At 35.3% G+C, this 72,089-nt stretch overlaps 1 protein-coding gene and 1 long non-coding RNA gene across 2 annotated transcripts; both read left to right on the top strand.

The window, feature by feature from the left end:
- Positions 1 to 28,747: 28,747 nt before the first annotated feature.
- On the top strand, positions 28,748 to 66,529 carry LOC138323766 (RYamide receptor-like). Its single transcript, XM_069268595.1, has 3 exons — positions 28,748 to 29,017; positions 46,311 to 47,195; positions 65,230 to 66,529. Exons 2-3 carry the CDS (start codon positions 46,380 to 46,382, stop codon positions 65,641 to 65,643), a joined length of 1,230 nt encoding a protein of 409 aa, XP_069124696.1. The 5' UTR covers positions 28,748 to 29,017; positions 46,311 to 46,379; the 3' UTR covers positions 65,644 to 66,529.
- A 1,549-nt stretch (positions 66,530 to 68,078) lies between these two features.
- On the top strand, positions 68,079 to 69,179 carry LOC138324563 (uncharacterized). The gene is made up of 2 exons (XR_011208643.1): positions 68,079 to 68,220; positions 68,880 to 69,179. It is a non-coding gene; the product is annotated as an uncharacterized lncRNA (long non-coding RNA).
- The last annotated feature ends 2,910 nt before the right edge of the window (positions 69,180 to 72,089 follow it).

Genomic DNA, 72,089 nt, shown 5'->3' with positions numbered 1-72,089 from the left:
AAATATTTTAGTATGTTTTAATAAATCCGTTTTCAAACCTCAAAACGGCTCTTTATGAGTAGAGAATTTGGTCATAACCACATGACCACATAAGTGTGTTTTCAGTGGCCATCGTAAAGTGTCATTACACTGAAATGCAACAATTTGAACAACGTCCGCTCAGACAATTACATCGACAGATTTTATAATAAAACAAATACCGTTGCTATTTACATTTAGAGTAATTGCGGAGTAAAGAATAGTAAGCACCAATTATACAGGCTTTAGGTTGTCAGTGACAACAGACAAATCCTTTACTCTTCTTACTAGGCCGAATACTAATCACTATTTACATACCGCCCTTACTTTAAAACTGTAAACGACAATGCAGGAGGCGTTAGGAATAAGAAAGTAAATTAGGGAGAAAGAAAAATTAACGTATCCCTTGACACACCTCACTTTTGGCCTTTGGTTGAGCGGTCGCCTCTATGAAAAAGGCTCTGGGTTCTGTCCCCTGGCCAAGACACACCATTGTCTTTAAAGTGGTAGTTTCTGCTTTTGCTTAGCGCTCAGCATATCTGGAGTGGGATGACTGGTTCGCCCGTTGTTTGTTACCGGTGGGATGTGTTGTTTGGTGTTTTCGGCAGCATGCTTCAGTGATAAAGCAATGTAAAAAGGGCAAGAGTTCCACTTTGCGTTTCACTATAGAAGAAAATGCAACACGAATATACTGCAGTCTCCCAAAACATGCACATCGCACTACATACACGTTACAAGGCATACATGGAAATCCCTACTTATATGACCCTGACTGTTTATAGGACGTGCATTAATCAAACAAACAAACAAACACTACAGGAGTAAACGGTCTATTACTGGCTTACTGCTGTAACAGTGACATAAAACTCAGGCAAAAATAATAGGAAATCACACCCTTTTGGTAATGAGACAAGAATGATGTTAGAATCCCAATCAAAATAATTTCTTTGAATTCAAAACACCTATTCGCTCATTTCAACATCGCCACCTTAATAATTCTGTCATGGTTGTCGTCGGAAGAGTGGATGTTCGGTGCTGCCGTCGTTACACGGGTGTTATGGTGTCGATATTCATGATATTTCCTTTTCCGATTCTGATACTTCTTATACCTATGGCTATTGATATTTACAAGAGCGTTCTTAGCGGAGGGGAATGTCCCGAAGACTCAACAGTATAAGCCTTTTAGAGCGTAAACGCGGTTGTGATCTTATATCATTGTTCATATGTTGGTATTTTATGTTAGTATGTTAAACTTTTCTATTTGTCAGATTTTTGCTTTTAGCTGTTTCGGTAAGATAGGACTATAAATAGAGCAAGAATAAAACTATTACAAGAAACATACATACAGTAACATACCGCAGTCTCCAACACATATTTTTTTCATTATCCGTAGTACATTGTAGACAGAATAAACCGTCCTTAAATATAAAGCAAACAACCTACCTGTCGCCAACCTCTTTCCCCGCTTACCTTTCTTATATTCCATGTAAACCAGTAAATTATCTTGATCGGAATGCTTGTAATAATGGTATCACTTATCATCGACCTCTAAATGACATTTAGAACCGCTAATCGAGTATGTCTTCGTCCTCTAATCTCGTAGAATTGGTTCTTTACGCCTATTCCGCAAAGGTTTAACAAATTGCTGAAGGATTAATATGTTCAACAACAAAATAAATCCCCCATGAATCCCCTCAAATTGAGGCAAATTTAAAGTCTAAGGCCATCAAAGAAACAAAGCTGCCGATTTATTTTCTTAAAGTACAATGCGTAATGCTTTTTTTGACAGACGATAACTTGTCTTCACGATCTAGAAACGATCAAGCAGAAGAGGTTAACAAAGATACTGCCAATCTTACAAAGCATTCAGAAAGTAGTTTGAATGAACTCATGTTATACTAGTAGTGTTACAAGGATTCGTTAGGTTGCTTATCATTGTAGTTGATAATAAAGTTTCTGTTTATATGAATATTGATAAATGATTTACACAATACACAAACAGGAAGGCTTTATTACAGGCCGGTAATATCATATATTTACCTCAACCAATGTTACAACGCAAGCAGATTGTTAAACTTATCATTAAGCTGCATGAGGAGAGATTAAAACATAAGAGTATTTCCAGAGTTGTGTTTGAAGTTAATTCTGCCTTATTACCATGAAAAGTAAAAATTTTCCTAAAGGTATTGTTCTTCATCCGTTATGAAAAAAATATATGTTGACGAATTCCGCTTGTACAGTGAACGAATTTTAATTCATATCGTATCCATTCCTAACCGTAGCACTCTAGCTACAATCAAACAGCGCAGTGTATAATAAATACCCATGGCTGAGAGCCTAATTTCCATAAGGTATACAAAATACCAAACTGGGATCACAGGTGTCTGTAGGGTAGGTTTTACTATATAATCAACAACAACATAGCAGAAGATCGTACCCCCAACACCTGTCGCAAGCCCTTGTGTCTGGGAGCCTATATAACACTGGTTCCAATGCACCCTAAGACTTAATTGTTCCTGTATATATAACGCATTAGGAATTTTGATAATAAAATTTATGTTTAAGTTTGCGCTTTATACATTATTAGTGTTAGTTATATTGTTAGACCGTATTATGCCAACTAAGTACTTTAAACTTTTACAAATGGTTATTATACTGTACAATTGTACATTTTGTATTTCCATCTACCTAAATTATCCAAATATTCAAGTTGATTTCCGGATGCGGCAGTTAATATGTCCTGACATTGTACCAATAGTTTCACTATTGTGAAATTCTTCTGAATCACATGTTTCATCTAGATATATTATTCATAGATATATTAGGTCATATTGTCTTTGCTTTTTAAATCTTATTATGTGATGATATACTAAAGTATTTGATATATATCTCTAGTATATAGCCTACTATTTGAAATACATCTTGTACAATTCTCTATCTACGATCAATTCAAAAGTCAAAAACTGGTGAATTCTCTATCAGTAGGCTTGCGTTTGCTTTTCTATACACTTCAAAAAGAGAAACATTACGAAAGGATATTAAAAGTGGATCTTTACCAAGTGTTTTGTTTGTTATGACAGGGTTGTCCCTCGTGATCACGTGATATATGTAGGAGGAGAATTCGGATTTTCGTATGTTTTCCGCGTTTTGAAGACCCACAATTTCTCACAAAGTACGGAAGAGCAACTTACATGGCTTCTTACCTATCAATTACAGTCAAATACGGTGTTAATAAATGCACGACCAGGCCAGACAGACCATTCTATTAATGGCTAAAACATGTAAATTATGTTCCAATATCATTGACCAATATATCGTTCAATGGAAATTGACGTTACACATAGAAATTGTATTTAATAACCAAACTATAATGAACTCTATTCAATCAAAGTGTTTTAGTAATATCCCGTAATATATATGTTAGGTATCAAACGAAATCACAGTTTTGCTCGTTTGACTTAGCACTAAAGTGTGTGAATTCACAAAAGAAATAATGATTTCCTATCCATGCCAAATCCAAACTATAGCCTACTTGTTGACAAATACTGCCTAATGTATTGGACAATACAAACAATACGGTTGATCTGTTTCCGTACAGAGCTTGACATTGACCAACCATCATATAAATGTGATTTTCTAACAGCCACTTACTTTCAGCTGTTTTCGAGAGCCGTCTGTTGCCCACCAGGGCATTATGATCAATGCCAGTTTTGCCCACGCATACTATGTCGTAATTGTTGTCCTCGTTATTGCCCAATGACTGAAAAATTTCTGCAAAGCAACTTTATTGTGCGAACACTAAATATCGTAATTTCCATTTTAAAACGAAGATTTCAGCGCGAGGAATAACATTCTCGGATTGAAAATAATGAATATGAAAATTCCCATCAATGTTTTATAATGTAAATAATGTATATAATAGTTTGCGAAGATAAACTTCATGAATTAACTTGTAAAATTTATGAAGTTAATCACACGTGAAAGAAGGTTGGGTAACATCATTCAACGCAAAGACACCAAACAACCCATCCCGACCGGTCATACATTACATAATTGCTTAATAAAATTGTCTTTGTCTTTCCTTCCGAAGAAAAAACCAAAACCAAAATAGGAACTTTTACATATATTGATAATTTGTGAAGTATTTTCCTTTGTGAAAATGCACAAGTGTTGAAATCAGTAATACCTGACATACATATACTCGTGAATGGCTGACAGAAACATGTTGTCTGGAGTCGGGATATTAATCCTGACCAATCGTTTTGATCTTTTAATGAGATAAGTTTCCATTTGAACTATTGTCAGGGACTTCATTCTTGGTTATATCCCCGAGGTACATCAGACGAGATCCGACATACGTTTATCTGCTAATTACCCCTGTGTAAGGACAGTTGACACACATACAGATTTTTAAATAACACATAACTTCATTTTGTTTCTACCTTTACATAATTAAACGTTCATTGTTACGTCATCCCAGTAATTTCCCAACATTCTTAAGATAGGCGAGGTTAGATATGTCAGATGTGAATGATTGTTTTCAGCATTGACATCATTATGGATACATACCAAAAAGATTTACTTGTATAAAATGAAAATTTTGAGGTTTTTTTTACTCTGCAGAAAGGGAGTAGATTTTGAATTGTCAGTATAATGTAAGATGTGGTAGTTGGTAATGTTTTTCCTTAATAGAAATATAATACTTTATAGAATCATAACATGGTAACGGATGTACCACAGTCTTCATATACGCAACACTCCGCATAAACAAAAAAGAATCCTTAATAACATAGGTATTGATATGACACTAAGCATGTCCAACAAACTATCGAATGTTTCATAAGCTTTCCAATGTTGTCGAGATCCTCTTATTGTAGGCTTTTTTGCACTGGTAAAGCACTAAATGTTTGACAATGTGTTTGTTATAATAATATTTAACTTTCAGATTTGTCTTCTCCATTTACCTATAAAGCTGCTTCTAAATTAACTTAATATTTCTAAGAAGTCGAGACCGCTGTATAGCATCGATAATATCCTCGAAAGACAGAATGCTTGACACCATTATTCTTGGTCGTCTGCTATTCAATACAGGTTGATCTGTGCACTGAAAAAAAACCATCCGGTTTATCTTTTTGCCCGGTCAAATACATGTGTCACAATATCTAAGGCAGCCATATTCGGAAGGAGTCTGTCATTGGAAGGATTAGTCTGTATGTTCTATCAGAAAATTTCCTATATCTGTTCATTTGGCAACCTCATTAGCTCTGTTAACACTTGTCTGACTGTTAAACGAGCACATTGACATTAGTGTACGAGTATATATCGCCTTGGTGAACGAGGTGTTCATTAAGAAAACACTCCTTACTATGTTGGCGATGTTAAAATTCATTTGTCGTTTTATACATTTTAATGATATCAATCACCATTTAATTCTTGAGTTCGATTTTGTTTAAATTCAGAATATTAAGAAGTTTGAATTAGTTGGTTTCATACATATATTAGCATCCTATTAACAGTCATTTCAGAATTTCCAGAGGTTTGAATTAGTTTGTTTCAAAGTATTTTACTTAACTTCTTATCAACAACCTGCGTTTTTTAGGGATTTGACAGGTTTAAGAGGTGATCTGAGACATATAGCCAAACTGTGGTCAGTTCCTGACAACTGCCCAACGTGCGATTCGATCACATTACCATGTACAGGGCTAGCAGAAATGTGTCCAGACATCTCAGCCACTCGGACCTCATTTTATTTATCACCTGTATCATATTCAAATGTTTTAAGTCATATTAACAGAATTTGGCTACATTCTGACGTTTTAAAACAATCATACGAAAGAAAGAAAGCAACCCTAACTAAAATCATAATTTGTATACTTCGTTTTGAAAACACCATATTTACATTATCGCAGCTGTATCAAAGTTAGTTAAATTTGCATGATTTATAATTTTACCATCATTATAGTTAAAAATCACAAAATGCTCTCACAATTAGTCATTATTCATTTTGTTATTTTCTTGTTAGATAGCACAGCCGAAACCTTTTATAGAGTGTGGTATTCGATATGGTGTTGTGGGGATATTTAATACATAAGAGGTAGCGAGGCCCATTAAGGATCGGCACATCGATTTGCATACATGTAAATCTGGCTTTTTTTATTTGTTTGTCCTTTTCGTGCACAGAACGGATGTTTGATATCACTGAAACATATTTTCGGTGATACAATGTAGGGTACTATCACTGACCACGGCCAAGCTTTTTAATGCTGAGCGTCAAGCAGAAACAGAGAGAAGCATTTTTTAAAACTTTTGTTTGTTCTTTTGGATTTGTTTATGTGGTACAATCAGAACCCTTTTCAATGGTGAACGTCTCATTAACTATCGAATGAGACGGTACAAACTCTTATACCATCCAAAAAAAATCTTTCGTTTGCTCTTTCGAAGTCAAATTCAATAACCGACGTTTTTCCTTATTTAAACACAAGACACCAAAACATAAACGTGCAGTGCACGAGAGCCCTACGCACTTCCCTAATTCGATTTTCTGATCATCCAGATGCTTTAATCATAAGAAAGTTCTGTTTGTTCGAATGAGCAATGCTACATTATTATGTTACGTAAACACAAATCTTGAGCGGACACACTTTTCTGTGCAGTGTGACAGAAGCTGTTTGGCCGATCCCTTTCTGTAATCATTCTGTCTTCATATCCTCGTGCCCGGGGGACTTAATCAGGTCCATTTGATCACAAGTCTTTATATGGTATAATATTGAAGGTCCATCTCCCATCCTGTCCCATAGATCACACTGACCAAGTCGTCTGCTCTGTGTGTAGACTGGCGGGACAAGGCGTGTGTACAAGAAGGATATGAATGTCCGCCCGTGTCCTGTAGTGCTGGCGCGCGCCTTTCCCTCGAGATGGCATTAGAAAAGAGTTATTTCAGGCCGACAGATGAAGAAGACGCCGTTAATGTTCATTATTCACTTGTAAGTGACCGGATACTACTCAACCGAGCGATAAGTAAAGGAAATGATCCTTATCATGATCATAATGGTCTCGCTTAACGCAAAAGTAACAAGTGTAGTTTCACATGACAGCAGATCACGTTCAATGTAAAATTTACAGCATATTCAAATAAAAGTTTCCCCACTGAAAAGTATCATAATCTAAATCCATTGTCATAAAAGGAAATATTGTGGAAATTGACAAAGCAGTCTCACAATTAATTTTGATGCAATCTGTGAAAAAGGCTTGGGGATACGGATGTAGATCTGGTATCAATTAGTCATGTATCAAATACGTTCATGAGTAGTAAAGCCAATGGAAGATGGTGGTACCAGGCTGAAATTTGTTTTTAAATATTATCAAAGAAACTCTTATAATGGAAGCCAATACGATGATAACGAAACCATTTATTTATTTCTAGCTAATCAGGAAATCACTGACGTCATACAAACGCACCGATTAACTCCTAGATACGGCCGTCGGTATATCATTTAAAGAATTTGAATTTGTTTTAGATCTTGGAACTTTAAAAGAAATTGAAATCTTACTACATATTTGCACGTCAATTGCAACCCAGTATTGAATTAAAAAGAAGCGATAAGGAAGTTCTTGTTTATAAGGATGTGTAGGTCGTGGATGTGTTGGTATGTGCTTGAATTGTAATATATCGCTGAGTTGTTAAACGGATGATCGTCAGGCATTAAGAAAAAACCTAAAAGACAACTTGAAAAGCTTCATGTGTTTTTTTTATACATTTCTTATGTTAGAAATGCGTTTATACCCTAAATAAACCTAAAAGCGATTAACATGTTCTCCTTGTAGCTCTTATACAAAACAATCTACAAATGTATCTAGGTTAGTTATTATAATATTGATACATTAATTATTCAATAAAGATTACATATTAGTCAGTGATACAACATAATCTTATGGGACTCTTTTTATGCGAATTTATTACGCAAGTGTATCAATAAATCACACATTTTAACGGAAACTTCATTGTTACATAATGGGAAAACAGCCTAATACGTAAAGCCAATCAAAACGCTTTCCACTATGTCAAACGAAATAACATAGTGGGATAATCACAATATACGTGTAAGGTAAATACACGTATAATATAAGATGGTAAATGGGGAAATGATTCAGTGCGGATGACGAGGAGTGTTGTGGTGATATAGTTGTTTTCAAACAAAATATTCTCATAAATAACCATTGGTGCACGAAAACAATTATTAGCCCATTGACCCCTTTCTTGGTCATTGTTTTGTTTTCATTTGTAGATGATAAATAAAGATAAACGTCCCCAAGGTGTTTTGGATGTCTAAAGGAAATGTGGGTTCAAAAAGTGCACTGTCATTGTTTTTGAAACAATCTGCGAAGCTTAAACACAACGCAAATCTACCAATGGTTGTTTATATCGATGGTTTTTTTCGTTCTGGGCCTGAGTGGACAATTTGTTCTGACATATTACCGCTAGCCTTCCAGTTAGGAAGACAAAATAAAATATTCGAATTTAGTTGTCTTTCATAATCATGTAGTTGTTACAGCAGGGCAGGTACATTTGATACCCAACCTGCAAGACTGATATCTATTACGTTTATCGTAGAGCGACAAAAGACAACAATCATTTCAGGTATTCTAGTTTGTGACGAGGGTTAAATCGAAAGGCAAGAACTACATTTTCAGTGCTAGTTATTATTTATTTAGCAGTAACGAAAAAATAAATGTTTGAATGGTATGCCTGCTATAGTATTGTAAGTTTTACAGCTTCAAAATTATACATACGAGACTATTGCAAAATACGATATATATATATGTATTCGTCTTTACTATCAAAAGTGACCCAGTTACAGTAGCCTATTGCATTGACCGTCATCAGGAGACACGAGGTCAGTTAAAAGTATTCTACGCAATTTGTCTCCTGGTCTGGCCATATCCCTGGGGCTTCCCAATGTTTTACGGTTTCCGTAAATTGTTTCATCCATTTTTGTCCCGAACTGGACCAGTAGCTACTGAATAGTTTATGTGAACGACTTTCACCTATCCTACAGATCAATCGCAGATCAGAATGAACCAGCACTCCCTCGTTAGGACAGTAGACACAGCTGTGTTGGTTACCGACCACACCGCCAGATAACACCCCAATAAGTCCACTCAATCATTACGTCAACACCGAGTCAGCTAATTAACTTTGGTGATAACTCGGTATCTTTGATATATTTCTCGTATTTGGTACAAATAAGGAGAAAACGGTGTTTCAATCAAGGGAGTCGGAGTTATGTGTTAATATTATTAATTACAGATGTAATAATCGACTGTTTGTGACGGAATAGTTCATCACGTTCCATAAATGAATCATTTATTATATTTTGTCCTGCTAAACCATTAGAAATTATCTTGGTTCGTACTTTTGGGATTGTGTGTTCCATTTCATATGTCTCAGGCAGATTCTATATTTTCTTATATACATGTATGTAGTTTATAAACCAAATTACTTTGAAAAACACCCTAGCCAACAAAAATGACTGTTTTCGCGAAAAGTTTTAAAAATTTGTGTCGTCCAATTATTACATGAATTTAACTTTTTTTTTAAATAAAAAGTGATACTAACTTTGATAATAATAAGTAATACTTTACTTTTCAATCGATCTTTTTTTAACTTCATCCGGGTTAAACAGGTTCAATTCATTCATAAACCATCTAAATCATGTTCTAATTCATGGACTTCTATATAGAAAGCTACTATGTTGCTTAATTCTGAACGTGATGCCGCTCAATAACTCTAGAAATGTTACGAATGTAACAAAATTCTTAAGTGTATAGTCATAAAATTCCAAAGGAGGTTAAGTTTTAAGAACTAGTAAGACGAAACCTAGTTTGGTATAATAGGAAAGCGTCCAACTGGATGGACCACTCCTTATCATGTAAGTCATTCGACAACATTAGTAGTCTGTCACAATTCTGTCGATAATTGATATGAATTAAAATAATCATAGCATGGCTTGGTTTCTTAACGCATTTTGCAATTAATACACTGCCAGAGAGGGAAAAAAAGATGTCTTGATTTCCTTGCTTCAATTGTTGAATTTTGTAGTTGTATTACACGTGGTCGTGTTTCAATCACAGTTAATGAAAACACGGAAATGGATGCTACACCCACCACAGACTTTTTTCTTGAAAAATCTTGAAATTAAATTCCTTTGAATAATTTTTTTATATCTGCGAACCGGAAACTTTGTAGAGTTAAGGCCCATTCCTCATCTTTAAGCAGGATTGATTGAACTATCCTTCTCAAAGCGAAAACGCCATAGACATGCAATGAAAATCCTCAGAGGAAGCATTGCTCGATATAGCGGGACATTCAGGAAGCATGGCGACATTCTGTATGTGAATCTGGGGTAGTTTGTTACAGTGATATATGGGACCTCGACTGACAACTGAACTTTTAGGTCTAATGTGCGGGAGTCAGTAGGTTTTAGGATGATTTATACATTTCTGGGAGGGGGAGTATGAAGAGAGATGCATGTTAGAAATGTTTTACGGTATTTTACAGGTTGATAAAAGGTCTAACAAAGATTTTGTATCTAACGATAGTCTACCGCGATATCATTATCAATATCCTGTCCTCGCCTTCAAAACGCAACCTGGCTACCCTCTAGTAAAAGTACACTGCACCTTTTGACTGAGCAATTAATTAGACTAATAATCTTTAATCATTGTATTGATAGTCGGCCCCCCTGGTTTACCATTGCCGACCCCACAGCAATAAATCCTTCCCAAATTGCACTCTGGTAACCTATATAAAACAAAAAGGAAATACATCGTAGATTAGTATGCTTTATAGCTTCTTCTTATTTATTCCCTTCCTGGGGATATGTATATTCTATAAATTTTTCAATGTGAATAATATAATATAATATAATACGCTGGAAAAAAACTGACAATATTCTCGTAATGAAATATATCCATGACAAATACTTCAAACATATTCACTTCAAACCGTAAGCGTTGTTGAAAATTGTAACGCATATAACATATTTTTTTAGAGAATTTAGAGCAGAACTCTAGGCTATGTATAACAATAGAGGCACTTTTTAACATGTATTCAACTCATGTATAAGACAGATTGGTATTTTCTGAGAGCCATTGGCATACCTGGACTGTGATGTGCGGAGTGAGTAAGCACTACCTTTTTTCAACTGCTTTTTTAGGTAATTACCATGAAATGAACAGCGGAATGAGAAATTCCAAAATGCTCATCATTCGTGGCAGTAGCAAGACATCATACGACTATCGGTGTCAAAAAGGCGATAAGGCCTCAGATCAAAACTGACGTTGATGTCTGATGTCAGCAGTCGCTAGACGCGATCCCAATGGACTTCAACCTAAAACCTACCTTTTTACAACAGAGACGTGGAGCTTTGGCATAACTTGTCCTCCTAGTTTATTAATGTAACGTGTGATTTGGATTTAACTAAGACCTAGCTGGACAAAACCTGAGTAAAAATGTTCTAAAACGGTTATCTCCAGTGTGAAACGACAAACGGGTCGACTGAAAGGAGTACACATATTGAGTAAAGTATGAGTAAAATTCTACTCATATGGGTCCGGAGCTCAATACTGAAACCGGAAATAAAAGTTCTTCTAAACGTAATTGGTTTCATGATATGAATTACTATTGTAATATATCGCTTACCTGTAATTTAAATAATTATGAACATGTAAAAAGAAGGATATAGTTTCCATGTTTTGTGTAATCGAAATATCTGAATACAAACTAAAGAGTTACATTGCAATATGTTCCTCACGCATTCATGTAGCTTCTTTTATGTTATAATTATCATCAATGAACTTCAATCAATGCACGGTATATCTAAATAAACCCAATACAATAAAGGGTGACAGTGTAATAATTGACACCTACTCCACATCAGATGCATATTAACGTCTACTGCATTCTTTTGAATTAAATGGTACTATAATTATAGTTTTGAATTGTGAATTAATTTATTGATTATGTCCGCAAATCAATCTTAATAATATGTGATTTGATCGATAGAACTAAATTTTTGAAAAGAATAAATCTATCCTCTATGAATTAATTTAAATAAAATTGATTTGGTCAGCTTCACAGCAAGAAGTTACTACCACTAGAAAACAAACAATGGTGTTGAGACAGGTGTTGAGACAAATCTCTTATTGATGCATTTATATCGATATTAGAAGGCTTATGATCAAGAATTGCAACTTATAATTTACACTATAAGGTACCATGATACATTTACCACGTGGTTTCTTATTGACAGTATACCCTAAGTCTACGTCAATCGTAAAGCTTGCAATGAAAGTTTAAAATATACGTACGTGTTCAGATAAAAAATATATGAAATAATATATCAGCTGTATATCGGCTATCGTTTCTTAGGAAGTTGATTGCCATTATTATTTTAGGGCAGCGAAAATATAATATTTATCTCTACACAAATGTTTTAGCTTGCATTTTATGCTTTAAATATTCTTTCAATTAAGTGACCGACATCATGTTTTTGCACACTTACACACATGATATGTCATATAAACTTATTGTGTAACTCTGAAAGCTTTGTCGTAACGTTAACCGAATTTTCCTCCTGAGATATGGAAATAGTTTATTCATATGGAACCTCCTTAATATGATCCCTTGCTCCCGTGATGCACATTATCAGATGTCCGCCACGGAGAACAACAGGGTATGCTTGATGTATATATACCGTTACACCTCGAATTCCCAGGCTTCAGTTCGCTGAATCATTCTCAACCTTTAAGGAAGACAAGATAAAATTCATGGAATCATACAGCCACAAACCCCCTTCGGTGTTGATTATATCTGCCCTACCCTTTATTAAATGGATGGTTATGACATTTTATTGTAAACACCACCTGAGACTGTAAACAGTAGGATCCTGCGTAGTAACAAAGTTTATTTTATTATGATTTCCTGTCGTTGGTACGGAAAAGTCAATTCTACCCTCAAGTGATGTCATATGCACTAACATGCGGGGTAATCATTGCGCATTTGGATGGTTTTATCAATATTGACGCTCAATGGGCCTGTTATGACTGTGTGCCGGTAACCCTACTAAACAATTGTTATATTATCTTTTATTCAGGAGAAAATGATATGGTTGTCACAACCCTAGATAAGCCTAGAGCTGACCAGTCAAAATTACTCGCATTATATCTTACAATCTCATCTACTTAATATATCTTTTTACTAGAGTATAGAAAAGATGTCTGAATGCCGATGAGGTCGACTCAACTATGATGTCAAAATAATTGTGATTGGTGTCAACAATTTGATTGGCAATTGGTGATTCTAATTTTTGGTTGAACTCAAATTTGTCCTGGCTTCGATTGATTTTCTAAGCGTGATTTAATCATAATTAACATACGTTTTTTTGTGGATAGAAATACACCAACCCAAGTGTAAGGATTGGGTAATAAGAATTCGACAAGCTTCATATTGACGAAAATTTCAAGGTCAAAAAGACATATTATACTCATCCAAAAATATCATTCTAGCAACTTGAATTGGACCTAAATGATAATTTCACTACCGAAAAAGTAAAAAAAAAACAACCATTCCATCACATACCTACAACAACCTACATTTCGAGGAATCTGAACGTCACAATATGTTGCAAAATTGTACCTGTTACCAAAGGCGACTAAATTTAAGATCTTATATTTTCTTTCTTCCTTCCTAACTAACTGTCTTTTTTCTAACTTCTCCCTTGACACCCCCTCACTTTTGGCTTCAGGTTGAGCGCTCGCCTATGTAAGTTGTAGTTTCTGCTCCTGCTTAGCGCTCAGCATAAATGGAATGGGACGACTGGTTTGCGTCCATTGTCATTTTAATGGGACCGGATGGGGGTTTTCGGCTGCATGCTTCAATGATATAGCTCGTTGCAAGAAGACACAACACGATATACCGCAGCCTCCAAAACACACACCATACACTACCTACACGCTACACATCGCATACAAAGGAGGCCGTCCTTACGTGATCCCGGACTTAAAAATGTGTGTTGCAGAAAGCCAGCAGAGGCCACCATGTCATTGTGCACTGACATCAAGTCATGACTTTACAATGAACTTACAGGTTATATTACATTAGTAACGTATTCAAATATTTCACAAGTTACTAGATAGCAGGCGATTTGTGTATAGAACGACAAAATAAATAAAATAGTAACTCTTGTATGAAAGACATCCCTTTTATAACAACGCTAAGCGTTCAAATGACGATATTTGCTTTGTCATAATTTTATGAATGTGACAATCGTAAGAATTCTTTTTATTTAGGTAATATATATGATATATCATAATTTTTTTTACTGAGTCATCTCATCCTACGTCACAGTGCGATAAACGATTATTAGCATCGGTATAATTTACATTTCCGACCGTTGTGTAACGTATTTTCCCCATTATATCCTAGTGTTTATTTCCCCAATATCGTGTAATCCGTGTCTTCCGGTTTACACCATTGGCATTTATGTCGGTGCTAAATGATTGTTTGACCTGGTACCATCTGGCTAGACGGCTTCAAACGGCCTGTAAATGGTGGCGGGATCGTGGTTTGACCATAAAACGGTTTGATATCCCTCTTTACTGATGAGATAACGAAATAAAGCAGACATGTTTTATGAAAAGTATAAAATATATACATATGTAATAAGTGTTTACAATAAAAGATCAATATATAATTGGATGAAAATATTTTAATGTTAAAAACGGTCATCCTTGCATTGCTGCAACCAACATTGAGAAAATAACGCTTTTCGAAAAAGATGCGTTAAAACTTAGTGCAAATTCAACTTATAGCCATGGTTACATACATATCATTTACAAAGATTCAAGATTCTGTTTAGATACAATTGTTAAATAAAAATACTTGAGTGCATGTAATTGTCAGAACTTTCAATTTCAAAACATCCGTATAACCATTTTGCATGGGCGAACAGGAATTGTTTAAGTAGAAAATATATTTTAGTAAAGTTAATCTTTCGTTTCGAATTGAAATGCGATGTAATGTTCGTATGAAGTGATATGCACCAAGATAACATAACATTTTTGTGTTATAGAGCTTTCCTGTTTAGATTCATTGTATCTTACAGTCTGCTGAAAGTTTACTTATTACTTCCTTATACATCTCTTTCCGATTAAAGACATTTATCCTGACTTCAATCACCTTAAACACTTTTGATACTTTATAACACGTGGTTTAATTACATTAATTTAGTTTTAACAACACAAGACGTAATTGATCTTAGTTTGGCGTTTCTTAAAGATATAATAACGAGTTGTAGGATCTTTAATTACAAGTTCATATTGGAATTAAGAAGTGAAATAGGATGAGTATCATCATTGAAAACATAATTGGTTCTAATGCTGATTGATGTCACAAAATGTCAAAGCGTAGGGATGATTTCTCAGAGAGGGTCCCAAAGGATGAATACCAATAACGTTACCATCATAGATACCCTGGATTGGTTTGTTTTGATGTGCTTTCGTCTTATTAACATATACTTTATTGAAGTTTTGAAGGAGACAGAAATTCGCTGTTTTATGCAAGCAGTCAGTACCATACATTTATGTTGAATGGAAATAGAATGACTAGGGTTTTGGCTAGAGGCCCACGCAACAGTAAACGTCATGTAAAGACAACGTCACCTGTGTATGGTGTGATATTTATATAGTTTTAAATAATACCTTGAATAGTGATCTATAAATCATTTTAAACAAAATATTTAATAATTTTGGGTGGTTTTAGTAGGTCTATAGATGAGGTCATAAACAATCATCGGAAGAATTATAAATCTCTGTAGTAGGTTTTAAGAAGTCATTACTTAAATATTAATCTGTTTTCTATTTTCATTGATCGTAATAATATCATGGATCACATGTAAAATATGAAGAAGCCATATTTCATCTGATGTAATCATAACTGTCATTATAGTTACCTAGATGATCGAGATTAGATCCGAGTGACTTTATCTTTCCTAATGCCTCCCTTGGCACCGCCTCACTTTTGGCCTTGAGTTGAGCGTTCGCCCCTGTGAGTAAGGCTATGGGTTCTGTCCCCTGGCCGAGACACACCAAAGTCTATAAAAGTGGTAGTTTCTGCTCCTGCTTGGCGCTCAGCATGCAGGGAGTGGGACGACTGGTTCGCCCGTTGTCAGTATAATGTGACCGGGTGGGGTGTGTTGCTTGGTGTCTTCGGCGGCATGCTTCAGTGATATAGCACTATAAAAAGGGCAACAGTTCCACTATACTAGAAGACACTACATGAATATACCGCAGTCTCCTAAAACACGCACCTCGCACAACATACACGCAACAAACCGCATACATGGGAGGCCGTCCTTACATGACCATAGCTGTTAATAGGACGTTAATTAATCAAACAAACAAACAAAAAGATCCGAGTATATACATATGAACCGTTTTGCATCGGATTCATATAATTTTGCAATGTCAGTTTTAAGGTATACTGGGGAAAAAACCCACAGAAATCATAATATCGTATTCCTGAAATAGTATTACATGTATTGACAATTGCATTTTATGATATCCATATACAAGAAGACATAACACGAATATACCGCAGTCTCCCAAAACATGCACCTCGCACAACATACACGCTACACACCGCTTACATGGGAGGCCGTCCTTACATGATCATAGTTGTTAATAGGACGTTAATTAATCAAACAAACAAACAAGATATCCAGTGATACGAGTACTGGAAACAACTGCGATAAAATACAACCTATAAACGTTGTCCCGTTGGTTATATTTAATCAGGGTCAAGGCATGAGCTCTGATGTGTGGCCCATTACGTGATGTTGTGTTTGTTTGATTAATTAACGTCCTATTAACAGCCATTGTCATGTAAGGACGGCCTCCCATGTATGCGGTGTGTAGCGTTTGTGTAGTGAGAGGTGCGTGCTTTGGGAGACTTCGGTCTCTTCGTGTTGTGTCTTCTTTTATAGTGAGCTCTAGCTCTTTTTGTAGTGCTATATCACTGAAGCATGCCGCCGAAAAAACAAAGCAACACATCCCGAACGGTCACATTATACTGTCAACGAGCGAACCAGCCGTTCCACTCCCGGTATGCAGAGTGGTGAGCAGGACCAGAAACTACCTCTTTTATAGAGAGCAACCAACTAAATAATTTTACATAGACCACTGTGTTAAACTTTGTTAAAGTTTTGTACTGTATTATTTAAACAAAGGAATATTAGATAGCTATTGTGTTCTATAATTAAAGTCTAGGTTCTCATATAACACTAAATAGAAAAAAAAGTTTGGGTCCTTCTACTCAAACTCCGACCAGGGTTGCTTAATTGAAATCAGGCGCATTTTGCACTAAAAAATCCTGAAATTCTAATGCTTTTACCTATTCATTATATATTTTATATATATATATTTTTTTGATATTTTAAACTTAAATCTCAATATCAATTTCCAAATCATGGCCCTGCAGGTAGGGCGTTAGAATTGTACCTGCTGCCCCTATTGCATGATCGTAAAAGGCGACTAAATTTAGGATCTTATCTTTTCTCTTCTTCCTAAGTGACTTTATCTTTCCTAATGCCTCCCTTGGCACCGCCTCACTTTTGGCCTTGAGTTGAGCGTTCGCCCCTGTGAGGAAGGCTCTGGGTTCTGTCCCCTGGCCGAGACACACCAAAGTCTATAAAAGTGGTAGTTTCTGCTCCTGCTTAGCGCTCAGCATACAGGGAGTGGGACGACTGGTTCGCCCGTTGTCAGTATAATGTGACCGGGTGGGGTGTGTTGCTCGGTGTCTTCGGCGGCATGCTTCAGTGATATAGCACTATAAAAAGGGCAATAGTTCCACTATACAAGAAGACACGACACGAACATACCGCAGTCTCCCAGTACACTCACCTCGCACAACATGCACGCAACACACCGCATACATGGGAGGCCGTCCTTACATGACCATAGCTGTTAATAGGACGTTAATAAATCAAACAAACAAACAAACATATCATGGTTATCTAGGAATAATTACCTGTCAGAAAACATTTTTACTTTTGAAATTCATAATTGGCCAGCCAAGTAGCGGCCGGGTTAAAATTCTATCCTGGGCTCAATCTTGTATACACAGGGGCCATTTCGAAGGTCTTTTTTTATTTAGTTGGTTGATCCCTATAGACTTTGGTGTGTCTCGGTCAGGGGAACAGAACCAAGAGCCTTCCTCACAGAGGCGTTTTTGTAAGGTGTTAAGTACTACAACACGGAAATATTGAAGTTCACACATTCATCTTAACTTTGTACAAGCAAAAGTAGCATTTTAAACTTTCAATGAACCGTCATGTTTAAACTCTAGGGATTTACAGGGAAGTGTATCCCAATGGATTTGGCGTCAACGTTCAACTTAAGATCCAATGACTACTGTGTTTATTGTCGGAGCAGGAAGAGAAGGTTTACGCTTTGGTATGTTGGCGTTTATCCATGTATCGTCAGACAGGCTTTCAGACTTTTAGACAAGGTATCCAAACTGCAGTGTGCTTCACCATATACCCATGTGATCGCCGTGGCATTTATTATGGTTAGGGGATGTATCGACTCTTCTTACTGGATAAATAGTGGTCGAGTTAACAATTTACATCGGTGTATCACCAAATTCTAAAAGCTTTTTGAAGTCTTACACTATTTACCATATTACATTAATGCTGGACAGTGCGTTTGATGGTTATGGAAATTGTTTGATAGCACATCTATGTTGAACCGTGGTCAGTTTGCTGCTGTTTATATACAAATGTATTTTGTCCGATGATGTTCATGTTTCAATCTGATTCCATATTTCAGGTCGCTAGTTTATTATTGTCAGAAAAGAATTTGCTTTTGTTGCACACGGTTGACAAAATGAATATTAAATGTTTGCTGACAAAAAACATCTAGAACGTACCATTATATCTTGTATATAGTGTGATTTTTACAGTAATTTTAATTCTTTTAAAAGTAAAAAGCACATTTACTAAATAAGAGTAATCCTGTCAATTTATCACAATTTGGGAGACATTGTCATTACACTTCCATATCTTTTTGACTACATGCTCAAGCGAAAAACAATCGTCTAGTGCAAAAGACCGTTTTCTAAAGTGTGATTGACATCCAACCCACTCGTCCTCTGTTTCTGTTCGCTTTCTCTCCGAGAGTTAAAGTATCTAACACATTCAATGAGTGGTCCTCAGCTGTGTTGACGATCTAGATGGGTTAAGATATCAGGATATCCTTCAATTTATTGTCAACAGGTTCGAGTGGTACTTGCGTCATTTGCAAAGGTCTAGCTTTTAGTTGGGATATCCTTAAACTGAAAACCTTAAAAAAATGATATTCTTCAAATGACAATCCAGTTTCAGAAAATACTTTATCGTTAAAAGGTTAATTTATGCTCAGTTTTTCCTTATTGGACTTACCGAGAGCTTTGATGGCCACTGTCAATTTTGGGCAGTTTTAACATTGAGGCTAGATAACATGGTTAATATTATTCTGCTTGTTTCCTTACCATTTTTTGGCAGCATTTATAGATACTCAACGTAATAAAAGGAATAAAGCAGGCAGACATTAAAGAAATAAGATCTCTGAACACATAAACCTACTATAGTTTGCTTCTGTGATAAATGTGACACTAGAAAGATAATATCTAACAAAGCATTATGTAGTGAAGTAAGACAGTATGGCTGCAGACGCATGGTTTTAACAGCAACCTTGCCTCTATTGCCATTCTCAACCCTCATCGGGACCCCTCCATAAGTGATTTGCGAGGAATTCCAAGACGTGTATCTATCGTCTTGTCCGACCATCATCCACTGTAATGACGCCTATGACTTACTGTCAGAAGACTTATATCAATATGATATCAATCCCAATGTCCATTACTTCTCCATGTACAAATTTCACATTCAGGCAATTTTATATTTGACGGCATTTTAACATTTTGGAACAGTTTGGTTTGGAATAAACATATAATAAAATATTAAAGAAAACTTACATACTCTATCTATGTTTCTATATTAGCTTAATTATACCGTGATACCTCTGTCAGATCGAAAGGAAATATTTTTATTTGACCTTAATTTGATTAAACATATTTTATTGTTAATTTATGTAGTCATGGATACTATTATGTTTGATATTGTTAACAATACAAAATTATATAGATTCCTCTTGAAGAACATATTTTTTGAAAAAAAATGCAGCAAACCGAGTATTTTCCAGAGGCTTGCGATTAAAGTGATGCTCTTTCATATTACCATGGACATCATTTATGGTGAAACATTACTGTAACAATATTAATATGATTTTCTGAACTTATCACCGTTGATGCGTGAGAAATCGACAGAAAGAGAAATGCTGAAAGAAAAAGTTATGAATAATTGATTTTTAGGATAACCCATATATACAGTTAGTTCTAGAATACAATATATTTAGTCGCAGAAGCATCTACCAATACTTATAAGAAATTTTACTGAAATTCATGTAATTGTTTCATTTTGATTGTACTTATTTAAAAATGCATAGAAACATATTTAATATATGTCCAATGACATATAAACCAATGTCATATAATATCAAGTCAATTTGAAAACTCTGCATTCCACTTGTCAAAGTGTGAATTTAGAAAATAATATGTGAAGGTTTAAACGTCACTCACGAAAAGTAAAGTGATATTTGTCAAATGATTCAGACGCCTTCATCTATGGTTCGGAAATTATTTAGCCTTCATGAAGCATGCTTGAGATTTTAAAGTATTCTTGGTCATGCTTACTTCTGGAAACATTTAATTTCCTTTTGCAATAAAATGTCCGTTCGTACTTTGCCTGATAACTACGTTGCCACAACCATATTTGGTAAAGAAGCAAAAGTACGCTTAACAACATGGATCATCAGGTTCTGATTTGGTATTATAGGGAAGCGCTTTACAAACTTATTTTAAGTTGAAAGTCACTATTTAATCAATTTTCAATTTAAATTACGAGTAGTGAACCAGCAACAACTGTAATTAATGTTAGTTTGATTGCTTAATAACGACTTATCACGCCTTTTAGTTTGCTTTATTTAGCGGAATGTTATAGTAACGACCATATCTGCATACTTCATTATATGTTATTTTGGAACGTGCAATTGTCATACGAAGCCTATGCCTTACAACACCCCTAATCAGACATCAATGAGTACAGATAGCGAAATAAATATTCCAAAGATAGTATTGTGCTAAATCGATTTAATTGTCAGTTTGCATGTTTGATATTGAATAAAATATAGTATGCATGTATGTCCGAAAAGGAACGAAAACGATGAAAAAGTGTAGTTTTATATGTACTGGTTTTGATTTACTTGGTTTTTCTATGACGCTGTTTTTCTATAAAATGCCACTGCCAACAAACATGCGCGTTTGATAGAAAAGTCCATGAAAATGCTAACGAGAAATGTTAAAAGACAAGAGCAAACATCCATTTACATCAAAACCTAAACATTTATGATTCCTTCATATTTTGATATCATTATATGTTGAGGGTATGGCTAGCGGTAACGGTCTAAACAGATCAATTGTCAAATACGCTGAAGTACCACTTTATGAAAGAATTATGTTGCTTGTCTTTTTCAAGACAGGTCCATATTCTCAGATATTTTATTCAACATCAAACACCGAAAATTCCAAACAGAATTCAAAATTGATAAACTGCTTTGTCACTTGAAGTTAGAAGATGGCTAAGTGACAAATTAGTTTCTGGTATAGTTATTCCAGCGGATATTGATACTATTGTATTGGTAGGCCGACTGCTGGGTTTCATAAGATATAGCACGATGACACACAACGCATATATCATTCCAATACGTCGATTACTAATACCAAAATACGTGGTTAAAATATGTATCCCGTCGATTAGTTCCCCTTCCGATGATTGAGACGTAACAATCACCGAAAAGTAAGACTTCTCAACGGTAAATCGTACAATGACAGAATACAAATATTTACTTTCATCGATTTGATTAAAAAAATGATATATGAACCAAATGTACTTATGGGTGTAAAATGACATCAATTCGGTCAAAAACTTAATTCCAATCCTTTTTCTAATAGAATCAGTTGATATAACATCATGTTTTATGAGTTATTTGACGATGACATGAATCTGTTCGTCGGGGTAAGCACAGCTCCTTATGGATTTCCTATGAAATACTGTTGCTCTCGTAACATCCATAACAATGACTTTGCTGTCGTTGATACGGGTTAGATAAGGCACCACGATGTCGTCCTGCCGACCACACTGACACTAGCCGATCACTCACATAGGCTGATGATCGTGGTGTCAAGAATAATTAATGGTCTCGTCAACTGGCACATTTTAAATTGCAAGACTTGGGGAGGAGGGATTTATTCCTTGATTATGGAGGGTCTTTTGCAACTAGTTAGAGTTTTCTGATTTGGCTACATATCTATATTAACATATGGGATAGGAAAAAATGTTTATTTACTTGTACACTTTTTATCGTCAGAAATAATTATGCACTGGCCGTTTTTTTTCATTATTTTTCTTTACAATGATAATAAAGAATTAGAAGATGGCTAAGTGACAAATTAGAAGATGGCTAAGTAACAAATTAGTTTCTGGTATAGTTATTCCAGCGGATATTGATACTATTGTATTGGTAGGCCGACTGCTAGGTTTCATTAGATGTATGAAAAGTTTTAGATCTAGCATATATATCCAATTTAATGAATACATCTAAAACACTAGCCAATTAACATTTACAGTTGACCCTGGCAAAGTTGGTTGGTCGATTGATGAGGCTTAACGACCTATTAACAGATTAAAGAGAGGTCCTCCTCTACGTGTAAAGTATTGATTGTGTATATCTTTATATGTCTTGAGAGGTTGTGATATGTTCGTGTTGTGTCTCCTTTACATAGCGAAACTCCTGTCCGTTCAGTTTTATCTTACTGAGACATGCGACCAAAGACGATGATTAACACATTTAATCTTAACACATTTTACCCACGGCGGGTCACCCATAAACAAGTGCGATTTTGTAAAACGAATATTTAGATTTAGCGCATAATTGATACATGTTTTTGTTCTTAATATGTATATCTTGGAAGCGAAGAACAATTTGGACTTGACCCAATCCTATCATAACCATACTATCCTTTTGAAAATATAATCTTGCATCATATTTTATGTACAAATGACCAACTCTTTCATTAGTTATTTGCTGGAAATAAAAATTTAAATAGAATATAATTCAACTACAGCGAACTTGAAGTTGACGTTTCATTCAATATTAGTCTATATATCTGTCTGAAGTTGTTACTTGTGACTAGTAGGGGCACGCTATTGTAGCTCGTATCAACATATTTTCCAGAGATTAGATACCTGGCACGACTACCAATAATCATAATTCCAAAGAGGTAATATAAGTATCAGTTATTATTATGTTTCATATACCGTGCGTTCCATTTGCAGATTCGTACCAGTTGTATCGATACGAACTGTTCTATCTTAAATGGAACGCACCGTACCAGCAGAACTGTACCGGTACAAGTGGTTCGTTTTCAGAAGCGTTTGTTTGTTTGATTAATTAATGTCCTTTTAACAGCTATGGTCATGTAAGGACGGCCTCCCATGTATGCGGTGTGTTGCGTGTATGTTGTGCGGGGTGTGTGTTTTTGGAGACTGCGGTATATTAATGTTGTGTCTTTTTGTATAGTGGAGTGGAACTATTGCCCTTTTTATAGTGCTATATCACTGAAGCATGCCGTCGAAGACACCAAGCAACACACCCCACCCGGTCAACCACTTGAATCCAAGATCGCGGACCCGAGAATTTTCATTGGTGATCGGTATGTTTTCTTAGTTGAAAACAAGAAAGATATTATTTATATCATATAAACCTACATGGATTATTTATTTAAATGTATTCGGAAACTATTTATGTTTTACTTTTATATCAATTTTATTGCTAACACCGAAAATACTTGGCGTTTATATTCGAAGCGTATCTTTCATATGGGTGCCGCTAACGCAATCCGCAAATGAAACGCACGGATAGTAGTCGCAATGTTATCTATGTATAAAGAAAAGTCGATTTTGTGTATTATGAAGATGATGGAAGTTAACCACGAATGAAAAGTTCATGAAGTTAGTGTACGAGAAGCGCTTTATTGTATTGTGTTACGCTGGGGCTGACAGTCACACTCTAACAAACCAATAGGACACGATACTTTAACATTTACCATATCATGTTTCAGCTATCGTCACTGTCTGTTCTCGAAATAATCAGCTAATGAAAAACTATTTATAACAATTATAACAGCTATCGCATGTGGCGGTTTCCTTTATTTAGGTTATACCAATGACTTTGTTTCAGAATATAAACAAGTTCTTCAAAAAATATTTAAAGTTATAACATCAACAAATGGTAAAATCAATGTTTAGATATTTCATATAAATGTTTTTGAATCCTTCCATATCTCCGTTTTCACTGATCTTATTTCCAATTTATATTCTTTCAACTGCATCATAAATATATCCGTAAAAATAAAGATCCATCAAGTGCTGTGATTTTGCATCTGTTTCAAAAACAAAAAAGACACAATTTATGTTATGCATCATATAGTATTAGGTTGCAATATTAGTTTACATATGTAGTCTGACTGATTGTGATGGGAGCTGACAATTCACCGCTAACAATGTATATAACTAATAACAGTCTTCCAGACTATCGTTATGAAGCGCGCCTTTTCTATTGCAAACCAACCCGGACCAATTTGTTGCTTGTTTGGTGTAAATCATGGAGTATATTCGTCCATTGACTCCTAACGAGAACTCGTTGGCCATTACAAGTTGGCGTTTATATATGGCACTGGCGACTAAAAGCATATGTAAAGCAGGTGTAGATATTGTCTAGACTTTCTGCATTATTTTGACTTATTGTTCGTTGGTTGTGTAGAGGGTCTTGGAGTCTTTCTGGACATTTGCAATTTGTTTCTAAAATTTGCTTCATGCTTCGACCATATCATCTGACCAGTTGTCTAGTAAATTGCAAGAATGTATGCATTACAAAGAAAATTCTTGTCTCCAAATAATGACAAATATTAATGTTATTTTTACTAGAACAAAAAGTAAAATTTAATATTATTGGAGAAATAAGAGCAAACAAACGTAATTTGGTTGATTTTCATTGTAATTTTAAGAAAATTTGAACAATGATATATATGTGGTATGTGTTAATCGTAATCACTAGTGCATTTTGGGATTGTTAGTCATACCTAATGATAAAGCGTGATGTTAGGTTAAATAACCATAATTCTATTTTATAGGAGCTTTGAGTTTCTACAATCGTCTTTGGGTCTTATCCTTTTACATACCGTAATGATAGTTCTAATCAGTTGTTTTCCCTCAGAAATGGAAGGGCTTCAACACTTCATTCAGTATATATGTGCATATGGGACTTCCATTGGGGAAACAATAAGCCATCAACATGTGTGATCAACACTGATTGTTTATTGTTTTTAGAAATGGGGTCACGATATAGAAAGTTAATTTAACTAAATGTTTAAGATTTTCTCTTTGACGTAATGTTTGTTTATTGCTTCAACTCTATAATTACATTCTAATGTCTGTGTGTGTATATATCGGTAGCAATGCTACGAAAAAGACATAAGTAAAATACAATTTACAATCGATTAGTCCCACATTTTTATTCTGATTCTGCGTCGTCATATTCTTACGTGACTTTTGTGACGCCACAACCACCAGAAGGTAGGACTAATACCTGAGTCAGTTTGTTATCTCAAACCAACGTATTGTAAACATGTTGTGTACTATATACGCTTGATGAAATCAGTGTAGGGCATCGTCGGTTACCCCCGTTAATCAGCCTACGGAGCGTAGTGGAGTTTAGCACTGGGTTTCCGAGGGTGGTGTAGGGATACAAGTATATAGAGTACTGTCCTGAATTAACATGGCTGGCAGTGGCTTTTTTATTTTCGGAATATGTTGATACATGGAGTTTGGTTATTTTCTTGCAACATTTAATAATACACTATATTGATAATGATAAAAAATAAAATTTGCCCATGATGGCAGGTTTGGCATGAAATGTAGTGCATACATCTCGTCATTTGCCAAAAAGACAAAACAACCGTGTTGCTTTATAAATAAAAATCAGATCGAAATTGTTATTTTCTTCGGTACCTAGAAACAGTACTGTTGCTACGGAAAAAAAGAGAAAAAAATGACGCTCAATGCCATCAGTTTTAAACCCGCCTAGTCACTACGAAATCACAAATATTATTGCGTGTTAACATCATTTAGTTATAACCATTAAAATAGTAAAAAAAAGATAATAACTAAATATTTTTGTAGGTAAATTTTTTTTACATTTTACAAAGATATAAAGATATCTTTATGTTTAATCCATTCCATGTGTCTCGTTATCAGTGATGGTATATTTTACCAACTGTTTCGGTATTTGCTCTTGACAATGCAATTTGTTGATTGGCGCTAATTTTTAATGCTTGTATTGCAAATATCAATTAATGCAAATGTAAATATAAGCGATAACCTGTTACCAAATTGTACTATTTAATTGATAGGAACACGATTTCGGTGACAGATGAATAATCACACGGTGAGATTATATTTATCTATTACCTAAATTGTATTTATATTGACTATGTAGTACCACTTAATAGCAGTTTATTGCTGAAAGGTTTATACATTTGTGGTTACATCCAACGTGCACACCGTGATATAATGAGCTGTTTGTTTGAAATTGGAGTTGTTGTAACATTTTCATTTACACGGTACCAATGGTTCCCAGTAGAATTCAGAGAATTTACTTCCAAATGTCAAGAAATGATGAATAGACAAACAAAACTGTTATACATGCTGTAATATATGACGTTTTTATCTATCATTTTAAAACCTGTTTCCGCGTATTTATGTTTATTTCCCTCCCTTGGTGACTTTTAAACAATGTCACAGAAACTAACCGCATATCGTCATGGCGACTTTCAACATATCCGGTAAATAGGAGAAGCTGTCTAGACACACGTTTTAAAGAAACATCCTAGGTTTACATGTGTACTTCAATTCTTTGCTCCATTTATCAAACCATTGGAAGTTGAACACAAACGGCGCTTGTCACGGCACATAAAAATTACGTCATTTTCCCTTTCGTTTGAAGTTTAACATTATGTGCAAAAATACCCTTTTTGCACGAAATCATATATCATCCCTTGAATAAAATACAAATGCGAGATGCGCCTATCATTCTTCTTGATAAAATACCTTCTTTGCACTATTGCAAAAGGTCGAAGCTAAATAAATGAAGTATTCCCGCATAACTCCCCACTTAATGTCGTGGGGCAGAAAACCATGCAGAGTCAAAATGCTCTAAACCTTTATTTGGTGATTGTGGGTGTCGATTTTAGTAACACGTCAGTAAAATCTTGTACATTCTCTGTCGTCATTTACCTAGATGATATTTAGGAGATCGAAGGGTTGGTTGGTATATAAGGCGTAACGTCATACTTGTATTAAAAAACTAAGGTCTTTTAATAACGGCCTTCTCAGTACTTCTCTGCAATAAGTTGTCTGCGCTTATGTATGTATATCATCAGGCTGCGAAATAACCCTTGCTGTGTCTCCTTATAACAATGGGATTTTTGCTCTATGTGTAATAACAAAAGTTATTCTCAAGCCCAACACCAACACCTCCATTGATTTCTAATTTGACAATAGCTGTTTCTGGTATTGGATGTTGGTTAATTTGATTGTTTAAAGTCATGATTTGTGTTGCAACTTCTAAATGGGATTTAAGGTTAGTAAGAGGTGTTAGTCCCTCATTCTCGCTCATCGCGGACTTGATACTTGCCACGCCGATTTAAAAAAAAAAGATAAACCTCTTTGTGTCAGGCGAAGTGCTCCAGGGAAGGTGTTAATTTGAATTTAAATATTATAACTGATATCCTACAAGCATAGACATAGTTTAGGGCTTGAGTAAAGTTTGGGCTATATGATATATTCCGTATTTGTATATTACAGAGTTATCTGCACTTGCGTGTAGGTATTAATTGTGACGTCGTGTATTTGCGAGCGTAACGTCATACTTTTCGGAGAAAACGACGTGAATTGCACTCACAAAAGAATGACATAACAATCGATACCAACCCGCAAGGGAGCAAACATGCAAAGACAGAATAGCCCGACATCCCATAAATTTGGGTTTAGATTGTTGATTTATCTGCCAAATAATCTAGTCCCGACGGAGATTTACAATTGTACGTGTACAATAGACCTACGGTTATATTAAACTAAGTTCTTGTCAGAAATTAAGATCCTGTAAGGATGATTTTCGGTCACAATAACTCACCATTGATAACTATAGATTCTCTATCGTTGATCATATATTAGACAATTCAGCGATTTGCTAACAAGTAGACCAATGGTGTGACTGTGACACAAGGAGTTGCATGATTGGAGTTTTAGTAACCCTAACCCCGTTATACAATTTGACTGACTTCTCCCCGCCCTACTTGTTGATGTCTAAGATCATTTTGACGCTCCTGCATTCGTCTCTTTTTTCTCCACCAATATCGATAAGAGAGCATGTAGTACTTGCTGTTGATCACAGCTCTCATTGATACCCGTACCATTGCCTACAGTACCGCTGGCCACTGTATTTGTATACACTTTAAGTACTGTGTTGGTCAGTTCTTGGTGTTTGACCACACAGTGGACTGAGTGTTTTAGCCGAGGGCTGGCTCCTTGTTCAGTGGTTAATAGAGCCAGGAGAAGCCTGCTTTTCTGGATGATAAATAAGGACGGTATTAATTGTAGTGGTCATATTAATGACATGCTGGGTGTTGTCCTGAATACTGACGGGATCTCCACAATACAATATTCAGGTGGGTGGCATTTGTTTACCTTATTGGTAATTACAAAAGTAAACGTTACTTAATTAGGGATGATTATTATCCTTAAATATTAAGGAGCCAATATGGATAATATAATCACTAATGCAATGTTGTACAGTTCAATGGTACTTTACTTGTTTATTTCCTTGATTTCTTTTTCTCCATTTAATAAAGCTATCCATTCTCTTTATCGTTCTACTTGTGTTCAACGTTTCATCTAATTATTGTTTAACCCTTACTAGAATGTTTCATCAAAAAATGTAATTTAGTTATTTCTATAGTTTTGTAAATTTTCAAGAAAACGTACTGGAATCACAATAACCATTTCGACGCCTGTTATGTATAGCACGTGCGGATCCCGGAGTTGTAAATAATTGGCATGGTAATGCTTACGCGCGAGTATATATAGCAGTAGATAAAAGTCGACGACCTGAAAGATATCTCTTAATCAAATTATCAACCCGTTCAAACCATTTTATCAATATTTAGAAATTAAAAGACGATGAAATGAGCTAAAAAAGTGTTTATGACCTAAATTAAGTCAAAAATGAATTATATGCAAAAAAAGTACAAGTAGATTACAAACAAACGATAAAGTTAGATATAAATAAGTCAAATGCAGATGTTATTAGATTAAATAGTATTATGCGAAAAATTAGACAGAAAATATGACTGTTTTGACTTCCCTTAGCTGATTAAATAGTTGATACCAGTAAGTGAATTTTAAATTGTTAAAAGTTCAAGCACTGGATCGGAAGTTCAGAAAGGTAAATTTTATCGTTTATGTTTATAAGTTATTGTCTCCAGGACGACGTCTAGAAATCACTATCAGTAAGAAACATAAACAAAACAATCTAAGGCCACAGTAAACATCCAGCGGGAAAACTCGAAAGGTATCTAGGCCTTCCAAGCTGGTTTTGGCACGTTTAAGCGGTCATATGCGTTTCTTGCGTGGTAAGAATGTTGTACGGAGTTAATTTTTAATTCATACAAAACAATACTCACCTTATACTTCTTAATGTCAAACATCGGTATACACCATTAGATATTAACACACAATCATAATTAACAGGTGCACATTCTAAAAGCAGTCAAACTGGTAGTTTTAAACATGGTCGTATGTAGGGGTACTGATGTTTATTTTTAATGACCCGTTGCTTGAAATGAATTATAGTTATTCATGTTTCTTGTGGTTTGACTTAATCGACAAAAAGAAAGTCAAATCCAGTAATTGAGATGAGTATAGCAAAATGAAAATAGAGAGTTATTCGTTATTCTGAATAAAGAATAACTGCCTAACTTTATATATAAATGTAAGACATCATAATGAGTACTATATATCACTTCTCAACTACATTCTACATTACATAGTTACTTTGCATAAATTAAAATATATACACTCGTTTTATATAGCTTCGGGCAAAATGACACCAAAGACGTTTTCTGCCACCACCTGGAGTAATTAAGTTCTTAATGGGGTATTAAAATGTGCTCTGATACTCTAACCACATACACTGTACTCTGTACCACCTGTATGCACTGAAACTTAATTATGTAAATCCTCTTAGCGCTGCTAAATACTCTTGATTAACGTTTTCTAGAAATCACCATCTTTAGGATACCCAATCCATTATATCTATACACAACATCATTAACTATATTTAATAACATCTATAATCAAACTTAAACTCCACATAAGACATTCACACCACCGTCATTTACATATGTACTCGTTACATCCAGAACGTAATTATATTAATCATTTATCACAAAATCCGCTTTATTTCTAGTGGGGTTATCCACGTTAAAGTTTTCATGTGTCACTAAGTAGTAATGTTGTATAACCTGAATTTACGGACGTCGTGACAAAATAGATACACAATATGTATGAATGTTTAAATATACACTCAAAATATTTTACTCTCTGCAGGCATATTGCATCTACATACAATCTCGATACATGGGCTATTTTACGGCGTATATACAACAATTCAATCACTGCTTTAGCACTCCATCCGTTACATTCATATTACATATCATACACTGTACCGTATACACTACTTCCATGGACAAAAATCACTGAAACCAATCATAAATGATTTTAAAATCCCAGTACATATTTGGTATTTTATATGGTATGGTTTTCGACTATTTTCCACAATGACAAGGCTTTTTTCATATCATAAATACCAAGTGTTAATAATACGATTCTACATTCATCAGGGTGCCGTCCTCAGGCCATCGTTATTCTTGTTATTGACATGCATATCAAACGAAGATATAGCTATCTTAAAACACATATATCCTAACATAGAAAAAATTGTACATTTAATTGTACGGTTAGTACAGTGGTATGTTGCAATAGTAGAAGTAAATAATAACATTTACACACTCTGTCATTATTTCATTCTACCAGGATGTTATAACACAATATTAACCACACGAAGGGTTCATAACTGGTATACACACTGAATGTACTAATTATCGATAATGTTCTTATTCAGTCTGATACTCAATTCATTACCTGTCTGCCCCACTAATAAATTAGACGATGGCACAATACATCAGTCAGCAAATATGAGAAACACTAGTCACCATCAACGTCATAATACCACCTTTCAACAATGGTGTCGAGGATTGGTCAATTTTTAAGTTATTCAATAGTATGAGCTGGCTATCGTTCTTTTAGTGCATCTGTGTCATACATGCTTTTTATCAGAAATTTATTATTTGATTATGATGACGTGTAAAGAGTTGTCATTGTCCATATCGTTCTTATCCTATAGTGTTAACGGCATATAGATTTGTCACGGCTATTCACTGAAGAGAAGAAAAATGATCTCAATACAACTATTAGGCGTCAGAATCAAAGATTGAACGAAACAAAAAAACACTTTGAAATGCTTTATTCGGTTTGCAAGTGTGATATAGTTGTAAACACATGCAGTGTGAGATTGTGTCAGGCTCCGAGTGAACCACTAGGCTTTACATGGTATATGTCTTCGTTTGTGCAGCTCTATAACATTAAATGTGACATTACATAGTGCATGACATTGAAAACGGTACAAACTAAATATAACTCTCGCGGTCATGCTATTCTGCTTTATGATCTGAACGTTGAAATGAATCTTTCTATGTTCAGACTTGCATCATTAGTGCTGCCAAGTTATTTTCAAAACCTCCAGCACGTCCTTACAGCAAAAGTAAACAGAAAAAGACTGCGGTCAATATGACCTTGTGTGCATGGAAATACATACAGAAAAAAATTGGCTGTGGTCAATATGACCGTGTCTGCATGGGAATGAATACAGAAAAAACGGCTGTGGTCAATATGACCGTGTTTGCATAGAAATGAAAACAGAAAAAAACTGCTGTCAGTATGACCGTGTCTGCATAGACATGAATACAGAAGAAATGGCTGTTGTCAATATGACCGTGGCTGCAAAGAAATGAATACAGAAAATAACTGCAGTCAATATGACCGTGTCTGCATAGAAATTAAAACAGAAAAAAACTGCGGTCAATAAGACCGTGTCTGCATCGAAATGGAAACAGAAAACGGCTGTGGTCAATTTGACCGTGTCTGCATAGAAATGAATACAGAAAAAACGGCTTTGGTCAATATGACCGTGTCTGCATAGAAATGAAAACAGAAAAAACTGCTGTCAGTATGACCGTGTCTGCATAGAAATGGAAACAGAAAATGGCTGTGAACAATTTGACCGTGTCTCTTAGAAATGAATATAGAATAACGGCTGTGTTCAATAATTGGAAACAGAAAAAAAGGCTGTGGTCCATATGACCGTGTCTGCATAGCAATGAATACAATAAAAACGGCTGTGGTCAATATGACCGTGTCTGCATAGAAATTAAAACAGAAAAAAACTGCTGTGGTCAATATGACCGTGTCTGCATAGACATGAATACAAAAAAAAACCACTACGGTCAATGTGACCGTGTCGGCATAGAAAAGGTGAAAAAAAGTCAAATATATCTTAAGTCAATATGACCGTGTGTGGTGAACTGAACGTGTTCAGATAGAATTTGAAAACAGACGCATATGCCACATTAGCCGTACAAAATTAGACATTGGCCAGCTGTGTTTTTATATCATGTCGTGAATAAGTCATTAAGCACATATTTATTTGAATGTCATTCTCGAAGTATCGATTATAGATGTGTGTATTCTAGCATCACGTCGGTATTTGCAGAACATTTTATTTTATGTTCTTGTAGGCATAAATTGTTTCCACTCCCACACTCAGAAATGTTCACTGAAACTTCCAACAGTAATCAATTAAATCAATATATTTCCGTTTATTGACAAGTAATGAATGCAAAATTACTAAATATTTTGTCTAAAGATTTAACGAGCAAAGCGAACGCGCCACCCGTCAGAGTAACTTTAAATATGTTATGTTGATATGCTGTTCGCTGGTCGATTTCAGATAAAGTAAAACCTAACTAATCAACTGTCAATAAATGATAAATATTTAATCAACATCATGATCAGAAATAACATAACATAGGCCTATATAGTATCAAGGTCATGCCAGATCAAACATGTGTTAATGTTATTAGTCTATTAATGTAAAAGTGTTGTAATTGAACTTAAATATTTTTCTATATAATCGATTTTATTACGGTGTATTACCTGATGGAGACAGTAGTCTTCTTACTCAAAATATTCGTTATATGATTAATTCTACATGATTCATATGGATATTTGCATCATACTTGAGTGGTAGTATAAACAGTCGAACAATCGGGTATTCAATCAACACAAATGTTGAGGTTATATTGCCGCGGGAAGGAATTCATCACAACGTTTAAAATGCTCATAATAACAATGGCTAGTCAACTTCTTATCAAAAAGGTCACTTACTCGTAAGCTGCCATTCTAAAGTCAATAAAACTAAAATAGTTGATGCTACGTGTAAATAAATCATTATATTTTGCAGTCACTTACTAAATGCAAAAGTTAACGACTGTCTTACTGTTGGGTAATGATGCCGCTATAGACATGACAGAAAGTTGACCACGAACATATATAAACCTGTGTTATGTGGTCAGCCGAATGACCACTCATCCGTTAATGTTGGCCTTTACATGTCGGCCACCATATGTATTATCTTATGGAGCTGCCCGAAGGTTGTTTTTGACAAAGTTGAAAACTAATGGAAAATAAATGAAACTTTCATCATAGCATGATATATCCTTGGGCTGGATATGTCAGTGTATTGGATTTTAGGTGGATTCGGTTTGAACATAAACAGTAACTATTGGGATATCGTAATTGATGTGCGTTTTCAAACTTTTTGTGTGTGTCTTAGATCACCGATTAGAAATATTTGATGAATCAATGTATTTTGTTATAATCATTGTGTTATGAAGCTTTATCATACCTGTTGACATAAACAACATTGAATCAAACCCCATTATGTCAATTTCCTATACGAATCGTTAGATGTAGAAAAACAAGAAATTATCATTCAAGAGGGTCAACAGTGTAATATTTTTTCATGGAATGCGTGTAATGGACAACGTTTGAAGAAAGTATCAGTCGATGTTTCCTAGCCGATCACATAATTCTTCATAAGTCATCACTATTGCAAATATTTATATGTATGGAAAAGATTATTTGAAGAACGAAATTGCTATTTCTTCCCATCTTTTCTGTCATCTTTCCCTTTTATGCTCTCCTTTATCGAAAAGTTTGATTCATATATTAACAATTATATTGTATTCACTACCGTCCTTTATGTATATACTAAGTATATTATGCATTAGGGGGGGGGGGGGGGGCGTCAAGTTGGCAAGTCTTGTGTCCAATCCCAGTTGTCAATAGTACATGACAATAAAAATATATTTAAAATCAATAGATAAACATGTAACATTTCTGATTGTCCTAAAACAAAGTTGCCAATAGCGACTGTCAGCCTATAGCGAATGTCAAGGTTATCAGCGTCTTGGTGGTGCTATCCCGTCAAGGTCAGATGTTATAGGACGATGTAAATCGTAGAAATGTGCCCGATGACTTCCTGGTTTGGTACTCTCATTAAAGGCGTTTGGAAGCAATGGAAATATGCAATACCAAAATGAAGTAATGGACTTTGATACTGACATACTATGAAATGTACCATTGTAATATATTTCAATGCGTCTTGTGAACATATACTGAAATAAGATAGTCATCAAGCTTTGATCATAAGAAGCAATTGAAGCATTGCTAAAACATGTAAACTATGTATTATTTTAAATACAAAAAATACCAGTGAGAACATGTTTCTGCTAAAGCCTTATACACATTATAGTGTACATATTCTGAAATGATAAAGAAAGAAGAGATCCCAGAGTGACATTGTCACCACCAAAGATGGATCTATGTCCGACATTTGAAAGAGGAATCTTTTCTCTGCTTTTTAAACTTCAATTATTAAAATCAAGATGTCGATCTGTCGGTCATCGTGTTGACAGATCGGTTCCAAAAAGCAATATGCATAACTAGGGAACGTAAGAGGAACTCACATATGGAATTCGCAACAGATCCAGTACTTTCTGAGAAATAGCGCTAACAAGTAGGCCTATTGTTAGCGGACAGAAGGACGGACCATAGATGAAAGTCGATTTGAATAGCCCATCATCATCAGATGGTGGGCTAATAAAACTTGAATCTGGAAAAAATGCAAATGTGCTTAAACTTTCCGAAAATACTTTAGAAACACATTATCAAAGATAGAAAGAAGTACAGTACATAAAATATAGATGTTAAAATGTTTAAAACATAGATGGTTGATTAGTTTAAATCATAAGACATATTCATAATAGATAAATCTGTGTAGTTCAAATACTTAACTGTAAACCGACCTAATTCGATGGCAACTTAAACTTGTATTTTCCATGGTGATTTAATTACGCAATTAACAGTCTTAATCTTTTCTACGATATTGATTTTCGCTACTTTTTAATTAAAACATTACAACAGTTACATTCTCAAACACGGCGTCGGCATGATTAAAAACAAATAACCCACATAACGATACATTTGTTGAATATGACGTATGTATTGCCTTCAAATTACATACTATCTGAATTGTTTTGGAATCTTGTTTAAACGTCTCTGTCTTGATTTTCCGTATTTGGTGAAATGAACAGTTGGCGAACAACACAAATGAGGCCTCTTTAAACCGATGAAAAATGTAATAACCGGAAACGTGTCGCCTTGACCTGTACTGAAACACATCATTTACACGGAGACTGAGGCGTTAAGGAGCGGTCTCCTGATGTTTTGCTGCCTTGAAGGATATTCTGTGTCATCTTTATAATGATATAGCGAGTTCATTTGTCACCTTGTGCCGTTATTACAAACGTTCCATAACAAATAAAATCAACATCCGTCATATTCCGGATTTTATCTCTAACATACCTATCAATAGGACCTTTTGGTATTTACAAAGAAATCATTATTTACAGATTTGGAGAAAATTTACACTTTATGTATTTTTTATTTGTAGGGGAATATAATTATTAAAACAATAAAATTAGATAGTTCATACATATAAAAGAGCAAATCATCCATGATTTACCACCGTATGATCAGTATGCTACAAGGATTAATTCGATTTTAAAGCTTTGTCTGATGGTTATGTTAATCTGCGCCAAGGACAGTCTATAAAAACAGTCTGGGGTGGTAGGCATTCGAGCATCCCATATACCTCTAGGGATATTTAAGCTGTTGGAAAATTCATCCACATGGATATTATTCTGCTGGTAATCTCGACTTGACACAATTGTATCGTCGGCAAATGCCTTATTGCGTAAAGCATATGAGAAACATATGTTGTAAATGAATTGATTATTCATTCTGTCAAAATGAATGCATCATAGCTTTTTATAGAATAATATTTTGGTACGTCTCCACGTAGTTATTTTAAGAAAATTGATCGACAAGTAAATGATTTATATTTACCATTATGGAAATATATCAATATAAATGGCTTTTTTCACGTGTACAAAACAAAGTGGATAAATGTCATGTTAATTCTTGGGGTATACTTCAATCATGGTGGGCTTCGCATTTTGTAAAAAAAAATATGTACAATGCATAAGCAGACAAGAAAAACTAATTACCGCAACTATTACCCCCACAGATATGATAATGTGATTGATTAACGTCCTATAAACCGTTAATGTCATTTAAGGACGGCCTTTCCTGTACACAATGTGTTGCATGCGTGTATGAACATCTGTTGTTTTTGGAGACTACGGTATATTCATGCTGTGTCTCCTTGCAATAGTGGAACTCTTGCAATGTTTATTATGTTGAGCGTTACGCAGGAGCAGATATCCTCACATTTGTAGATTATAGTGTACCTGGGCCTTAATAATAGATATAAGAGCCCAACACAAGGCCGAAACTGAGGCGGTGTCAATGAAGACGTTAGGAAAGAAATTGTAGATTAGAAAGATGAGAAATCAAAGGATCCAAATATTTTACGATCATGCAAAGGGAGCAGTAGGTACAATTCTGACGCCTTAATGCTGAAATTAACACAGACAAAGGAGATTTGGTAAGGTTATATACCTCTTTCGCCTGTGTGCTTCAATTTCACATTAATCCGTTAGCCTCTAAGGCTTATGTGCGTGTAGGTAGACACGTGCGGCTTGCTATTTATAATTGCTACAGACGCTGCCCTACCGCGCAGCGCGTGCGAATGTTCAGTGGTATCGGAGGAATTTGACACTTGGTCTGTAGTGCTCGTAGGATTCATATTAGTTTACAAGTTGCCCGTCAGATACCACATTGTCAATTTGTCTTCAACAAGTGGACCGAACGTCTGCTTGTGTGTACATGTATGTGCTACGTAATGCTGCACTCTTCAATTACATCCTGGGTGGTAGAGCATGGGTCACAACCCGATACAATAATTTACCAATAATGACTTACAGTTCTTTTCAGTTATGATGATAATTGGTCACTTTATCTTCAGTGCAAGCACATTGTTTGTAATATCAAACAAGTTATCCTCCGGAGTGATCTTAAAGCATTATACAGTTCGAGTTAGAATCCCATGTGGGGCAGTTGTAAGATACTGACCGCTGGTTTTTCTCCGAGTACTCCGACTTTCCTCCATCAACAAACTTGGCATATTTTTAAATGACCCTGGCTGTTAATAGGACGTGAAACTAAATAGCTGTAACGATATTTTAAAATTACCCTTTTTTAACTTTCTATCATCTCATTTTAAAGCTCCAAAAATCTTTAATAGGGAAGCAGATTTTCTTTAATAAAATGAACTACACGATTAAAATTTACATTTGCAGTTGCTATCAATTTTTTTCACATCTTGTAGCAAATTGTAGTTTAAAAGAAATCGGCAGCAGATGATGGACATCGATTTTGTCAAAAAGTCAAACTTCTCAATCTTATTTTTTAAATACAATGGCCTTGCGAAATACATTTAAATCTCATCACATTAATGGTATTGAATAATTTATTGGTCAATCACTCCAAACCGACATGCAGAATTGTTCGTTTTAGCCAAACGTGTAATGTTTAAACGAGAATCAATTTCAGATGTTGCAGATAAAACCTGATCCACGATTTAAGCTTTGAAATTATATGCACTTTTTCTCCATCGAAAGGTGCTAGAGAAGCAAATCATTCGTTCATGATATTACAGCCGTGGATGTGAAAATTGTGTGGACGTGCTAGTATAGGTGTTCTGCTCATCAGTCTGATGGTGGAATATTCCTATATGGCATCCTTTTATCTGTGATAATATCTGTTGTCTTTAGACATTCCTCCTCCGATTTACTTCGCTGTCTAGCTCTCTATGCGTGCGTATATATGCAGGTGTAGGAAAATACACGCGCATCCAGTACACATTATAGGATAGTTAAGATTGTTGGTATTCCTGGACGAACCTCTGACCTGACACATGGTGAAATGTTCTGTTTAGTTAACTTTCGATCTCTGACGAACCTCTGACCTGACACATGGTGAAATGTTCTGTTTAGTTAACTTTCGATCATGCTAATTTTAGATAGGTCAGTTCTGGTTTTGATATATTCTTATAATTGAAGTAAATCCTCAATATTATACGTAGTATTCAAAACAGCCCTACATATCAAACTTCCAATACCTGTTAAATATCACGTGTCTAGTTGAAATAGTGTACTATAATTACAAACGACCAACTTCTTCAACGTTACAGGAGACTCTGGTGGAAAGAATACTAATTTTCTTTTTTTTTCTGAATAAAATATATTTAATTATAGGGAACTATGCTACGAATATATTATTTCAATAATGTAACTAGCATTAGTCATATAATAATTGCAGATATTTTGGATACTGAGTAACATTTCTCCAGATATACATTCAGAAGTAAAACGATAACGTACATGTAGCATGAAATATTACACCTACACACTATGAAAGTTCAAATTCTGCTTTTTATTTTGTTAATCAGCATTGTATAAATATTCTCTCATCTCATAGGTACAGCACGATATATATCGGGAATTATCATTTTTCCTATTTCATATTGTGATAAATACTGTTGTTTGCCGCGTTTACCTTCGGTGCTGTATCGCATTGACATTCCTCTCATTCCTCTACCTCATAGTAAAAAATGTGTCATGACACTTTTTGACTAAAAAGTGTCATGACAGATTTTTTTTTATTAAAAAATTATTTGCCCGACACTTTTCGACTAAAAAGTGTCATGACATTTTTATTTTAAAAAATAATGGCAGGCCGCTCTCGGCCATCGTAGATATGACTGTCAACTTCCTGTTTGCCGCGTTTTGATTTCACCGTAAAATTAATGTTGCGTCATAATGCATTTCCTCATTTTAATTATCTGTGTAAAAACAAAACATAGAACTTGCTTATCGCACAAAAACGTTTTATTGTGATTTTGCTTTCACAAAAGCGGTAAAATATGTACGTATATATTTGAATTCATGGGTTATACTACTAAAGGTGCCCTATTTCTAATGTGACCTACCATTCATGACAAATCTCCCCTGGCATCGTGTGGTGTCCTATCACATTCGATGATAATGTGAACACGCCAGAATGGTTTTAATCAGTGATCGGCTAGATTGTGCAGGACGATGCCATTTTACCGGAAGTAATAGAACAAGTATTGTGTAAGTTTGACCGGAAGAAGCCGCCCAGCTATTTAAAGAACCCGGCGGTTATCTCTTAAACTGTGACTTTGTTTCGTCGAACATTATTTCATAAATCCATATATTTTCCCAGATATTGATCAACATTTGTTATATTTATTATCGAATTATCGATGTAATTATCAAATTATTAGGATCATCCCAGAGATATACCGTATCCCGAGAACATAATTCATCTTTACTGTGGTGGAATGGTTGATCAAGTATCATTCATTATATTAAAACATTTAGCACCCTGTGATGTCCGATAGCCTTCCCGCCGGATTACAGCTGATTCACCGCGATGGGTCGTAAATCTAGAGCGCGCTTGTCATCTGAAAAACCCGTGCATATTCAACGTTTCCTGCAAATCTTTCCTTTTGAGATGTATGATGGTATATCTACATTGCATGCGAGGCTCTAATGATGCAGTATAATCTAACCCATTTTTCCATAATATTTATTACATGTATTGTATTCTTACGACAGCATACATAATAATTAATCAGCTGATTGGGTTGTTTATACATTTGTGGAGACTATTGCTTGAAAAATAGAACTTTCCAAATTGTTGCAGTATATTCAAAGCATGTACCTTAATGATTGTATGTGCATTTTAACCAGGTTAAACAGTTGGCCCGCTTCTCGTGTACTTTAAGTTTTAAGTATTTCTTGTCTTCTTTCTTTATGACCAAGGATATTGACGCACCAGTGAACAAAGCATCATTCAATCAATCACGTTATCAATCACGTCATCAGTCAGTAACTCCGTTAGTAGTCTGAGTACAAATAAAATTACAGAGTCATCGTGACCCTGACACACGGTATGTTTGCGATTGAATTTAAAGGTTGTGATACAATGATATTGGATAGCATCATCAGTTGTAGAAATACACGCTAACTTAATATTGTTGGAGAATAAATATGATTATCCGCGTCTTTATATGCTTAGCTAACCGGTATAAAAACCGTACGGGTCAAAGTTAACTAGAGTAACAAATGTATAAATGTCTTACTATACCGAACTTGGCATGGATGAGTGATATAATACGAAATAAATGCAAATGCAAACGATTTTTTTGTAAATTCAATGCGCCATTTATGAGCCCAATCTTTAATTGTTTTAACAGTGCTTTGATTGATTCAGCTTCGATATCTGTAAATGATCAATGCTGCGATGTCCGATCTGATCTAAATCTTACTTTTGCTTTACTACATGTATTTCGCACACTAAAACACATTTAGATATATAGTGATCTTATTGGCCTATTATATGTTCACCGTGTAACATGCTGTCAGGTCCTAAAAGAAAGAATAAGATAAAAGTCCTAATTTTAATTACGTAGTTACCTTCTTCTAACAATAACGTTTCAAAATTGTTGCGTGATGTATGTTTAAACAAACGTTCAGAATAAAACGAGGATTGAACCACTCATAAGTATATAATTTTACAAACCACTTTGCATTTTGTTATAAATGCAAATACCGTTGATGTCAAATACTGACATAGGATATGAATGCTATGTTTTGGCACGGCGTGGGCACATGTCTATGACATGGAGACAAAGCTATTCTTTCTCAATTACCAGGATTTCTTCTAAAATACATTGCCTTTTACCACGCCAACTTGATTAACTAAACCTCGATGAAAACATAACACACAAATAATATCCACCAACTCTACACAGACCTCACTCATTTGTTCTTACTGTCTAAATAGTACCAGAGATTATAGAAATTCCTTCACACATATGTTGGTATTTTGTGGGTACTCGTTGGTATGGTACGTTTGGATATCTGTAAACATTTACAAAATCGTCTTTACACTTCGGACGGTTGTATGAAGGTAAACTCACAGAAATCCATACGATACTAAGTAGTTAAATGCGGAAATTTTCTAACATGGCAATTTAGATGCTTAAGTAAGACGTTTACACAAAACCACATACTGCATCAAGCTGAAAAAGATATGATCAAGATCCTTCGAAAACAATTTTCATACGCCTCAACAGTGCCGTTCGAGCAGGGCAATATGTAATTCCCAACAGTAACGCTTGGGTGTCGGCTTTTAGTAAGGAGATGAAGAGACAGGATTAAAGGTATCAAGGAAACGCCTACAGGAACCAAAACGAAAACAAATAATAAAAAATAACAAAGAAAATGCGGAGAATATTCAGAATTACGTGCCATGTTTCATTTTTCTTTTATATAAATTTACTACTCACAAATGTTTCAAACTCAATAATTATATATGGAGGATCTTTCATGAGTGACTGTGTTATATGAAATTTATCAAACTCGGTAAATAATTTGATATGCCACTCGGCTTCACGTAGTCACGAGTGCAAGATTATATTTATCATTTAAAAAAATAAAAGCAAAAGTTTAAATTTCGTCTCTATATAAAACAGTAGAAATCCGGTTCGGTTGTGACGTTTCCGTCTACTGAAACAATCGTGCGATGTCATACAGCTATTATGACGTCAACTCTATATGTGACGTCATAATAGTGTTATTACACATGTATGATATTTATGACATTGCAGTATGACATGGCTGGACGAGACAGTTATGTGATAAATTCATTTTAAGTCACATTTTTTATTTTATTTTATCCTATTTTTATTTTTAAGGTTTCGACTTCCCTAGTTGATGTCAGTTTCTATCAGAAATGCATGTTCACCGTGGCGCTTCTGGTAATACAATATAATTTCTAATCCATCCGTCTGGTCAACTTTACAGTCATCAATGCAAAATATTAGCCATCAAACATATGAAAATAAATCATATATCCTCTCGGTCATCTCTATGGCTGCATGTTTCAACAATCGTGTTATTTTAGGTCGGTTTACTGTATTACAACTTTGTCCAGATAATTATGTCGACCTGTCGAGTAATAACACGACTTTTTACGATGTTTAAGTAATCTAGTTGAATTATAACATGGTTTTTTACGATGATTAAGTCAGCTATAGTCGAGTTAAAACACGACTTGTTACGATTTCTAAGTCAGCTAGTCGAGTTATAACACGACTTGTCAACATAGTCATCTTGGAAAGTTGAGTTATATTATCGTGACAAGAAATGTATACCGGCCACAATTATTACTTGTTTCATGAAGGCATAAGCAGAAATGGCATGTGCAAAAAAATGTATTGATGTGTGTTAAATATAATCATATCAGTTATATTTGTTTCCAACATATTTAAAATCATTTCTTCAAATTTTTTAAAAGTTGATAACCAACAAATCATAATTCAATAGCATATAGTATATACTTTAAGCAGCCAACACCATTCGTGATTTCGTGATATTTGGGTTTGTTTATATTACAGACGACCTTTAATGACAGGCCAAAATGGGTCGTACCATTGATAAATTACCAGCATACCATATATCTTAGGTAGTGCATGTTCGTCTTTATCAGTTGTATTATCCACTATAATTGAGTCCGTCTGGTCTGGGCTTTTTGTCAGATACTCTGGTCAATCTATTGACGTCACATTGATTGCTTCCTCTTCGTGGCCATGAAAATATGTCCTCTTTCATACGTCTGGTTTTTTCTGGAATGGGTTTTGGTCCTCCGATGGGAACCGCTATTAATACAATCTGACCATATTTTCCACGCAATCTCTACACACTGACATGCTCAACAGACAGATATTTCTATGAAATAGATATAAATAATCGAGTTGTGTATCAGTTGTGGAACTATTTGTCTTTTGACCTTTGATGATTCTATTGAATAGTAGAATTCTACTGCAGTTTGGGGCTTTTATCTCATAGTATTTGATTTCATAAACTAAATGAGATAAATACTACATACATAAATCACTAGATACTAATGTCACTCTCTCAACATGGTATCTGTATCTTAGCCAGAGACAAGAAATACTAAAGTGGCATGTAATTTGTTTTACCGTCCATAGCCTAGCATACGACTAGGATTTTAAGGCAATGACAATCAATTCATCATATTCATAAAAACTTAAGTGAAAGCGTCACCTGCCATTTTGGTTACCCCATAAAATAGCTCCTCCACATATGCATTTTACGTTCTTGAAATTTTCTCAACAGCATTCATCACTGCACAGGTTTAAATTAAAAAAAATGTATTTTTTTCTAGATACAAAGTTATCTGTAAATCAAAAGTTTCAGATTAAAATAAAATGTTCCCAAATATACCTGTACGAGTATGTTTGTATTTGTAATTAATCAAACAAACAAACAAATGCAAACATCCATACTAACACATTACATTGCAAACATTCATACAAAAATTGCATTGCAAACATCCATACAATTACATTACGTTGCAAACATGCATACAAACAAATTACATTGCAAGCAGGTAATACCGTCCCTAAATAACCTTAGTTATTAATTGGACATTTATACCAATAAAGTAAACAAAATTACACACGTTCTTCACACACACAACATTAATGGCCATAGCTGTTAATAGGACGTTAAATATAACTAATTAACAAACCAGCGTTCGGACGGCATTGATTGGGGAAAAACAGGAGATGTTTTCTTGATTTTATAACCATGGCGGAAACTTACTGGACATTTATTTGCAGGTTTTAAGAATGTAGAAAACACCGTTAAAATAAAAAGGATGAAATATTTTGTTGTGGCTTTTACACCATTTTTGTAATGGATAAAAACTATTTATATCGACATTTAAACAAGCATTGCAATACAGCAATGATATCTTCTGGTTTTAGAATAATGGGATCGGGTTGCCACAATCAAATATATAAATACAGTTGTTGACATGGTAACAAAGTAAACCCCTTGTTTCTGTATATGTGTCCACGTGAATGCTGGTACAGTAAAATTGCTCTGTGATATTATCTAATACTGCTGATTAAGTATCGACTGCCTTTCGAGAAGAAAGTCAGGGACCGGAGTTGTTTCATTCATTCAGTACGCTTAAGTATGGATTTCTGTTTAATTTTACAGCATGAATCGACACTAGCTCTACTAGCACAATACCTACCCAATATATATGATACAGGATCGATAGAGGACATGTATAATCTAACGTTAGTGCCCTTTATCTCTCCTCGTGTCCAGTATGTCGGTAATTATTGTAAGTCTGATCTATTATGGATATTTAATCAAATGTCCATCTATAAGTATACATAATCATATGAGGGATTAGTTACGATAGGTCAAAAGTGGGTTTTTTCAATCACCTCCTCTATCAATCTTCTAATTTCTCATTATATCTTTATTTAATTAGATCGTAATTGAAAATGTTCCGAACTTGAGGTCAGGTTAAGTCACTTTAATACCATGTGATAACCTTTTTTCGGACTTCTTAATCACCAAACGCTATAACACAGCTATAATGGTTATATAAAGTGTGAAACCGTTTGAAGGTAAACCAACACACATTTTGTTGTAAGCATCACCGATATGATGTGATATTGGTTTATAAATATAGGCCTACTCCCGAAATATAAAGCTACTACATTTCCGCAAAAGAACAAAGATGAAAAGCACTAAATGGGATGACGGAAGATATCATTTTGATCCTTCCTCTTATTAAAAAATTGAAAATACGATCGCTATTCACGAAAGCAATTAAGGCATGAGATGGCACTAGATATAAAAGGCCAAGCTTTATCAGCATCCTGGCCATCCTGACGCGGCGGGCCATTACGACGAGTAACAGAGTGGCTAGGGGAGAGGCCGCAATAGCACCAGATCGCCGCTGGAAGCTTACATTTACATACGGCGTACATCTTGGGGCCTCTCGTCTCAGTCTAATTGTCTTAATGCTATTATGAATGTGTACACAGATATCCGTAATTACTGCTTAATTTCATATTTGTTTGTTATTGCTATAAATATGTTAGATAGATTAACACACCCAGTGATATTAGGTGTACCCAACGTGGAGAAGGCATAACGATCTACATAACTAGATATAGATCAGTTTATTTAATAGGGTGCATTAGATGAGGGTTTGTATCATTTATCTGTTTATATATTAAACATCATTTCTTCTTATTTCGCTCATTGAAAACACGTGTTTGATAGCTTCATCAAGGTTGTGTATATCGTTCTAATGGTAGATTTTATTTGTTTGCAGATTTGCCACCATCTGTGATGTATGAAAAGGGAGTTTGATATACAACCCAATTACCAGAAAAAAAGTTGAATGTCTCATGATCTGAAGACCAACATGGATACTGAAACTGGGATAGAGACTCCAACTGAACAGGGTTATTATGCAACAATGAGCCCTTCTGTTTTGAATTCAAGCCTACCTACGGACAGTCGAAGTACAATTGGACATACTCCATTGCAAGTTCCAGTTTATCTCCAAGCTATTCTAATCACCATGTACTCAGCAATTATAATTCTTTCTGTCGGAGGAAATTTGACAGTGTGTTTTATAGTTTTTCGAGCAAGGCGCATGCGAACGGTGATGAATTTTTTCATAGTAAGTCTTGCTATGAGTGATTTATTAATGGCCATTTTGTGCATCCCTTTCACGTTTGTGGCTAATCTCGTTTTGAATTACTGGCCATTTGGTGACCTGTTGTGTCCCATTGTCACCTTCCTTCAGTCTGTGACAGTGTTTCTTAGTTCCTTTACCCTTGTAGCCATCAGTATGGATCGTTATATCGCCATTATATACCCCCTACGACAAAAGATGTCAAAAAAACAGGCATTCATAGTAATCGCGTTGATTTGGTGCATATCATTCTTAATCCCAATACCCACAGCGATGTTTTCTTGGACCCATAAATACGTCAACGTTTCAACAGCCCCGAAATTCTGCCAGGAAATGTTTGCCAATCCAGAAGATAAAAGGTTATACGGAACAATGATCATGCTACTACAATACTTTCTTCCTCTTGTAATTCTTATGTTTACCTACGGTCGGATCAGCGCAGTCATGTGGTCAGACAGGGCGCCCGGGGAGGCCATGACTACACGTGACCAACGCATGACCGAGTCCAAGCGGAAGGTGAGTTGATGTAGTCTTGTCTTAGACTGCGGTAGTTTCAACATTTCGTCCAAGATATTTTTGCGAAAATTACATAAATTTTAGACGCCTTCTAAGCCAAAAAATTAGAAAATTATTCGTATCGAAGCTAAGTTAGTACATTTTTATTGTATTTTATTTCCAACAAAATAACTTGGTTCACTGCCACAGACAAAAAGCGATGCAATTTATCTAAATAAAAGACGTCATTCGCAGTAAACATCCAATTGTCAATAGGGTTAATAGACACTGTAATAGTAATGCAACTTATTTGCAATGGACAGTAAAACCTTCACCAAACTCCCATATAACTAATGGTGCTCAGAAACTAGTCCTGGTTCATACTCATTACACGTTGTTCAATATTTGATTAAGCACCGATCACAAAGAGAAAGCGACAACTTGAGAAAAAAAAGAAACAACAATTTGAGAGTCCCTTTACACAGCAGATATAAAGCAGATGGACATTTTGTCTGCTTGTATATGCATATATCAAGTCCTGCAAAAGTACTATCATGCAAAAATTCCCGAAAACAATGGTACTACGCGGAGCTTCAAAAGGGATAAAACTGTAAACATCTAATAGATGTTGAAAGTGCAAATGTTCAGCCATGCATATTTATTACCAGTTAGTGTTCGATAGAAAAGCTGCAGTACGTTAATATTGTGTTGATTTGGGAATATTTTAGATGTGATGTCTTGTGGCAATTTATAATTGTAGCAATTTACAGCGGAAACAAATGCAAAAATCGCGAATAATTTCTTATTGATTTATATGGAGTGCAGAGAAAAGGAACTAAATGACACAAAACTGGATGACAGAGCAAATTAATTTTCAGGCAAATAAAAATAAATGATATTGATGAATAATATTCTAGGTTTCAGAAACGTTAATGTTATTGTGGCAAATGTGCCATTTTCAGTTCTGCGACATCTGACGGAAACAACATTTTGATTTGTAATTGAATTAAAAAGACACACTAAGTATAATGGATCCCTTTACACAATCTACTTTCCTAGGCTTTACTCGTTGATTTCAGTAAAACCCCTTCTTTGTCGACGGTATTTGAGAAATGGTGTAGGCTCTATCCTGTAACGAAGACACAGATAAGTGTAATCAGTGGTAGATTTAGTTCCTGCTGCTCAGCAAATAACGATTTGGAACGCATTTCTTATCTATTGTCCGTGTCTGGTATTCTATTGTCTGTATTATATGAGTAGGTAATGTATGGTCGCTCTGTTTCTTGACATGGATAGTATGATTCAAAAAAGGCATGGGACGACTGGTTCGCCCGTTGTCAGTATAATGTGACTAGGTGGACTTTGTAATGGGTTGTTATTTTGGCAGCATGCTTTAAATGAGGTAGCGCTATAAAAGAGGGTCACTTTATACCGTAGCCTCCCTAAACACACACACATTCAGACATGTAACACATTGTATACATGGGAGGCAGTCCTTAATTGACCTCAGCTATCATATAAAGCCCAATCAAATAACCGTAGCAACCGTACTTAGCATCAGTTTTCATCTATCCTCAAATTGAAGTCTTGGTTTCTCAGATATCTAAAGAGAGAACTGTCTTGGTCAACATCTACAGTTTCTGAAAAAAAGTTTTAAAACATGCAATCCATAAATGAAAATATATCCTGTTTCAGCAATCCTAATAAGGAACAGAAAATTGTGATATCACGACCTCTGTAAGGAGCACCAAGTATAAGCACACTAACGTTTAGCGTTGCCCTCGTGAAGCAGATATGGGATATTTAGTGTTTAATATGTTCGTCCCTTCTCGCCCATTCACGTCCGATCGAACTTTAAAATGGAGACGGCGGCATTTATACCTTACATGTATATCTAATTATTGTCCTGGCATCATGCATAATTAATGAAACCCAAATGCCTAGACTGAACTACCTTCATTTCATTTCAAAATATTTCAATGCTTGATGTTATGGAAATAGGAATTGGGCAACAGGTCAAGCCTGCCCTGCAGGTAGGCGTCAGATTTGTACGAGCTGCCCCTATTGCATGATCGTAAAAGGCGACTTAATTTAGGACCTTATCTTTTCTCTTCTTCCTAACTGACTTTATTCTTTCTAATGCCTCACATTTTTGGCCTTGAGTTGACCGTTCGCCCCTGTGAGGAAGGCTCTGGATTCTGTCCCCCTGGCCGAGACACACCAAAGTCTATAAAAGTGGTAGTTTATGCTCCTGCTTAGCGCTCAGCACACAGGGAGTAGGACGACTGGTTCGCCCGTTGTCAGTATAATGTGACCGGGTGGGATGTGTTGCTTGGTGTCTTCGGCGGCATGCGTCAGTGATATAACACTATAAAATGGGCAACAGTTCCACTATCCAAGAAGACACTACATGAATATACCGCAGTCTCCCAAAACACGCATCCTCGCATAACTTACACGCAACCGACAGCATACTTGGGAGGCCGTCCTTACATGACCATAGCTGTTAATATGATGTTAATTATCTCCCGCCCAACGAAGTTTGCGGGGGATATACAAATGGGTTCCGTCCGTCCGTCCGTCCGTACGAATGGTTTCCGGAGCATAACTCTAAACCAGTAGAGATATTTCCACGAAACTTCATACACACATTGGTCTTATGGTCTAGTAGTGCCTTTTGCTATTTTTAGGTTTTCATTTTTTGCTTTTTTTTTCCGTCACCATGGAAACATTGCTGAAAAATATCATATTTTTGTACCAGGTTCGTTCCGGAGCATAAATCTAAAACCAGAAGAGATATTTCCATGTAACTTCATAGACACATTGTTCTTATGGTCTATAGTAGTGCCTTTTGCTAATTTAAGGTTTTCACTTTTTGGACTTTTTTTCTGTAACCATGGAAACATTGCTGAAAATGGCAGATTTTTGTGTAAGAATCGTTTCCGGAGCACAACTCAAAAATCAGCAGAGATATTTCCATGAAACTTCATAGACACATTGTTCTTATGGTGTAGTAGTGCCTTTTGCTATTTTAAGGTTTTCACTTTTTGTACTTTTTTTCTGTAACCATGGAAACATTGCTGAAAATGTCAGATTTTTGTGTAAGAATCGTTTCCGGAGCACAACTCTAAAACCAGCAGAGATATTTCCATGAAACTTCATAGACAAATTTTATGTAGGACTTCTAATTTTGTATTATGCTTTACTTTTTATTAATATACATGCAGTAAAACTCAGATATATCAAACTCAATTACTATGAACATTCACTTAATTCGCTGTTTAAAACAAATAAAAATCGTACTGTTAGCTGCTGAACTTTGTTAAAGCTAAGATCAATTCTGGTATTTTTCAAAGAAGCAAATGTTTTCAAAGTTGGTTTCACTTTGTTAAAAAAAAACCATAAATATGTTTTGTATATATTCTTCAATTGCAGTTGGGTTTTAAAATACTTTCCCTATACTCTTACTAGCATATAAAATTAATGCATTAATTGATTTAGCTCTCCATTGGCGGGGGATCTGAATGACTAAGTCTTTGTTAATCAAACAAACAAACAAACAAACAAGTCAAGCCTATAAAATCCCACTCATTGAACTACCTTCACTTCAAGATAAAATTTATAGATCTTAAAAGACAACAATACACTATTTATGAATACCAATTCCTTTGTTTCGAGGAGGTATACCTGGATTCACACGATAATTTGACATGATTCCTAAGAAGGACCACTCAGTGCTGAGATGGAATTAAAGCATTATTTTGTTTTTATTTTGAACTGTTTAACTACCATGACAACTACAAAATGTACCTTAATTCTTTCTACATTCCATATGATTAATTTCAAGCTTCATAAGCATTGTCAGGTTAAAAGAAAATTTAATGAATGACGGTTATGTTTGTGTCATTTGGTACAAGGCAATACTTAAACATCTTAAACAACATAAAATTCCTTTCAACCTTTTACGTGTATCTTGTCTAATGGATGTCAGTAAGGACATTTACCAGCGTTGTTCCTGAGGCAGTCTTCCTCATCTACTGTACTCAACACCATGCTAGATTGTTTTCGTATACACCAGGTACTGCATTCCTAATGGTAATGCAATGCTCGAAACTCGATTAATGTGTAAAAGTCAATTTTACATTCTGAACATCACGTAAATGTACATAGCTCAGATTTAACCGACGTTTGTTGCATATAAAAGCGTACCTACATAAGCATGATTCACCTATTGCACAGCCATTTTGCCACCGATAAACAGCCATTATGTTTCCGTTGGGAGTGAGTGGATAAACTTAAATGTTCAAACGGCTTATTGCTTTTACGTCATCAATATTACTCTTTGCCGGTATAAAACCGCAACGTGATGCCTATCAAATTGCATCAGGAATTATTTCACAGCGATTATAGTGTAGCAAGTAGAATTGATGTATTTATGTTATAACATTTGATTTAAGTAACATCTGGGTATTTCACGACGAGAACATGTTTTTGTAAATAGTATTATAGTGAAAATTCAGATAAGTTTATGTCGAACCATAGGCTTGTATGGTGAGGTACATATTAATACAATGCCCATAAAACCGTCACATAAAGTCCAAATTTCATATTGAGGTGAGGAGCATGTATGTATTATAATATATCTAGTTGTAATCAAATGCTCTTGATCGTGAATTGATTACAAAGATATGATATAATAGATTTTACGTTTAATATCCATCACACGCATAATTATGTCATTTTGTTCTTATTGTATATAGCTTGAAATATATTAATTATGCTTTGTTTTCAAGATAAAACTTGATCTTAATCAATATGATGTTAACCCAAACTCAACATCAATGAATAACCAAAATTTGCAAATTTTATGAAAAAAGGTGTTGAGGGCGGGTGTGTCAAAACACTTTTATCTATCGCTGAATGACTTGTTATTGATATCATACAATATAATATAGAAAATAAGATAATTCATCCACCACTCCTCATCTAGGCTTAGTTTCTGCTTCGATTGTGCCTGTCTGAAGCAATGTTTTCTAACAAGTTAACAATCGTCAAATTTGTGGGTGCGATATTGATGGATTGGACACACGACAACGTCAGTAGGGGTACACTTGATCGAGCAGTTTCTATTGTTGTTTGACTCCGGTCCACAGGTGGAAAACATAACAGTTCCTATGGCTATCTGGTTGCATTACACTATTCCAAATAGATGTCTGATTAGTTTACGACAACCCTCCAACGTCCTGTTATTATGATCGCCAAAACATGACCAAAGTTTCAGTGAAACGTCTCTTAGTCATTGAAGCAATAAGAATATCGATGTAAACCTAGACAATGCTAGCCGCGTTATACCACTCGGGTATAGAGACTTCTTTTTAGCTCGATCAGATGAGCCTCAAACTAGTAATCAAGAGGTCGCGAGTTCGATCCCTGGCGAAGGTAGTGATTACAAAGATTATGATGTTTTCGAATTTAGGATTATTCAAAATCAAAACCTATGATAAAACTGCTTTCTTTTCTTCTCTTTCGTTTAGTTCTATATGGACAATACTTATCGAGGTGAATTGATAAAATAAACAGTCATTCCTCTACAGTTTGCGACAAAAAGTAGTGTTGACTTATTTCTTTAAGGATATGGCTATTATCATACCATTAATCGGATTTCTTACGGAAAGAATAAAAAAAAAAAAATCTGGCTTACAATAATTTTCTGTCAATCAACCTGTCTGTTTTATTATTTGTATCTCCCACAAAAAGTTTTAGCTGTATAGAATAAAGTTTATATTGATTTATTTTCCTCTGATGAAAACACGTTGATTTATAGCGTTTCCAATGGGAATATCCTTTCTGAACGTAAATAACAATTATTGTAGGACATAAAAACATCAATGTCGATTTTATTTAAATCAGTCTAAATTCTCCTTCAAGAAGCTTCCGTATTTCAGGAAGTGTTTGCGACATAGTGTGAGTTCTACATCTATCAAAAAAAGCACTTATTCACCATGAATCTTAGTTATAGTATACCGCTTCAATATACCACGTGTAGGTCTGCGTTCAGTTGTCATAAGCACATTGAAAGAAATTTCACATATTTGTTCAAAAGGTGCTAAATTAAGAAAATAAATCGTTGACACTTAACAGGATATGGACACAACAAATATGGTCATTTAAGGAAGCTTATCTTTACTACACCAAGGTAAGATTGACATCCATGTTCGTTTTAGGATATATAGATATATTTGTACAAGGATTCTTAGTGATTAATGCATTCGACATTTCAGCTCTTGTTCCCTGCTTCGGAATCATGCGTAAAAATAGGGGGTTGGTGGTATGTTGCCATTAACTTCACTATTCCTTCAACTTTTAAAACGTGACATACCCTTCGATGACTATTCAAGACTCCAAGCAAACCCACTTAAAAATGTTTCCGCCAAAATACACACGATGCTAAATCAATTTTCAGACGATTTGTAACTCTTTAACAAGAATCCCTTCCAACTAGGAATCTTCTCCATTAATATACCTAATCATTTAACAGCAATCAAACTAGGATTGTCGACAAAGAACGGAATAATCATGTATTTGTCGTGTTTAATTGCCTCTATGTTGCATCCCTGACATCAAGTGGACACTACGTAATCCTATTAATGTTCCCAAAGTGCGTTGTGGCAAGATAATCTCTAGATGTTAATTGTCGTTCATCCCAAAAAAAACAGGGAGCATTAACCTCTCGAATCTAACTTCCTGATATAGTCTAAATGTCGTCTTTTATTGGCGGGATATGGTGAACCCAACCCGATATAACATCCAGAGCGGTTCCTGTTTTGAAGTGTTTGCTACACTTTCATACTTAGTTTGTTCCTCATCAGCGAGCCCGAGGGGTATCGAAACGATTTGTTACCTTACACCTTGTTCGGAGTACTTCAGTTGATTGCCAATTACAGTGGTAAAAGAAATAAAATGTTTGAATGGAAAAGCAATAGAGCTGGATGGCTAATGGAAAAACGTTATTAAGTCTGAAGATAAGGTAACAATTTAAACTATAGCTTATAGTGATACTAATTAAACACAATTTATTAATAAATATATCGAAAATCATCACCTTGGAATTCCTAATTATTCATTGATTTATTTCGCGCCATAATCAGCTTTCAATATTTGGTACGTGAACATAAGGTTTTTATTTGTTATTGATTATGTCAATCAATTTTGTTCCAAAAATCCTCCGAATTCCATATCTGTGTTTTATTAATGTTAACATTGCTCCTATGTACATAACTAATTGTAATTCTGACTTGAAGCTGCTTTATATCTGTCAGTGTTATTCGTATAGATTAAGCAATCCTTGTAATGAAATGTTCTGTTGATTTTAAATATTTGGTAAAGTCCCCGTTGTCTCTGATTAAAAATGAAAAATGTGTATAAAAGAATTTATATTAGAGTAAAGGTGTGTTTAAAATTACACGTAAGAATATGTAACATCATGACTGTATGGTGTGACAGCGACACAGCAAGAAACTCTTGTGCTTACTAATCATACACAAAGACCCTTTAACTATCATCTTTATGGCGGTGCCTAGTAACGGAATCAAGATATTGGCCTGGTCATATACATTATATGTATATATAAAACGGTTAAGAGCAAACCTCTTAATTCATTAATGTTACATCTCCATTGACACCGGTGATAGTACTTTATATATGGATGATTGACCTAGAGATATACACATAACACTTTCCATGTAAATCCTCATCCAATATTTTTACAATAAAGCTCTGGAAGCTACAAGGATGGTACCATAAGATAATAGAACTGCTGAAGTACAGTTTAAAAAATCACATCTGACATGACAGAGAGGCTTAACCATTAAAATAGGCAAGACCCTCAGGTTTCGATCAAATACCAAGAAGAGGTAAATAGGATAATATCAGATATATGCTAAATATTAATGTATCGGTCGGGACTACTTAAATGGATAGGGATTAAAGTTCATTGACATCAAGGGCTGCTGTGGAAAGTGCATATCCCTAAAGTTTGCTTTACCGACTTTTACGGAGAAGGGAAAATAATTTCAAGTATTCCAAATGATTACCGTTCCTGACACGTCACAAATAAATGATATAAGATTGCCACCATATATAGACGTGGTGCTGGTCTGATATTCCAAACGATTACACCATTTCGAAGTTTTACACTTATATGCAATGACTTCTTTTGCGTTCATCTGCAACATAAATGTAAATGTAAAATGGACAAGTTCCACTATTCCACTTACCCAAACCCAAACATATACATCTTATTTCAAAAACACACACGCGCACAACACGAACCAGGTATAGACGAAATTACCTTAGTTGGTTATAGAAAGGAAAACGAAATAAACAAATCAAGAAAACAAATTAAGTTTAAAATTCAGTTTGTGGAAAAATGATACCGATTTACTAAATTAACATTAAACATTACTGTATGATTATTGTAGCATAAAATAAAAAGCATATACTAAGAATATAAAGCATATATTCTCTTACGTACTGTGTTATGGCTTTGACTTCGTTTTTGCTAAATACAATAAAAAGTTGAGCTGCAATTTAGTGAGGAAATATTCTATATGGATTAAAAAGTAAATGGCATTTTAACCTCTATATTTGATCAGAAATGCAGAAGATATGATGATTGACATACAAATATCCGGTTAACATGTCTGAAAGGGAACTCACTGGGTTAATCACCGAGATATTGGCATGTAATAATACCATGTTGATGTGTTGATGGTTCCTGGAATAGACTGGCATGAATATCAACTGTATTGTGGTGACACTTTTTATTGAACGATATTTGCACTAGTTAACGGTATACGACAAATGCATGCATTGTCATGCATAAAATGTATACAGGGAAAGCTGGCTTTACTTAAACGTATAGTTATTGACTAGTTATGGCTCTCTTGTAATACAAAAGTGAACTTAACATAAAGTCTGACGCCACAAGGGATCTTATACTTTCATTACGACTTAAAATGTTAGGTTCATTTAAATCATTTATAAAGGAACAATGTTGAAAGGTAAAAAACCGAGTATTTGTTTGGGGTTTTTATCATGCTAAACTTTTATCAACAGCTAATATCAGTTAAGGGCTGTAGTTACGATACGAGTGTTGAACTTCGTTCGATATTTTGCGAGACTGTGGTATATACTTATGATAATGAGGCTTTGTGTATTTTAAATCTATAACGCAAATGTGTTTCCTGAATGTTTTCAAATATACAGTATGTTTGTCTTTCATTCCGTACTTCGTTTACTTTTGTTTAGACTTTAGTACATTTTGTGAATGAACCGTAAATACACCAATAACGCTAAACTAGGGTGTATGATACAATCAAGTAAAATTATTTAATTAAATATGTATATACGAGTCTCTACATTTTGCTAGAAAATATTTCCAGAATATGATCTTTGTAGACATTATGTTTTCAGTATGACATCTAATCCTTAAAGGTGATATAGCACTATAACAAAGGACAACAGTTCCACTATACAAGAAGATACACCATGAATATACCGCAGTCTCCCAAAACACGCACCTCGCACAACATACATGCAGCACACCGCATACATGGGAGGCCATCCTTACATGACCATAGCTGTTAATAGGACGTAAATTAATCAAACAAACAAACAATGCTCCATCGCCGACAGAACATCAACGATATTCATCATTTGAACAATATTTGGTGTTTAATCGTGTATATATATGCCTAATTAATACCAACACAATATCAAATAATTCATTTTACTTTTAGTGCATGCGCAATCAGTACTTCATTCCATATAGAACATAGCGCCACAGACTTTTTTTCGGGATGCAATTCATTATTTTTAATATTTCTATCTTGAAGTAAAATTTGAAGCTCAACCGTTTCAATGGTGGCAATGGTGTAAAATAAGTAAATTTTGCAACTGAATAATATTTTTTTAAATCGCCTACTCTCGTATTTGAAAGAAAAAACCCATTTGTCAGCGGTGCAGCATCTTTAATGAAGCAAAATTAAAAATCGAAAAACTGAAGTTGAGATTTGAAAAAGACATAAATAGTGAAAAGCCACGTGGTGACATCGGTAGAATCAAATGATTGTAATGGGGTAGCAAACTGGGGAAACGCATATCTTTCTACGATCGGGTCATATCACATAGGTGAAATATTAAGTCCGTGCAATCCGACCTACCCAATCATTTCGACTCTGATCCAATATTTTGACTATGTAATTAATATTATATGTAATGGTATGTGTTATCGTGCTTACAAACTATTAATGTTCAATATGAATAGCCAACGAAGTATGTCCTACAGTAACACAGCGGTGCAATCTAAGGCCATATAAATCAAACGATATTACCAACCATTTGATGACTAAGCAATCGTATAGCAACATCGGTAATAAATCCTGCGTAGCCAATAGGTTAATTGAAAAATACCAATTGCCTGCAATGGTTTTGCATTAGACTTGCTTAATATTGCCTTAGTTCAATAAATCCACTTCCGTCAAAACGCTCCTAGTTGTTTGTGTCGCCGGAGATCCTTGTGGTGTCAAATAGATTCACGATTTATATGCATGGCGTTGGTCAAAAATAAAAATAAGCAGGTAGTCTGCGAGCTGTTTCGTCCAGATGACCGCTCCCTGCCCCCATTCTGGACATTTCGATACAGACTAATAACAAGCAGAACGGATAATAAGTACAGTTACCGGTCTTGGTGTTGTGAAGATTCGTGCTCGAATGTTTATTAATTCGAGATTGGCGACAAAATAAAGTGTTTCGTCGAAAGTGATTGCCCAGGATGTGTAGCTTATGAATCAAGGGTTATTATAAGTCAACGGGAGATCAATGTGTCTTGACCCAAACTATGAATTTACAGTGACAGCACCGTGTACGCTGCCTATTAGCAGATCAAGATCGAATTTAATTGAATGGATAAAGATGTTAGTTGTTGATATGGGATTGTTGAGTTTTGGTATTGTAATTTAACTTGTTATCAAATATACCTGGGAAATATGAACTTATTTTACAAAATGGCTACTTTATTATGTTAAAAATAATTCATTGTTTTTTCTCAAAATTTTGAATTTTAAAAAGGTTTGTTATTTCGAATATTGGAACAGTTAGGAACATGGACATATATAAGTCTATCATTCTGGTATAAGCAAACTACATGTATACATGGTCACTTTTAACCGATATCGTATTGACCACTTCAATCTTAACTAAAACTATAACGATAAGAGTATATGGAAAGGGCTACATAGAACCCATACCTAGTCCGTCCTAAAAACTATGTTACGACATTACGTTTTACCGAGCATAGATCGACATAAAATACGCTGGCTTAAATTCGAGATGCGTTTTGAGAGTGTTTGTCATATGCTAGAATAAGTCTTAATTCGACGCAAATAAAGACCTTGGTGCAAGTAAGGTGTAATATGGCAAAACATTGTTACAGAATGCTTACAAATAGAAAATTTACATTTAGAAGATATACAACCGATGAGTTTGTGGCAGGAGAGATGTTTGGCAGCGTGGCAAATTAGTAATGACAGTATCCATATTCCTCTACTAGCGTGAACATTTTTTTTTTATTTACAGCGAAACTGTCGTGTACTTTTAGTGTGACTTTAGCCTTTAGTAAACGATTTAATGCGAACTGCCAAAAAATTCGTTGAAATTGCAGTTATTTCTCTGCAAGACAAATGGATCGATCATAAGACAGGGGGCTTTAGTTGTGCAAAAAATCAATCCCTGAATTAACTAAACAAATGGTCATAAAAACTTCAAATATGCTTTTTCTTCTTCCGTATTGTTCTATTGACTAATACTACTCGGTGTTGTTTTTCAAATAGTATTTGTTTCAATTAAATCACATTTTGTATATTTTTCAATTTAAAATGAATTTGAAAGATGAAAATTTTGTCCTGAAAGAGTTTTTTTGTATAATTTTATTTTCACTGAAATATATGTTAGAATCGTCCTTCTTTTTAATAATTCGCTGCTTATTTAAGTGTTTTGAAATAAACCAATTCGTGCATTAAATACATTAAAATATATCAATCATGCTGCGGTTAATATGCCCCTATCACTGAAACGCACTGAAAACTCTATAGTGGAATTATTTTAAATCCTGAATGTTCTATCCCTTAGAACCAACACAAAAACAAGGAAAGAAACACAATCTAGCGTTTCAATTCCAATTAACACCGCTTCTAATATTTTCATAGAAATCCTTACATAGGAATAAATTTAATTCTCGATCATCTCCTAAACTGAACCCAAACGCCTTTTGACCATGACTAGAATTTTAAACCATATTAAACTTATTCTATTAGATCATTTTGTTAATGACTAATACTGTAAAACATTACAATTCCATTGTTTTTTATATTTCCGTTCTGACATGTTTCCAAATGGTAGTTAAATCCTTCCATGTAAGCCTTCAGACCTGGTGCCTAATGGTGCGTTCGTGTCCTTGAAACCGGTATGATTAAGTTAATGCATCTAAGCAGTGCCTTGATATCCGGCTTGGGATGCATTGCAGACGTGAGCGATTTGTGATGTAAATCTGATAAAAAATTGATGACAACTGAGTGCGAGTTTATACATTTGACCTTGTATCAGCGATACCAAGGATATTTAAGAGATGGATCGGGGTAACGATAGACGTCGGGAGCCTCTCTATATAATGTATAATGATATCAACTCTTTCTAAAGCAGAGGAAAATTTGCTACTTCATTTAATTAGCCGAACATTGAAAACGAATTAGCGTCAAGTGCTTTGTCTTTCCTAGGACAACTCTTATAATACGTATAAATGGCAATTTTACATATAGATATAAATAATACATTGCATGATCAAGCCACATCAAAACACTCAAATATATCAAAATAATCAAATACAATGCACATACACGGAAATGTATCAGAAACAATCGTTGTAGTATATCACTTTTCAGTTTATATTATCTTAAGATTATATATGATCATACAATTTGGTTTGTCTTTAAAATACTTTGCGTTGAACAACAGCCAATTCATATTTTCATATTTTTTCTCACACTGGTGTGCCTCGACTTTGCGATATAATTCAGACTTTTTTTCAAATAAACAAACACTTGGTTGAAGTCTAATAAAGAACGAGATAAAAAAGTAGTCTTTGAAGAAAAGAAGACTGACCTCGAATTTATGCAATTATTTATATCATTGAAATCTTGTGTTTATTGATGAATTGACATTGTTAATACTATTATTCCACTGTTTGAAGGCGACACTGCAATATGCGCTCACCGTAAGCGTCTTTTTTGTATCTTAATCTGATATTTTGTCGTAGGACATTAGAATCCGCTGTACGGCATATATCAGTGAGGTTTAATTTGACTGGGTAGAGTTCAAGTCAAATTAAACAGTCCAAGAAAATTTTATCAAAACAGTTGTTTTGTTATTTTTGTTTTAATTTCCAGACCTATTAATTTAGTGCACATGTCTGTCTTCTAATCGAATTAAACAGACAAGCGAAAGAGTTAGATGATCGGAAACAGAATCGCTTGATGTTCTGCCATTCACATTCATTCATAATTGTTTGATACATTAGTTCAAGGTAAGGTTTGTAAAATATAGCTTGACCACACTAAACCAATACCAATCGCGATCCTGACCTACAGGAACTTTTCAATGGAAGGTCGGACCGGCCTCTGGAACTGATTGGAATACCACGCTATGTAAATATTTTGTATTGCAATTTTGCAAAGCAATCGTTCTGGGATCCCCATCCCCTTGTCAGGTTTCATTTACAGGAACGATAGAGCAAGGCCACCTGGGTGTGTGTAACCTCGGATAGGTCGACATATGATGATGTTTTGGTCTAGAAGGGAAATAGTCGTCCAGTTGTTTTCATTATATACATGCTGCTCTGTGGAGAGTATATCACTATGATGTTACAACTGGCCTAATATGAAAAATAAGCAACGTAATATGTTTATCAAGTAACATTATATGTTTATCAACTATTCACGGAATGTTTATTTGGCCTAATGATTGTACATAATGTGTATCCATGAACGTCCTGGACGACAATGAAGACAGCACATTAAAGAAACAAAGAAATAATATCATATCAATGAGAATATTAAAATTTAAATCACACAACGTGTTTCCTCAAATACAGTATGTATTGATATTTTTTTTATCATTTCATTAACTACGATTTTAACTTCACAGAATAATTGCGAATACGCACTAAACTTAGCCAATTAGTTTCATCATTCCATAAAGATGGTAATATTAGAAACATTAAGGATATACATAACCATTCCACTTGTCATTCCACTACCTCTAACGTTTCCATAGAGTGCTCGTTACCGCAGAGATAGACGCCATACATAAACAAAGCACACGGCCATTATTTCCGAGAAGATTAATTTCGTGCTTGTAAGTCTGGTAAAATTGCCGAGGGTTTCTCCTCACATGTGCTCTTAACGTTTCACTGTATCGAGATACAAACGATACACAATTAAGAATTTAGGAGATTTTAGATAGTTTGAAATAGCAATGCATGTATTGATGATAGAAACAGATATACGGGTATTATTATGTGTATTCTAACGTCTTTGTATTTGTTTATTCTCACAGTTTATAAAATCTGAAGCCAGTTTTCAACCAATTGAGATATCTTGGCAAAACGACTTCGTACAATACACGATATCGTCTCTCATCCTTAGCGGAAAAAGAAAAATGTAATTATAGAAGTCACAAATGTTACGTAATCGCCATACACATCTATTTTTAATAGCTTATTTGAACGACTATAACTTTAAACCGATCCATTGCACCCTCGCTATAAACTACATAAAGATGCATGTTAAGGTGCTCTTAATATCTCCCAAACACTTGATGTGTAGTGATATAGCTACTAAACTGGTGAAGTCTCAAGCCAGTAAAAACATCGACCATCAAAACCATCTACATCCTGTCTCTGAAAGGCACGAATACCATTAGCGTGCTTCCTTATCAGTCCAGCCGTACGTTTTGTGATTGACAGGTTATGACGTCACATATAATGAATGATCTGCCACGTTTTAGTACTCCGCTGGACAATGTGTCAAGCATGGTAATCTTCATAGATCACGTGCACCTGGCAGTGCGTGCGGGTGACTTGATTGTAAGTTCTTTATAAGAAAACAAATGCTGGATACATCAGCGACAAAGACAATAGGTATAAAAAGGTCAACTTATTGAGTGACTGACACATTTTGATTTCTAATATAATTGACTCCCTAGATTTCGTATAAGGGCAACACTTGTCTAAGATTTTGTATTCATGTTGAGAGAATACTAAGGATACCAGAATAATGGAGTTAATACTATACAGACTATGAAAACGGTTGTTTGATTAAATATTCGTCCTATTTACAACTAGAGTTATGTAAGGACGGCTTCCAATATATGCGACGTGTTGCGTATGTGAAGAGCGAGGTGCGTGTTTTGGGAGGCTGCGGAATATTCGTGTTGTGTCTTCTTATATAGTCGAACTGTTGTCCTTTGCATCGTGCTTTATCACTGGATCATGCCGCTGAAGAAACAGAACAAACCACCCACCCGTTCACATTATACTGACAACGGGCGACCCAGTTCTAGTTTTTAATGTATTAAATATTATATGGATTATATAGTGTGCTCCGCCGGTTGTATTGATTTTTTTATTGTTTCTAAATATGGAAAAAAAATAGTGGAAAAACTATCATCTTTGGATCAAGGTGCCGAAAATATTTTGTGAACTTAATAATATGACTGAAAAATCTAACATACCTGATCAATTTTAGTACAAAACATATCGGTGGAGTGTCTGAGAGTATATAAAAAACGATCATGATTTACGATTTCGTGCTGCATTTGTGTCAGACTGATACAGATTTCATTTCCGTGAAATATTTCATCTTCTTTTCAAGTAGCAAAATTGCCGACCTTGATATCTTGGTAGACTAGCAATTTCTTAGCCTCTTTGACTTCAGTAGTATTCACAATAACCTGAGATGAACAATTGACTGGCAACTAGAAAAATCCTACAAGGCGAATTGCCAATAAACATGCATATATCGTCGTTTGTATTCTCGGTGATCTATCCGCTTGACGGAGAGCGTCCTTCAAATGTTTATAACCAACGCAGAACATTCCCAAGAAACATCTTTCATCTAGTCATGATCAATTGCACAGGAAAGCATTAAGCGATTTTTGTTCTTGAGGGGATTATACTTTGATATGTATGTGCTCTGAAAAATTAAACAAGTTGAGTTGCACAACTTATAACAGACTGGCAGGCAATCAATCCCGGGAAACATATAGTAAGACAAATATATATACAAAAGTCATTCTTCACAAGAATGGAATTGGAAGTATGTGTTCAATTGAAATAAATATGTTTTGTTCGAATTCCAAACAAACATCGGTTCACAGTCAAACGGTTGTCATGACACCTCTATCTTTATGACCTGGACAGTATTTTGCTTACAATGAGTCTATAAATCAATAAAACAATAAATGCTAGGTGTCGCGCAATTTTTGAAATTGCGCAAGAGCAATATCGCAAAAAGTTCAGGACTAAAAATATATTTATAACACGAACACTGCAAAATATTTGCATGCCGGGCACTTGTATTTTGTCTCCAATTTAACTTTCATGTGTATTTAACATAAAAAACATTTTCTGATGACGTTAAATGATCCACATAGTGCCTGCCATCGATTTACTTAGCAAAACAACAAAACAATGTTTTTCAATGTGAACACTAAGCCAATTGTAGTTAAGAAAACTGAAATTACACACAATAACTAATTTCACTTCGTGATATTGTTGGCACCATTTGATTTTTAATGTTTAGGTTAAAACCTATATCATTATCATCTTGAGAAACTCCCATTAAAGGTGTTTATGAAATGAAACTATTCACCATTAGTTTGTTTAAAGATTAGTTGTGAAAACTCCGGAATCGCCTTGGTATAATTAAATAATCTAGTCAAAACAAGTAGATATTGCGAAATGATGTTACGAAAAACCGTAAGTCTATATTCATGTATTCATTTTTGAAGTGTTCAACTCGAAATAACATGAATCCTAGAAAACCGATTTCAACAATACAGGAAGACATTTCACACACCGCATACATGTGAGGTCGTCCTTAAATGACCCTAGCTGTTCATAGGACGTATTTTAATCAAACAAATAAGCACACCAAACTCACAAAAATAATGCAAGGATGAAGGAATGTAAGCCTCTTTCGTAATAACGAGAACAAAGACGTGAACGACCATTTGTTTTATTAAGGATTAACCTCTTACTTTGCTTAGTTTATGAGATGATAAACCCAATTGAGCCCGAGGTAAATTGCGTAAATGCGAAACGTTTACGTACATTTACCGACTACTCCATTGGGTTTATCATCTCATAAACAAAGCAAAGTAAGAGGTTAATCCTTATATTTACAATATTTTCTTTAAACAATAAAATCAACAAAAACGTCAAATACAATCATTTACCTGTATTATTCGCCGTCAAACTTATACTGCCGTCATGTTGATCCACGCGCAACAGCCATTCAAAAATGCGCGCCGTTGACTTGACTTGACAACTTAATCCCGCCCTTTTTTCCCAAGACGTCACAAAAATAGTTATGATAATTCAGTTCTTTTATTCATGTCAAATAGCAATAATGCATTAAAAAAATAAACGTGTTTTATTGTATGTCTTCGATTGTCTCGTACATGTGTTATTTGTAAAGATTGGCACGTGATTTCGTGGAATGTCAGAGGATGTCCGCCAATATACGCACCGAATCGAGTAACGTTCTGCACTAAAGTTATTGAGAAACAAACAGATCTGCCCCAACATAGTTTATTAATACAGAAATCGTTTCAATTGTAAATATGAGTACATATTCTATAACGTTTACGTTTATCCTCTAATTACAACATGCTTTTTGTGAAACTATTTACATATGTCTTTTGTGTTTTGTCTTTCCAGATCATAAAAATGATGATAACAGTTGTGATTATATACGCAATATGCTGGTTACCTCTTCATGTACTGAACATTGCTGGGGACGTAGATCCAAGCGTATATGACGTCAAAGGAATGAACTACATATGGATGACGTCACACTGGCTCGCTATGAGTAATTGTATGTATAATCCATTCATATATTGCTGGATGAATGCTAAATTCAGAAATGGATTCCTGAAAGTGTTGAACTGTTTCACATGTGGATTAGTGAATGTGACTGATGAAATAGAAATGCAGCGAATAAGGAGGCAGGATACGTTAACTGTGACAACGTCTGTGTCTGTAAACGGAAGTCTAAGGAGGTTCAATTCATCAAAACGGAAAGAGGCGGCAGCATATAACGCAGAATATACAGCGATGGCGGAGAAACGGTGATGAATTTAGACAAAGATTTCAGAGTTGTGTGTACAATAAAAACCTTAGATATTGTTGTAAATTACAAAATATTTTGGTTGATTGCGTTAATGATGATACGAAGTTAAATATGTGATGAAAACATTGTATATACTCCCCGATGTTAAGGAATTTCCGCGTATATGTGAATTTGGGTTACTATAAAATCGTTTGGAACGAAGGGAGAGTATATAATTATTTACAAGGTAATTTTATCATATCATTTATTTTTGAGGACCCGGAAGGGCCCTGGCTATGTGTGTATCTTTCGATCAGAAATCTGAAACATCAAAATGCAGATTTTCTAATTCTCTCAATTCATGATTGCAAGCAATGGCAGTATCAATAATTAAAGATGATTTCCCCCTGGTTTTGTGCTCGATTTGTGTTCTTCGCAGAAATATTTAATCTTTTATCTTAGGTTTTTCTTAGTCGAGCCTTAGGTTAATATATCCAGTTTTTAGTAATTTTGAATTTATTAACGATCTTGATTTATTATGGGTTTCAAATAATTCTGATTTCAGTAACTTATACTAGAAAAAAAGTGTATAAACGCAAATGTCTTATACTTATACAACAAAGGACGTATTTGCTGAAACCAATCTTTAAATAGAATCGATGTTATATCCTTTACAGTATAATGCCACAATGTCATCAAGATCCGCCATTCAGACGTAGACATAACATTTTTTATTGACAAAGACATTTAAACGTTTAAATATTTATAACCGTGACACCAACGTATTCAACGGACCAGGATTTCGGGTATCACGAATGTATCATAGGAATGGGCTAGTGCGTGTGTTGGAGAGAGAGTGTGTGTGTTGGAGAGAGAGTGTGTGTGTTGGAGAGTGAGTGTGTGTGTTGGAGAGTGAGTTGGAGAGAGTGAGTACGTGTGTTGGAGAGCGAGTGCGTGTGTTGGAGAGTGAGTGCGTGTGTTGGAGAGTGAGTACGTGTGTTGGAGAGTGAGTACGTGTGTTGGAGAGTGAGTGCGTGTGTTGGAGAGTGAGTACGTGTGTTGGAGAGTGAGTGTGTGTGTTGGAGAGTGAGTGCGTGTGTTGGAGAGAGAGTGCGTGTGTTGGAGAGTGAGTGCGTGTGTTGGAGAGTGAGTACGTGTGTTGGAGAGTGAGTGCGTGTGTTGGAGAGTGAGTGCGTGTGTTGGAGAGCGAGTACGTGTGTTGGAGAGCGAGTACGTGTGTTGGAGAGCGAGTACGTGTGTTGGAGAGTGAGTACGTGTGTTGGAGAGTGAGTACGTGTGTTGGAGAGTGAGTACGTGTGTTGGAGAGTGAGTGCGTGTGTTGGAGAGAGTGGTGTGTTGGAGAGAGTCGTGTGTTGGAAGCGAGTACGTGTGTTGAGAGGAGTACGTGTGTTGAGAGGAGTCGTGTGTTGGAGAGTGAGTGCGTGTGTTGGAAAGCGAGTGCGTGTGTTGGAGAGTGAGTACGTGTGTTGGAGAGAGTGCGTGTGTTGGAGAGTGAGTACGTGTGTTGGAGAGTGAGTGCGTGTGTTGGAGAGTGAGTACGTGTGTTGGAGAGTGAGTCGTGTGTTGGAGAGTGAGTACGTGTGTTGGAGAGTGAGTACGTGTGTTGGAGAGTGAGTGCGTGTGTTGGAGAGTGAGTACGTGAGACGTGTGTTGGAGAGGAGTACGTGTGTTGGAGAGTGAGTCGTGTGTTGGAGAGTGAGTACGGTGTTGGAGAGAGGAGTGCGTGTGTTGGAGAGTGAGTACGTGTGTTGGAGAGTGAGTACGTGTGTTGGAGAGCGAGTACGTGTGTTGGAGAGTGAGTACGTGTGTTGGAGAGTGAGTACGTGTGTTGGAGAGTGAGTACGTGTGTTGGAGAGTGAGTACGTGTGTTGGAGAGTGAGAGTACGTGTGTTGGAGAGTGAGTACGTGTGTTGGAGAGTGAGTACGTGTGTTGGAGAGTGAGTACGTGTGTTGGAGAGCGAGTACGTGTGTTGGAGAGCGAGTGCGTGTGTTGGAGAGTGAGTACGTGTGTTGGAGAGTGAGTACGTGTGTTGGAGAGTGAGTACGTGTGTTGGAGAGTGAGTACGTGTGTTGGAGAGTGAGTACGTGTGTTGGAGAGTGAGTACGTGTGTTGGAGAGTGAGTGCGTGTGTTGGAGAGTGAGTACGTGTGTTGGAGAGTGAGTGCGTGTGTTGGAGAGTGAGTACGTGTGTTGGAGAGTGAGTACGTGTGTTGGAGAGTGAGTACGTGTGTTGGAGAGTGAGTACGTGTGTTGGAGAGTGAGTACGTGTGTTGGAGAGTGAGTACGTGTGTTGGAGAGTGAGTACGTGTGTTGGAGAGTGAGTACGTGTGTTGGAGAGTGAGTACGTGTGTTTGGAGAGTGAGTACGTGTGTTGGAGAGTGAGTACGTGTGTTGTGGAGAGTGAGTACGTGTGTTGGAGAGTGAGTACGGTGTTGGAGAGTGAGTACGTGTGTTGGAGAGTGAGTACGTGTGTTGGAGAGTGAGTACGTGTGTTGGAGAGTGAGTACGTGTGTTGGAGAGTGAGTACGTGTGTTGGAGAGTGAGTACGTGTGTTGGAGAGTGAGTACGAGTGTTGGAGAGTGAGTACGTGTGTTGGAGAGTGAGTACGTGTGTTGGAGAGTGAGTACGTGTTTGGAGAGTGAGTACGTGTGTTGGAGAGTGAGTACGTGTGTTGGAGAGTGAGTACGTGTGTTGGAGAGTGAGTACGTGTGTTGGAGAGTGAGTACGTGTGTTGGAGAGTGAGTACGTGTGTTGTGGAGAGTGAGTACGTGTGTTGGAGAGTGAGTACGTGTGTTGGAGAGTGAGTACGTGTGTTGGAGAGTGAGTACGTGTGTTGGAGAGTGAGTACGTGTGTTGGAGAGTGAGTACGTGTGTTGGAGAGTGAGACGTGTGTTGGAGAGTGAGTACGTGTGTTGGAGAGTGAGTACGTGTGTTGGAGAGTGAGTACGTGTGTTGGAGAGTGAGTACGTGTGTTGGAGAGTGAGTACGTGTGTTGGAGAGTGAGTACGGTGTTGGAGAGTGAGTACGTGTGTTGGAGAGTGAGTACGAGTACGTGTGTTGGAGAGTGAGTACGTGTGTTGGAGGTGAGTACGTGTGTTGGAGAGTGGTAGGTGTGTTGGAGAGTGAGTGTGTGTTGGAGAGTGAGTACGTGTGTTGGAGAGTGAGTCGGTGTTGGAGAGAGCGACGTGTGTTGGAGAGTGAGTACGTGTGTTGGAGAGTGAGTACGTGTGTTGGAGAGTGAGTACGTGTGTTGGAGAGTGAGTACGAGTGTTGGAGAGTGAGAACGTGTGTTGGAGAGTGAGAACGTGTGAGTCATTGTCATAGGATTTCATATAAATACATATATCATCAAAGTTTGAATGAGTGTCTTGTATTGTTACTGAATAAGATATATTTTACAAGAGAATGCTTTACTTTGGAAGATTGATTGGTGAGTGACAGGAAGAGTATAATTATATTAAAATGAACTCCCATTTATACATATATATTCTCAGACTGGGAAATGTGAAATTGTAACGCAATACATCCATTGAATATATCTAGTCTTCCTTTGTGTTTCGAATATTGAAAATCTTAGTAATATTATTCATCGTGTAATCGTATTTATCGTTATTCACCAGGGACTGCCGTTTACGAAGGAATATGAAGAGTTTAAAAAAATAACTATATTTGAGTATTAAATATTACAAGAAATGAACATGGTAGTTATATATAACAATTCAATATGATTTCAGATGGTAGTCATTACAGTATTTTGTGAAGTCCTCAACGTTCTACCGCAGATAATCCCATCATAACGCACATCAAGGCTTTGAGGAATTTAATATCTAATTATCTACTGCACATTTCATCATTTTGTGCATTTTCGTATATCTCATTCCTTGGCAAAGGTTATGGAAATTTGTTTGAATTAGAATTTCATTATTTCTTCCTTAATGCATCCTATTTGTCAGACTTGTTTTTTGTTCCTTTCCAATTCTTATTTTTCTCTTTTTTGTTCGATAAAGAAAATAACGTGCCTGGTGGTGATGAATGAATAGTTTCCACACACTATTAAACCAATTTGATATCCACAACATGTGTCAAATCAGCGTTATAATATTCCGAATATTTTCTTTAATCGTCACAGTACAGTTCCTCTTTATATTTTGTTACCCTGCAATTTGCGTTCGTAATATTTGTATGTCGTAAACCTAATCCTTAACAAAATTATGAAATGGTTATAAGTGTTATTTACAGCACAGAAAATGTATTATTTTCAAATTCAATGCAGTTTTTACTACATCATAGGATAACATGATTTATATTTTGACACATGTTGTTTTATTGATAGAGGATTCCACATGCATATTAACTACCGATTGAATCGTTTGGAGTTGTAATATATAATAATTGTACCACAGTTCAAATTGCACACAAAACAAAGAGAGTAATTAACGTTTAAGTATCTGATAATTATTTCATTATGAAAATGATGTAATATTACATTCCAATCGTTAATCAATTAAAGAAAAAAAACATGTACTCAACATTAATTATAGAAATGAACAGTAGGTAACTTTACTGTTAATGTTTGTCAGTAGCAATTGGTTTAAATAATATATACAAGAGTTCCAGTACTCGCGTGTTCCTCACTCTCCTCTCGCAAATGATCTCGCTAACAATATAAGGAGACGTATAAATAAATGCAAGAACTTATTACTATCTACATGACGATTATATAGGCCAAATTATTTAGAAATCGGAGCATGAACATCAAGTCCGAGACATTTTTAAGTGTGCATATGATGGCTTCATTTACTTCAGGAAAGCAACCCTATTAACATACATACCGACTGACAAAACAACTCTAATGTTTGATGATGAAAACTCCAAAATAAAGAGATTCTCAACATTGGATGACAAGACTCTCGGACCTATTTCTGCCTCTATGCAACAAGATCCTGCTGCATGGCAGTTAAAGATTCACCGATCTAATGCATTTTGAACGACTTATCATATTTTGATAGTGGATATCATTGCACATGTTCACAATGAGTGACCTCCATCAAGGTCACATATATGGACACCCAAACCTCATTTGAAATATGATTACACTAACGTTTAGTATTGGTTCCGCAGGTGCCAGACGTATTAACTCAATCAATCCATATTCCGTTAATTATTTCAGTGTCCATGTGGAACCATTAAAATGTATTGACACTGGCTGTTCGGACATAATCCAGTAATCCTGTCTGGAGGACCACCACTAAACTATCTATCCAATAACAATGAATCTGAACAGACACACAATATGTACATTAGCACAAAACATGAATATAAATTCTTTTGTTTTAATGTCGGAAAATTTAGAATGGACGCAATGACTCCAGATTGCTTGAAACTGGACAACCAATCCTCAAATGTCAATAAAGACAGTTATGATTCAAAAATCTAAAAGGACGTTACGATGAATAGGAAGAAAAGAAAAGGTTCCAACTGTAGTTCGAATACCGCTTGGCCAAGCTCATTTAATTAAAACTTACATTGAATACTATATCAAATCGTCAAAATAAAGAGGCAAACACATTATTTAGGCTATGGTGTACAGGGTGCAACAAAGATCTATATACACATAAACTGACCCGCAAGTAAATGTCAACCGCCTGCTATTCTGGGCAGCTTCAATTAGGGATTGTAACTAGTGCTTCGTAGACATTACACTAATGATCTTGTTTTAGAATAAACTTCAGATAAGTTTTGTGGAATATGCCACAGGCCTTACCAAAATTGGAAATACACCAACTCATCATCCTGAATGATAATTTAAATCGTAATTAGATAGTACATATGCTCCGTAAAAAGATTGCCTTGTAGCCTTAAAATCTAAATGACATTCCTCTAAGAACAATTGATCTCATTCAATTAAATTTTACATTTCCTGAAATTTGAATTTAAACATAACCAATCTCTGTATGTACGTTTACTGAAAACAAAATAATGGAATTGCTCGTCATTTCCAAGAAATCCTAATGGGTAATTCCAACAGTGGTGTTTAAAATTTTATGATAGCAGTCAATAATTTCGTTTGTATGATCCTTTAAGTCTAACTGATTGGATCCTTTTTTTATTGGCGTATTTTCTTAATTGAAATGTTTTTAGGAATGATATGTTTCATTTGAAGAAGGCTTTGTACATCACCTTAAGCGTCATTTCAACATCTATGGAAAATTCGGCAAAGATGTAATGGAACAAATACAAAATAAGAAAAAAACTGAACATTTTGTGTTATATGTTGAATTTCCATACGTCTGTTCTGTACGTAAATATAAAGTTTAAAAAATAAACTGTTATTGCATTACAGCCAAGGTATTATTCTTCTAAAATACCTTTAGGAATAGAGAGACAAATTTCATTTCTAAAGAGAGAAAAAACAGTTCATAACTATAAAAGGGCTTGTAAATAGTTT

Source organism: Argopecten irradians, chromosome 5 (genome assembly GCF_041381155.1).
Source record: "Argopecten irradians isolate NY chromosome 5, Ai_NY, whole genome shotgun sequence".
Taxonomy (NCBI): Eukaryota; Metazoa; Mollusca; class Bivalvia; order Pectinida; family Pectinidae; genus Argopecten; species Argopecten irradians.
The sequence above is the reverse complement of the archived record's forward strand: the minus strand, read 5'-3'. Positions and strand labels throughout refer to the sequence as shown.

What these genes read in the sequence shown, in the direction of transcription:
- LOC138323766 (XM_069268595.1), top strand. Translation starts at nt 46,380, where the DNA reads ATGTCTCATGATCTGAAGACCAACATGGATACTGAAACTGGGATAGAG. An exon ending in TGACCGAGTCCAAGCGGAAG is followed by an intron (nt 47,196 to 65,229) that starts GTGAGTTGATGT and finishes TTGTCTTTCCAG; the next exon opens with ATCATAAAAATGATGATAAC.